The sequence below is a fragment of the Euprymna scolopes genome, chromosome 10 (genome assembly GCF_053919585.1).
Source record: "Euprymna scolopes isolate OS-2025 chromosome 10, ASM5391958v1, whole genome shotgun sequence".
Classification (NCBI taxonomy): Eukaryota; Metazoa; Mollusca; class Cephalopoda; order Sepiida; family Sepiolidae; genus Euprymna; species Euprymna scolopes.
The window spans coordinates 133,432,121-133,504,209 of record NC_136491.1 but is presented as its reverse complement, the minus strand read 5'-3'; the positions used below and the strand labels follow the sequence as shown (position 1 = coordinate 133,504,209).

General features: G+C 34.1%; 3 protein-coding genes across 6 annotated transcripts; all 3 read right to left on the bottom strand.

The window, feature by feature from the left end:
* Nucleotides 1–17,445: 17,445 nt before the first annotated feature.
* LOC145286281 (N-glycosylase/DNA lyase-like) lies at nt 17,446–44,797 on the bottom strand. Of its 4 annotated transcripts, none has more exons than XM_080135123.1 (7): nt 44,650–44,797; nt 40,427–41,018; nt 36,011–36,155; nt 28,570–28,619; nt 28,318–28,339; nt 25,594–25,638; nt 18,719–18,857 (listed from the first exon to the last, which is right to left on the bottom strand). In XM_080135123.1, exons 1-6 carry the CDS (start codon nt 44,778–44,780, stop codon nt 25,622–25,624), a joined length of 957 nt encoding a protein of 318 aa, XP_079991249.1. In that variant the 5' UTR covers nt 44,781–44,797; the 3' UTR covers nt 18,719–18,857; nt 25,594–25,621. The 4 variants fall into 4 exon arrangements, with proteins under 4 accessions (XP_079991246.1, XP_079991247.1, XP_079991249.1 ...); XM_080135122.1 differs by having other exon boundaries at nt 18,722–18,857; nt 25,579–25,638; XM_080135120.1 differs by lacking the exon at nt 28,318–28,339 and having other exon boundaries at nt 17,446–18,857; nt 25,579–25,638; nt 44,650–44,795.
* Nucleotides 44,798–56,337: 11,540 nt separating this feature from the next.
* LOC145286546 (uncharacterized) lies at nt 56,338–56,808 on the bottom strand. Its single transcript, XM_080135436.1, has one exon. The coding sequence runs from the start codon at nt 56,806–56,808 to the stop codon at nt 56,338–56,340; it is 471 nt and encodes a 156-aa protein (XP_079991562.1).
* Nucleotides 56,809–57,944: 1,136 nt separating this feature from the next.
* LOC145286545 (uncharacterized) lies at nt 57,945–58,328 on the bottom strand. The gene has a single exon (XM_080135435.1). The coding sequence runs from the start codon at nt 58,326–58,328 to the stop codon at nt 57,945–57,947; it is 384 nt and encodes a 127-aa protein (XP_079991561.1).
* Nucleotides 58,329–72,089: the final 13,761 nt, after the last annotated feature.

Genomic DNA, 72,089 nt, shown 5'->3' with positions numbered 1-72,089 from the left:
GGAAAGCTGAATTAAAGGGAAAGGGAGAAGATAATATTAATGCAGGTGATCGATCTTTGGTCTTTTATTATTCTCGATTTTTATAAACGATCTGCCTCTAAAAAATTGGACTTGCGAATAAACAAATATCAACGGTAATAGTAAAACTTTTAGAAATCAGCAGTGGAATGGGATCAAAACCCGGATAGTTGCATTTAAGGCTAGAACGGCAGCAAATAGAAGAGTTAAAAAGCGTGTCACATCCAAGCTTCAGCCTTTGTCCCAATGTAGCATCCCTCTGTCTGTTCTACAACTACTTTAACAGTGTATGTTCCGACGAGCTGAAAGCACTTGTACCCCTCTATGTAAAAAACCCGACAAGCAGCAAAATCCCACCCCTTCATAGTAGAGATCCCTAGATGTAAGAGAGCCTTCTACTCCAGTAGTTTCTTCCCCAGAACCGCTAGACTTTGAAACTCCCTGCCATGTTCCTGCTTTCCCAACTGTACTGACATGCAGAAGTTCAAGTGAACCGACATCTTGCTGTCCAACTCCCCACCTAGTACCCCTGTAGCCTGTGTCCCTAATAATAGCCCCCTTCATCAAAGTGGCAATGTGTCTTGTTTGGGGTGAAAATGTAATAAAAATAAATTCTTTCAAGTACGTTTTCACCCTTTTCTTTCCACTTTTTCTCCTCTCTGTCTTACCTCCCATTACGTATCTCGCTTTCTCTGGTGATTAGGAAAAATTGTTTACGCATTACTACATAATAACATTAACAGATCGCTACAGGGTGGAATGATAAAAGTGTCACCCTACAGGAAACAATACTACAGCTTTACTTTAAAGAAAACAACACTCTTTATTTTAAAACTTTTATTGACAAAATCAATTCAGGTAACTTGATTATACAGTAGAGCTGACATCTATTCAATGTAGGTGCTCAGACTCAATCACCGTCTCGATACTGGTCCGGAACTGGGAGCATGCCTTTTTCTACAAAGATCATTATAAATATCATGATTTGATCTGCTTCTGATTACCTACAAAATAATCAATATTAAAAAAATATCTCAGTATTTTTCTCTTGGCAAAAAGGATATATCGGAAGAAGAGTAACGATAACATACAGAACATAACATTTAAACAGGGAGAGAGAGAGAGAGAGAGAGAGAGAGAGAGAGAGGCTTTTGTAGGTGTCATGTGTTTGACAGGTACAAGGTTCCATTAAAAATTTTCCTAGTCGCTATAAGTCAACTTGTTCATTTCAGTTGACAATAAGTTGTTTTTAGGTAGTTAAGGATTAATATGTGCGTATAATTTCTCTCATCTACTTCATATACCAGGCTGAACAAGCAAAAAGCAGTCAAAATTTAAAACCTAAAAATTGAAACTTCTCCCCTTCCTCTCCTTACCACCCCTCTCTTTTTTCTTTTCCATCCTCTCTCCACTTCCCCCTCCCTATATCCTATATATCTCCATCCACGCCTAGCTGAATCTGCTGCCCCCACACACACAATACAATCTAATGTATTTTAACCTTCAAAACGGAAATATTGTCGATACTCGTCTCCCTCCCACTTATTATCTCCTACCCCTCTCTTTTTTTCTCGTATTTCTTCTAAAATACTTCTTCCAAATACTAACAACCATTTCTGTAAGGTCTGACGAGGCTGTTGGATCGTAAACATGGTCTAACATCCGAAACATATGTAACCAAACAGATAAAACGGTAATAAAAAATAACACGCACACACACACACACACACACACATATACACACATATATATATATATATATATATATATATATATATATATATATATATATTAGTGATGGAACGATTCCACTATTCTTCCCGATTCCGTAGTAAATTCCCGATTCCGATTTTTTATAAATCTCTAAATATTTAACTATATACTCGTATTTTTCTCTGATTATCATAAAAACACACATTTTAAATATGCAAATATTTTCCTAAACATAAGAAATATACGTGTGGGGGACGATCTATCGGTTTTATCTTCACTGGTAGTTTTAAATCAATAAATATTTATTATTTTATCATTATTACCAGCAATGGAAGATTTTACTTTAAACAATATCAAGTAAAAAAAAGACAATTAAAAGAATCGTTTTGGAATTGGAAAATCAGTACAAATTTTTCCGATTCTGATACCCTCAAATATTCCGATTTTTCTGATTCCCGATTCCGATTAATCATCCCACACTGATATATATATATATATATATATATATATATATATATATATATATATATATATATATATATATATAAGGGGCACCCTGTAGTCTTTGACAGACTATGATTACCCATGAAGTGATGCCTGTGCACAAAATTTTTGTGGTAGAAGGTGCGCAATCTCCAACCCCACCTCTCCAGAGTTAAATACCAGTGGCAAATGCAGTGTCTGTACAGGTCGACTGGAAACAGATGCCGAAATAAGTAGAGAGCACATACAGCGCCTCGAATTCCCAAATGGTCAGCTATCTGGTACCAACCAGACTCAACTTCGGTGATCTAACGAGAACAGGTGTGTCAACACGATTATGCCGTGTGTGTGCTTATATATATATACAGGCGGCAAAAAGAACGTCCGCACTTGTAATCTTTTCAAAAACTGCAAATTAACGCTGAATTCAATGTAACTGTTTAAACAAACTATAACTCATTTGGTTGGCCTTTTATTCTTCTATAATTTTACCTTTTCTTATTTGACTTTGAAAATATTTTAGTGTTCACGTCAATTAATAAAAATAACTTCAAATTGAGGAGGTAAAAAGAAAGTCCGCACAATGGAAAATTGTTATTTAAATGTAACTTTAGGACATTAATGCAACAGAAATACAACTGGAACACAATGAACTAGGTAATATTTAGTAGCATAGCCCTTCTGCAATTTGACAGCCTGCAATCTTTTGGGAATTCCTTGAATTAGACTGCAGCAATACTCCGGGAAAAGGGCATCCCACTTTTCTTTAATTTTTGTCCAACGTTTTTCCAAATTAAAAATGTTATCATTGTGTAGCTGTCGCTTAATGTAATGCCATACGTTTTCGATAGGATTGACGTCTGGAGAGTGTGCAGGCGAATCCAAACACGGAATATCATGCTCTTCCAGGAATCTCTTCACATTGCCAGCTGTGTTAATGGGAGCATTATCCTGCATGAAGATGGAATTATCATCCAAATTCCGACCAAAATAGGGTAGAAAATTCTTAGTCACCATATCAATGTACTTGGTCAAATTAATTCGACCTTGCAAGCGAACTATATATATATATATATATATATATATATATATATATATATATATATATATATATATATATATATATATATATATATATATATATTCACCTTTCTTTAAAGACGGAATCGCCCTATTGTTGAAGACAAGATTGAAGCAAGCAACAAAGCAAGCTAAGTCCACAGGGTATTATAATTATATACATATATCGACTGTCACCATAAAGTGTGATATAAAAGCTGTAATGGGCGGATTTTAATATTTATTTCTTTTCTTTTTACCGAAACGCAAGATTATTAAAATAAATAACTGAATTTATTCTGAAAACGATTAATTGATGTAAAAGCGATGACATTCAATTGTTTTGTTTTGTTTTTTAATTTTTATTATTTTTATTTATTTATTTATTTTGTTATTTTGTTATTTTTGTTATTTTAGACAAATTTAGACCTATGGGCCTGTTTAGGGTGCATGGCATAGAAAGGGAGACAGACAGACAAACAGAGATGAAGAGAGAAAGAGGGTCTCGGAGACAAGATGGCTCATGTAGAGAATATGTATTCATCTACACGCGTGATCTATATTTCGACCAAGAAAAATTTAAGATAAGCCTTTTATGTTTTCTGCACTAAGCTACTAAATTTTATGCAGACAATTTATTCATACGACGTATATATATATATATATATATATATATATATATATATATATATATATATATATATATATATAGTGCTTTCCAACACCCTGGGAAACCTCATCAGTATGCCCTGTATTTAGGAATTTAGGTGATAAGTCATCTCCCTCTCAGTACAGACCAATAAATCTCCTGTGTGTCGTGAGTAAGTTGTTGGAATCCATATTAAATAAGTAGTCAACCACCTCAGCAGAAACAACCTTCTTAGTGACATGCAATATGGTTTCCACTCCACAAGATCTACAGCAGATGTGCTAACGGTTATATCTCATAGGATTAGTGAATCTCTTGACAAAGGCTTCCTTTCCAGGGCAATTGCTCTTGACATACCAAAGGCCTTCGATAAGGTATGGCATAAGGGCCTACTTCACAAGATTTCATGCTACGGTAACACTGGAAATGTTTTCTCAATTATTATATCATTTCTCTCCGATATGTTCATATCTAACAGTATTTTGACTGGATTTTTATTTATAACTCATTTTCTCAAACTTACCGCCTAAAAGAGAGAGTCGGCTGCCATTTTGAATTTTCCAATACATCGGTAAACACTGTATGTTTTTTTAGCTGAATAAACATGTTACATTAAATATAAACACTAAAAACATATCCAGCTGGGTAGAAAAGTAACTTATCTTGTCTTTGATAACATTTATTTGTCCGATATTTGTTTTGTGACAACTTTTTCGGATCTATGTGTACAGGTAAAACAGACCAAATTTGTGTTAACTATATGAACTATGGAAAAGCAGAAGCGACTTAATAATTTTTTAAAACCTTTGTTTATCTTCTTCAAACTGCAATTAATAATTAATCTTTGTTATAATTTTGTTAGGTCTAAAGATTCACACAGTTTAACGATTAATAATATTATAAACATTTGTGTATTAAATATGAAATACGGTTTTACTGAATGCCCATTTGGTTACCTACGGGCTTCCATATTTTGTTCGGTAAAAAGAAACAAACAAAATATGAGGGGGGCTATAAAATGCTTCATAATTGTGCTATAATATTTTCAACTTGGTTTTAATCTGGCGATAAAATAGCTGACAAGAGTCATGTCTATATTAAAACTTAATATTTAAAAAAAAATTAAACACAATTAATTAAAAATCTCTGTTGTAACGGAACATTTTGAAATAATGGAATTTTAATCGTTTTAATCTTTTAAAAATTAATTTATGTTTACGAAGTTTCTTTTTCTTGGCAATTCAACTGATTATAATATATATTAATTTGAAAAAACGCTATTAAAAAAAACATAATAATATTAAGTTTATATAAATTTTTTAATTGCAACTTCGAGGTAATTTTTTGTTTAATATGTGTATTTAAATTTAAAAAATATATATTTTTTTACTTATTTGAACTCTTATGTTTCATAATAAATAGACATTTCGATAGATTTAAATATATTTTGTTCGAATTTCGAAAAAATAAATATGGCGGGCGGGCACGCACTAAAAGAATATTTCCCCCTCGTATATTTTACGAAAACTGCATTTTATATGTAATTTCATTCTAAAATTGATAAATATCGAAGATTTCACTAAAATCTGACCATTAGTTGATTTTTGCTAGATTTATTAAATACGGGTATGTTTTCACGTTCGGAATGTCTACTACATAGGAACGTTATTTTAAAGCGCCAATTATGTAAACACGATTTTCGTCTCGCAATTTCATTATTTTCATTCGATGAAAAAAGATTTTTTAAATTACTACTGGTTTATTTTGCTATTCTTTTTTTTAAATGGTACAAAAGTTATATTGATAATATTAATTTATAATAAAGTTACATTGTGTTACATATAGGGTGGGGTAATTCTGTGGTGAATTTTGGCAGTCCCTACTATACATGCCTATTGAGAGTGTTCGAACATGTTTTCCCTCACATATACACACGCACGTACACACACACACACGCACGCATATGCACATCCTCACACGCACACACACACACACACACACACACATGTACGCACACATACGCGCACAAGTACGCACACATGCGAAACGTCACTTCTCCTGAAAGGAATTCCAGACATGCGCAGTCAGAACACTCACCCCGATATAAAAGTCCACAACATTATTCAACTTTCTTTTTCTTCCCTTTTGCCTGGTTTCGTCAACCAGGCAAGTTCGGCGTCCATAGCTCTTGGTTTGAAGACTTTTCCACGTGAACGACTGCTATCATGAACATACGGTTTTGCTGAGGCAAACACTCCCTTTCTATTTTTCCTTTCTACGTGCGGGACGGCCATTTCTCGCCCGCGACTTCCTTTCTTTCTTTTCCATGCATGTAGTCGTCAACACCTAAATGAACACGTGTTACACCTAAACCATTTCATTTTCAACAGAAAATAAACGACATGTTTATTCCATTCCGCAATTGAGTTATTGTTTACTTCATTCCATTCGTTTCATTATTTTCTTTTGTAACGGGATTAGGATTTATATATCCTTGTCCTCTACAAACAAATGAATGAGTTTGAACGAAACACGCGGTAAACTAAACTCGCCCACGGCACGCACAAAAAATAATTTTTCTCGAAAAAAAACAAAAAAAAAAACAAACTTGTCGAACACGAGGAGGAACATTTTCAAACCGCGCATAAGAAACTGAAATATAAAAATTTCAACACAAAAAACAAAAAAAAAACAAAAAAATGGAACTTCAGCAGACGGTCTCCTATGACGAAATCATGGCATTAAACATTCCACCCTTCAACCCGACAAATACAAAAATATAGTTTGTCCAATTACAGGCCATATTTGACGCTAAACGGGTAACCTCACAACAAGCGCGTTATTGTTACCTAGTGGAAAAACTGCCGTTGGAGGTGGTAGAGGAAGCCACTGATTTTCTCCAAAAGGTACCTGAGGAAAGACCGTACGACACGCTGAAGCAAGCAATCCTGCAATGAACCGGTGTTTCCAACGAAGCCATGCTTCGTAACTTGTTGACACAAGCTGAGTTAGGAGACCGTACGCCTTCTCGACTACTTGAAAGCCTTGCTGGGAGACAACAAAATGTCAGACAGCATCATGAAGAGTCTATGGTTTGGTAAATTACCTCCAAATACCAAGCAAATCCTCGCTCCGATGTCGGAGGAGACGGCAACAGAAAAGCTCACCGACATAGCCGACAGAATTCACGAAAGTTCCCGGAGCCAACAAGTATACGCCCACCAACGGCAACCTGACCAAAACCGAGACGAGGAATTAGCAGAATTAAAGTCTGCCGTTGAAAAACTTTCGAAGCAGCTAGCCGACGTACTTCAAACGCGTCAACATTATCACAGAAACTACAATGATACACGGCGAAGTTACAGGCGAAGAAGTTCAACCAGGAACCGATCCACGTCACAACATAGACAAGATGTGTGTTTCTACCACAGGAGATTCCGCGTCGACGCGAGGAAATGCACTACACCCTGCGCGTTCAAAAAACCAGCACAGGGAAATGAACCTTCCAGCCAGTAACGACGACGACTGTGACTGGAGCACAAAAAAAAGGTCGTTTGTTTTATATCCGTGACAAAATTCACGGATATAACTTTTTAATAGACACCGGAGTGGAAATCAGCGTCATACCAACACCGCATGGCCACCCAAAAGGAACCCAATTTTTCAACTTACAAGCCGCCAACGGTACAAAAATACCCACTTTTGACGAAAAAAATTTAAATTCAAACCTTGGAATGCGAAGGATTTTTTTATGGAATTTCATCATAGCCAGCGTGACCACTCCAATTTTGGGGACGGACTTTTTAACCCATTTCAACCTGTCTGTCGACATGACTCATCACACATTGGCAGACAACGAAACGAAGATTTCGGTGAAAGGAACAACCTCGAAATTTTTAACCACCGGAATCAGCACTGCCCTACCCGAAGACTTACACGTCCGCCGGTTACTCCAAAAATTTCCTCAACTTTCCCAGCCGTTTAAAAACACAGACCCCATCAAACATAGCGCTAAGCACTATCAACCCCCAGACGCTTGAAACCGGATAAATACAAATTGGCAAAATCCGAGTTTCAAAACCTATTTCACATGGGAATAATACGGCCATCGAAAAGTGCTTGGTCATCACCACTCCACATGGTACAGAAAGCTGACAACACCACATGGCGCCTGTGCGGAGATTTTAGAAGCTTAAACGCGAAAACTGCTCCAGATAGATATCCTATTCCCCATATCCATGACTTCGCCAATGGACTCCAAGGCACCACAATTTTCTCCAAACTGGACCTCGTTAAGGCATATTTTCAAATTCCAGTCGCGGAAGAAGACATTCATAAAACCGCACTAACCACACCATTTGGCCTTTACGAATTTTTAAGGATGTCTTTCGGACTGAAAAACGCCTGTCAAAGTTTCCAGCGTTTGATTGACGAAGTTTTCAGAGGTCTGCCGTTCATATTTGCATATGTAGACGACGCTTTAATCGCCAGCAGAAACCTCGAAGAACACCGGCTACACCTGGAACAAACTTTTGAAAGACTCACATTTCGGCCTTAAACTAAACACCGATAAATGTGTTTTTTTGCCACCAGGAAGTTCAATTTCTCGGTCATTTAATTGACAAGGATGGAATCTCTCCTTTGCCTGAAAAAGTAAGTGCTATTTCGAATTTCCCTCTACCGACATTTTTCAGACAAGTATTCCGTTTTGTAGGCATAATTAACTATTACCGACGCTTTTTGCCTAACTGTTCCACGTTACTCGCACCTTTAACGGACTTGTTAAAAATCCGAACCAAAAACCAACAGTTATTTTTGGAAGGACCTGCACTACAGGCCTTCGAACAATCGAAAACTGCTTTGGCAAACTTCACCAAACTTACGTATATCCAAGATAGCGATACAACGGAACTTACACTTACGACGGACGCATCGAAAATAGCAGTAGGAGCTGTCATTCACCAAATTTCTTACAAAAAAAAATGACCCCCATTATTTCATTCTTCTCTGCCAAGTTAAACAAAGCGCAGACTAAATATGGTACTTTCTCGAGAGAGTTACTTGCAATTTACCTTGCAATTAAGCACTTTAAACATCTCCTCGAAGGCAGAAAATCTTCTATTTATATGGATCATAAACCTCTAACATTTGCTCTACACACACGTCGACAAATATGGTCCACGAGAAATTCGACATCTGGACTTTATAGCCCAATATTCAACCGATATACGGTACGTAAAAGGACAAGAAAACGTTATAGTTGATGCTTTATCTCGCGCAACAATTGCTTCTGTAAATTCCACTCCACTAAGTATGGAATTAATAGCACAAGAGCAATTAACGGATACCATGCTCTCAGCTATAATGGACAAAACTTCACTGAAGCTGAAAGAAATGCCGATACCATTCGGAACAACAAATTTCTATTGCGATGTTTCACAAAAACACCCTCGCCCTTATATTTCACCCAGCCTCAGACGACAAGTTTTCCAGCACTTCCACAATTTGTCCCACCCAGGAAAACGTGCCACCGTGAAATTAATAGCGGAACGTTTTGTTTGGCCAAATATGAATACGGACATCCGTAGTTGGACCAAAACTTGCATTCCTTGCCCCCCAAAAAACAAAGTTCACAGGCACACAAAATCACCTTCAGGAACTTTCAGTGTACAAGACGCTAGGTTTACTCATGTTCATATCGACTTGGTTGGACCCTTGTCCACTTAAAAAGGACATACCCACATCCTTACTATAGTCGATAGATTCAGCTGATGGCCGACAGCAATACCAGTGAAAGACATATCAGCCGCAACAATAGCCAAAGCGATTTTAAAAGATTGGATAGCAATTTTAGGAGTGCCGTCCGTAATCACAACGGACAGGGGCTCCCAGTTCCAATCAACTCTTTTCGCTGAATTCAACCATTTGTTGGGAACAAAGCACATTAAGACTACTGCCTACCATCCTTGCACAAACGGTATGGTGGAACGATTTCATAGACTATTAAAAGCATATTTGGCTATGAACGAAAACAAATCGGATTGGTCAGAACACATGCCACTCATTCTCCTAGCAATTTGCAACACTGTGAAGGAAGATTTGCAGAGCACATCTGCAGAATTAGTTTTCGGATCAACACTGATTTTACCAGGACAATTCTGCGAAAACAACACAGATATTTCCCCAACGACAACTTTTTTGACGGACTTAAAACACAAAATGTCACAATTAAAATTTACTCCAAACAAAAAGCCAGACACGAACATTTTCATCCCAAGTGATATTCACACCTGTAAATACGTTTTTATCAGGAACGACGCAGTAAAAAACCCACTCTGTCCCAATTATTCCAGACCTTATTTAGTTCTCGACAGAAGTAAAAGTATTTTACTATATTAAAAAGAAAAAAAGACACTATTGCAATAAACAGACTCAAACCTGCATTCATAGACGAACAATTACACTTTTCTCCTAGTCCAATACAAGAACACACACACTCGGAAACGGACAAAGAAATTACAAAAAACAACACGGCACAAACAACAACAAAAAGTGGTCAAGAAGTTCATTGGCCAAAACATTTCAAACAATACATAACTTATTAAAAAAAAATATATATATATATATTCTCCCCAGGAGGGGGAGTCTTGTTCGAACATGTTTTCCCTCACATATACACACGCACATACACACACACACGCACGCATATACACATCCTCTCACACACACACATGTACGCACACATGCGAAACGTCACTTCCCTGAAAGGAATTCTAGACATGCGCAGTCAGAACACTTACCCCGATATAAAAGTCCACAACACTATTCAACTTTTTTTTCTTTCCTTTTGCCTGGTTTCGTCAACCAGGAAAGTTCAGCGTCCATATCTCTTGGTTTGAAGACTTTTCCACGTGAACGACTGCTATCATGAATGCACGGTTTTGCTGAGGCAAACACTCCCTTTCTATTTTTCCTTTCTACGTGCGGGATGGCCATTTCTCTCCCTCAACTTCATTTCTTTCTTTTTCACGCATGTAGTCGTCAACACCTGAATGAACACGTGTTACACCTAAACCATTTTATTTTCAACAGAAAATAAACATGTTTATTCCATCCAGCAATTGAGTTATTGTTTACTTCATTCCATTGGTTTCATTATTTTCTTTTGTAACGGGATTAGGATTTATATATCCTAGTCCTCTACAAGAGAAAACTCAATGAACCAACGCTATTTTCATTAGATCAAAACATTTAGAAACAAGCTGCGGCAACTGTTTATTTTATTTATTTATTGTTTAATTAAAAAGTAAAGTTATGGTAAAGTTTAAAAAAACTCTTTAACCTTAAAAAATACAAAGAATGAAACTTTTTAATAAAACAAGAATGAAACTTTTAAAGCTGCGATAACCTTTTTTTTTCTTTTTTTTTTTTACTGTGACAAAGCTTACAGTATTAATAACACCAACATCTAGTTTTTAACATTACAGAAAATGAAAGTGCCACGATAGTTGTAGAGGAAATGTAAACGGCGTTTTAAAGTTTTCACCCTTGTTTTATCAAAGAATTTAATTCTTTGTATTTTTAAGGTTAAAAACTATTTTTTTAAACCTTATCATAACATTTACTTTTTAATTAAAAAAAAAGTTGCCGCAGCTTTCTTTTTTTTTTTTTTAAAAGGTTTTTATCTAACAAAAATATTGTTGGTTCGTTGGTTTTCTCTTAAGAGGGAACCATTGTTCCGTCCTGATTTGGCACCAGCTCCCCGGGGCAATAAAACCAGTGAAACGATAGTTCTATCTCCTTTCATGAAGGGACCAATATGACGTTGGCTATAATTAGTTATGCGGCGGCTCGTGTGGGTCGTCTTTACGGGTAGCATTTCCATTGTCGTTAATGGCAGGCAGGGACCTCTGCTGCTGAAAATTGAAAGCTTCACAAAATAGTGAGCAAATCATCTTTTTTTTTTTTAAATCAAATTACGCAATTATGGAACATTTTGAGAATTGACAGTTGAGACCCGTCCATTGCCGTCAGAATCCAAGCTTAAACTGTTTAGAATTACAATTATAATTCAATTTTCTTTCTTAGTAAGAGAAATAGACTGGAGAGAGAGAGAGAGAGAGAGAGAGAGAGAGAGAGAGAGAGAGGGGGGGGAGATGCATACCTCACATGCTCCGTTAAGAGTTTCTTTGGATTTGACCTTTTGAAGCCTGGGGTCCCGAATCGTTTGGATACAATCGAGTTTTGTAAACACCTGTCAGTCAAACCTGGTTGAAAATCAAACAACACCTGCATGACATGAGAGCAAGTTTGGTGCAAGTGCCCAAAATGTGGGGCTCCCTCGAAAAGGGTTCTCACACATTGTGCTACTTTCATAATTTTCTAGCTCTTAATTTTTTTTCTGCTTAAAAACCAATGCGTTCCTCTAATACATGAAAATAAAATGTTGCTGTTTTCTTGTATTTTTTTGTTTAATTTGTTTTATTTAGTTATCTGTTTAGTTATTTTCAAAAAAATAGAAAACATCAAACTTTCAAGAATTTAACTTTTCCAACTAAAAATACTGATGCGTTACTCTAACTAATCGAGCTGTTTTAAAATTATAATATAGTTGTTGCTGTTGTTTTCATTTTTTTTTAATTTGCTTTGTTTAGTTATCCTTAAGTGATTCAACTTAAAAAGACATGGGTAAAAGAAATACAATTCTGTAAAGGTGAAAATTCGAAAATCTTTCCAATTTGGACAAAAATAACAAGGATCCTCCATCTTGTGTCAAAATCTATAAAAGCGAAAATGTTTGTATGTGTGTTCGCTTTTTCTGTGTGTCTACAAAAGGCTTTTTTCAGAGAAGCGGTCGCTCGTTTCACAACTTTTTAAAACTTTTTATATCACATATAAATCGTAATATCTCACAGTTAACAACGAAGCTCGTCTGTCTATTTAATTTGTTCGATTTCGGGAAGATAAATATTCCACATTTGTCGCTCACCGCATGTGGGTTAGTTCAGCAGTAAATGAAATCCCACAATCAAACTTGACCTCATTAAAACAGGCACCTGCTAAATCCAAGTAATTAAATAAATTCAAACGTGTTTCCGTTAGCATGTCACGGTGGGGCAATGGTTAACGTCGTACGTTTATTTTTTTCACACTTTAATTTACAACTTTGTCTCAAGGGTTCGGGTTCAATACTCATACTTACTTTTTTTTTAACCCCCCCCCTGAAGTTTCCACACACATCTCCAAACACCCGGGTAACGCCGGGTACCCTTCGCTAGTCTTATATATTTCTTAATGTCGGTATGCACAGTATTTGGACAGCAGAGCTAATCCTTTGCATGGCGGCATCTAATATTTTTATTGTATGCTTTTTGAAGATTTATTTTATCTTAAATAATCGATTGCTATATGTATTTATTAAGTGTGTACATTTGAGGCTCATTTAAATTTATTAATCAATAATTATGACCCATCTAGCACTGGTCAGGCTCAGCATGGCTTAACTTTAATGATCTAAAAAAAAAATTTTCTCTGCCTGTTTTACATGTATTTTAATGGTAGGTGTTCACAAACTACAAATCTTTGTACCCCACCGACGTAAATACCCCTGACAAACAGCAGAATCCCACCCTACTCAGTAGAAATCTCCAGATGCTGGAAAGCCTTCTACTCTAATAGTTTCTTCCCTAGAACTGCTGGACTTTGGAATTTTTCTGCTAAGAGTACAGTTGAACTATGATATTTGACTTTGGCATTTTAATCTCTAAGTCAAGCCGTTATATACAAAAATAATTTTATAAAATCAACAGTAGATTCTCTACAGTGCAATGTAGATTACAATGTATTATAAACTAAGTCACTGTTGGGAGGCATGTGCAGCATCTTCCCGGTGCACCGTGAGGAGCAGGTAATCAATTGATTTAATTGAAAAATGGAAAATTTCACCAATTTTGATTACAATAAAAATATAGGTGTGAAACCTTTATTGATCCTGGGCAATGTTGGGCCTCTGTGCTGGTTAATATCTATATCTATATCTATATATTGCAAGTTTTCTATACATGCGTCTACACAGCTTTCTTGTCGATTTAAGCCAATTCCTTTTCTATCTATTATGTTTGCATAATTTCTGGCTGAATCAGACGCCTTTTTTTTATGTTCATGTATATGTATTACTTTTTTTGGTCAAGATCAAAGTGTAGTATCTGTTCTTCAGATGCTGCACTTCCATTTCTTGTTCTTTTTCGGTGGAGGATCAGTCCTTCACGACTGAGACAATTTTTTATTTTTGTACCTTTTCTCCACGTTAAAAAACGACCCTGGTGTCTAACTCTGTCCCGTGGGGAGGCATAGTAAATAGGTACTTTTTTTACAACAAATATACAAATCTATTTTCAATACCAGAAACACCTTATCTTAGTAATAAATACTGGCATTTTGAAGTTCATAATTTTTCAAAGTAAATAATTGCATTAAGCAAGTACAAACAAAATCATTTCTTTTAAGGCATACTTTTTCTCACCTCTAGAAAGTCAGTCTGACAGAGACTTTGTTAATGTCAAACTGAGGTATGCTTCTGTTCAATCATAAGAAGTCCACTTTTCCTGGCTTTTTCTCTTTGAAAAATTGTTAGTTTATTGCTAATTTTGTGAGCTGCACTTTCTAAAAGAAATACCAACAGGGCTGCTTAGGAATTTTTTGTAAGAGAGAGTGTGCTTCCATTAGTGTGCTGACTGTTAAAAACCACAGCTGACTTTGTCTACCTCCGAAAGAGAAGATAAATAAAATCGGTTTTCATTTTAATAATCTTAAAATGAATAAAAATTTTATTAATCTTATAATAAATACAATTTGAATAATCTTAAAATGAATACAATTTAAATAATCTTAAAATGAATACAATTTAAATAATCTTAAAATGAATACAATTTAAATAATCTTAAAATGAATACAATTTAAATAATCTTAAAATGAATACAATTTAAATAATCTTAAAATGAATAAAATTTAAATAATCTTAAAATGAATAAAATTTAAATAATCTTAAAATGAATAAAATTCAAATAATCTAAAATGAATAAAATTCAAATAATCTTAAAATTAATAAAATTTAAATAATCTTATAATAAATACAATTTAAATAATCTTATAATAAATACAATTTAAATAATCTTATAATAAATACAATTTAAATAATCTTATAATAAATACAATTTAAATAATCTTATAATAAATACAATTTAAATAATCTTATAATAAATACAATTTAAATAATCTTATAATAAATACAATTTAAATAATCTTATAATAAATACAATTTAAATAATCTTAAAATGCATAAAATTAAAATAATCTTATAATAAATACAATTTTAATAATCTTAAAATGAATAAAATTCAAATAATCTCAAAATGAATAAAATTTAAATAATCTTAAAACAAATAAAGTTTTATTCATTTTAAGATCATGAAAACTTTAATCTTTTTTTAAATTATTAAAATGAATCAAATTTTAATAAGCTAAATACAATTTTAGTCATCTTAAAATGAATAACATTTTAATAATCTTAAAATGAATAAAATTTTCCTAGATGTTTTGCTTTCAGGATGGCTGACAAACTCCATCTACCCCTTGTATGATAATCCCCCAGAATATCAGAGGGAGGCTAAGGATAATTTGAAACTGTGTAAAGCAAGAGGGAGGTCATATCTCCTGGGTATTATACCTACGTGTTTACCTGAATACATACAGCACCTAATATTCCCATATGGTCATTCATTTGATAATAACCAAGCTCAACATTACTTAACTTTGATGATCTAATGAGAACCGGTGTGTTCTCATCTTAGAGGTTATTCTCACAATATTTTAGTTATGTGCACATATGATGCAACAAACATGGTTGTAAAGTAACAATCTGTTTTGAAGGCTTATGGTTCAATCTTCAATACAAGCCATAAAACTTAAGACTTCAATCTGCTCACGGTTGAAAGAACAAAATTTATCTATCACCATGGTTTAGTTCATAATTCTGTTTAGTTTCTAAAGTTAGACATTGGCACTCCTCCTCTTCTGATGACAAGCATTTAACTTCAAAATGCCATGGCCTACAGAGGTTTTTTTCTTACTTTTCCTTATTGTTCTGATGATATAAAGTTACATATAACTTTTACTCTTCACCTCTCATTTTTTATCTGTATAATTTTCTTAATTTTTATTGTATACTTTTCAATAATGTTCTTTTCTTATATTTTATTTCAATAAATCATTTCTCAATAGAAATATTGAAGAACAATAAAAGTGAAGGAACTGATTTGCCATATTACCGCTTCTGATAGCAGGCACACCGGAAGTCAGGATGTTCATTACCTGACTATAACCTGTTTGTTTAGATCACATTATACATTTAATTATGTACTTAAAAATTAACAAGTTTGTCAGACTTAAGTATATGGGAAACATCAGCATATACAATCGTCTTTCAATAATAATAAGTCTGCATATTTATTTATAAATATATATCCATCCTGTCACACAGAAAATTGCCCAGTGAATAAGGAAACAAACAAAAACTGGTTCCATAACACAATGTTTTTTTTTTTCATTTTTCCTTTCTGCTTTCCTTAGCAATTCATATGTTTTCCCTTTTGAAAACTTTCATGTTAGAGGTGTTTGTTTTATTCTGGTTTATTTTTTACAATTTTAGTTAAACAGTTAATACGTTAGAAAGTCTGTTACATAAACTCAGGCCTCCAAATAAAAGAAGAAAAAACAGGAATCTATTTTCATAATGAAACGCTTTCTTTTTTCTTTTCTGTTTTCCTTACCGATCCATACATTTTTAATAAGTATAGATGTTTTCTTTCTTGTTTCTTTCTATTTTTTTTTTTGTTTCTGTTAGAAAGTTAAAATGTTAAAAAAAAGTCTGGTGACAATTTTTATTGTTTAGCTCCCTCTTTACTTCATCAGGGGCATCTTCAAAATGAATGTTTCTGTTTAGAACACAATTAAAGAATAATACTTTTGCATTTTCAACTTTAATTCAAGCCATTATAAAGGACAGAATGATAAAATTGTCACTCAAGAAAAGACATGATTCCATTTCTGTTTAATGAAAACCAATTTTTTTTTTTTTTTTTTTTTTTTGCATCCTATCTACTATTTGGACAGTTGTGTACATATCACAAGAGTGATAGAAGCCTTCTATCATGTCTGAAAGTGGAAAGTGGCACCATGTTGAACAGGCGAGATCGGAGCTGTGCAATGCATTCATTTTGCTTGTTCCTCTTAATAGTGTTGAGCTTTTCTTATCTTGATAGGTTTTGCTTTGTTAAAGATTTACTCTTTAATAACTGTGTTAGAGTTAGACATTAAGATTCCTGAGTTCAACAAGATGCACCTGAAGAAGGTTGGAGGTTACATCGGCTGAAATGTGATAATAAATCCAAGATGAGGAAAGTAGTTTGAATGATCAAAATAATACAAATTATCAACTCCCATCTCAAAAAGTTTGAAACAAAAGATGTTTTTATAAAAATATTTTTTTTTTGTTTTAATGATTTAAACAGGTTTACAACCAAAATCTAAAATGATAAAATTATAAGCAATTCATAGAATTTTTTGGTTTGCCTGCTTCCATATCTAATAAGATTTTCATTTTTGCAGACTCAGATTGAATGGGTAACTTTTATTTTAGATATAGTTAAGCATTTCCACAAGAAATATTATAATACTATTTTTTGGTTTAATCCCTATATACATGTTCGCATGCATTGATGTGTTTTGGAAATTTATTTACAAACTAATCACGACACATCATGACATGAGGGAAGGTCGAAAAGTCGGGACTAGCTGATCACATATGAGAAGAAAAAGGAACACACTCCCCTTTATGAAACGAGGTTAAAATAATTGTCAGGGATGCAAGATGGAGAGTTAAACGACTTTAAAAAGCAGCACATATGCTAAAAAAAAATTACTAAGCAAACCAAGCATATATATAACAGCAGTATATGGGAATCTTTAATTATAAAGAATAACAAAAATTATACAACTCCCTCCGTAAAATTTGAACTGTACAAGGGAGACAATCCCGTAAAACTTTATTACAGTTACCTCCCCTTGTTAACCAAAATTTGTATCACACATACGAAACTATTTACGGAGCCAGTAAATTTTTTCCTTTCTTTTTCAAGATGCCTGACGAAGGTCGGAGGATACATCGACCGAAACGTTGCACAAATAACACTCAAGATGTGAACAATAGCCCGATCAAAATAATTCAAATAATCAGGTTTGTATTCATCCCTATTTACCTGGTCAGGTCTTTATGTAGCCCTTTTTCTCTTAAATTTATCTCTATTCTTTCAATGTGACCAAATCATCGAGGTCTCCTGCTCTGTACACATCACCCTATACTGTCTAGATGTAATGTTTGTTTGAAGCCATTAGATCTAAGCCTGCCTTAAAGACTCACATTACAAATCAAATGTATCATTTTTATATTTCTAGTCATGCAACACATATCCTTAACCCTCATTGACCAGGTTTCACTTCATCACATAGTGCATACATGCCTGATAGACTTTTCGATTGGTCAGTAATGGTAACGCTCTGCTGGGTAGTAATGCCAGAAGTTTTCTGAACTTACTTCATCCACTTGTAATTCTTGCAATCATGCTAGCACCTGCACCTTCCTGTGCTCCCATCCTATTCATCAAACTATCAAAACTGCTGAACACGCTTCAATAACTTGACATTTTATCAAAACTTTGATCCAAATAAAATAACTTTGCCATTCAAATTTGCCATTTTCATCATTACATATGCTGATTGGTGATTTTGGTTTCTCCAATTATTTTATCTTTTTCCTTTTAATTTTCGTTTTTGGCTCAGAAACTTTTGCAATTTCTTCCATTTTCGTTGATTTTCGTCCCTAAATAAAAAGAAGAAAGTCTATAATTATGAACTTGGATTAAAAAATATTAAAAGTAACAGTAAAAACAATAATAAAAAAAAATGCAAGGAGGAAACAATCATAACAGTCATTATACTGTTATAATAAAGATAATAATAATAATCATAACAATCGTAATAATAATAATATATATGTGTACTTATATATATATATATATATATATATATATATATATATATATAATATAAAACTCTGTGTGTGTGTGTGTGTGTGTGTCTGGTCATGAATAGGCTTCTATATTGTTGACTATTTTAAAAAACTGATTACATATAATGATAGAAGATGTATCGAGACACAGGAATGGGTATGTTTGATCTGGCAGAATGGTGGTTCATAAAAATTGTGGGGTCTGCGTTCGCGCCTGGCCCCCAAAGTATGGAAATAAAAAATGAAAAAAAAAAAAAAAATGTTTATAAGGGTTTTTGATATAGATTTACATAAGAATACTTTGATAAGTATGTTTTAACTTGAATAGGGATGGTATAATAAAATTGTGGCGTCTGCGTTCGCGCCTGTACTCCATGGAAATATGGCACAAACTTTAACAAAGACTTTTCATATCTATTTGCGTAAGTATACTTTGATAATTATGTTTCAGTTTGAAGAAATATGGTATAATAAAATTATTGGGTGTTCATTCGCGCCTGACCTCCATAGAATGTTAATATGTCACAAAGTTTAACAAGGTTTTTTAAAGGGGGTGAGGGTCCACAATAACACCTTAACTTTAATCTTAATTCACGTTAGCTTTTATTTATTTTTTTGAGTTGAATCATATTGTGTCGAATAAATTCACCTCATCAATTCACGTTTTTATTAAAGTGAAAGCCAAAAAAAAAAGTCGGGACTTTAGACAATTCTCGACACAAATTTTGCATAATTCTGTTTTTTCCTTCTCAACTTGCACATGCCACTCTTTCAAAAATAGATAAATAATAAAAAATTAGAACATTACTTGTTATCGTGTCAAAAGAAGGAAAAAATCCTGCTCACATGATTACATGTCTTTTTAAAAACATTTACATAATCTTTTTATTTTTATTTATATATCTGTTTAAGCTTTTTTTTTGTCAGTGTACTAGAAGGAATTCAGTTGATTACAACCCTTTCTGCATGTTCTTTCCATTACAATAGTACAACCCTGAATCCGATGGTGCAATACTACACCGTTCAATACTGTAAAACTGTTCTGCTTGAAAAGGGCGCCATTTTCTTCTTATTCATATTTATATCGATTCTTTGCTTTAAAAAACTAAAGCAATTACGTGTTTACTTTTTTAATATCCCATTTTGCGGTTTCGGATTATTTTACTAAAGTAAGTAAAGCTTCATTATTTTTAAAAACTGTTTTTGTTTCTTTGTTTTTCTATATTTCGTCTACATTATTTAGCAAGAGTGTTTAGGAGAAAAGCCAACAAACGGCTACCTGAAAAAATAAATATACAAAAAATAAATGTTACTATAGTCAATAAAAGTTCAGTTCATGTTTTTTTTTTGTTTTGAAATAGTTTTTAATGCTCTTTACTTTAAATAATTTCAGGGAACCGGAATTAAAACAAAATTTGAGGCGATAACTACTTAAATGAATTTTTATATAAACTACACATGCCATAATCGAATATTCCTCAAGCACAAAATAACGGAAAACATTAAAATATGTTTATAAATATTCCTTACGTTTATGGAACTCACTTAAATTGTTAACACAGAATGCTCAGGTGCCCCCCCCCTCTCCTTCAAATTGAAAACGAGGCTATCCATTTCAAAGTCGCTGTCATTTTGATCTTTTTTTAAACCGGTTCGTGAATTAAAAAAAAAAATTTTCTTTTACAAACTACTTAAAAATACAAATCAATGAACTTTTCTACCATAAATGTAACTTTTATTGACTATGGTAACATTTATTTCTTGTATATTTATATCATTATATATATAACATTTTCTCTTTGTAAGGAAACATCATTTTGTTGGTCACTCTTGGCTACGAATGGAAACAAAGTTGATATAAAAAATATATTTTCGCAAAAATTATCTTTACTTTCATCATATATTGCTTAGGGTAAAATTTTTGAGTATCAAAACCTATCTCTTTACAACCCCCTCCTTTTCATAACCTATCATACTTTCATCAATCAGAGTCCATTTTCTGTGGGCTGTTTTGAACCAAGTCAATGACAGGTACTTCTGTTAGTATATATATATATATAGTGGGCTGTTTACATCTACCAAATTCGCTTTGTCTAGATCAAACACACAGACACAGAACAAGCTGTGTGTAATAGCACACACATGCACGGAGTGGGGCACGCGCAAACATGACATGACTAATTGATATGCATGCATTTCCTGTGACCTCTGACATAGCCTTCCATTTGCTTCTCTTCTTCCTTTCTCTTGCTTGGCACCAAGCAGTGCACATGTATAAATCTGCACGCTCCATAAGCATGCACTTGGAGAGCAGCAAACAGACTTGCGAGGTAAAGCGATTGATCCTTTACAAACTTTAATACCAACCAAAAGCAATCAGGCATAATGTCTTACCAAGAACAATCAATTATTCATAAAATTCAACAATACTATTGAACATAAATGTATGTATGTATACACATGTGTGTGTATATATGTAGAGGGTGAGGCATATGTCCTGTTACAAAAGTTCAGAACTATTTTTTATGATCATATTTTTTTTTTTTTTTTTTTTTTTTACACAGTGATCACCACTTATCAAGGCCCGGAAGCCACTCAGGGATAAGGGTTATTGCAAGTACATCACGTTAGTGAGATTTTATGAAGTGTTTAATTAGGGGGGCGGTTCATTAGGAATTTGTTAACATTAGACTTGAAGACATCCAAGTTGTAGTCCGGAGGGAAGCAGGCAGACGGAACAGAGTTCCACAGGCGTGCAGTTCTAAGAAAGAAGCTTTGCTCATGAAATCCGCGTTTTGATTTAGGCACAGATATAGAGTGGGGGAAATTTTTCACAGTGGATTCAGCTAGACGGGTGATTTTCGTGAAAGTTTGGCGAGGGGGGACCAGGGATTGGAGTTCAGACGAGCACCTGCCATGAAAATAACGATAAAACAAGGATAGGCTCGCAACGTCTCTTCTGTGGGAGAGGGGTTGCAGGGTAGAGAAAAGGGCATCCCCCACTAAACCACGAAGTCTATTTTGTACTCTGTCAAGGCATGATAGGCTGTTTTTGGCAGCTCCTGCCCAGATATGGCAACAGTATTCCATCCTTGGCCGTACTTGGCTTTTATATAGATAGAGAATTGAATCAGTAGTGAGATATCTTCTGGAGCGGTAGAAGGATCCCACCATCTTTCCTGCGACCTTGGCAACAGACTTGATGTACGTGTTCCATTTCAGATCAGGAGTAAAGGTCAAACCCAGAAGCTTGTCAAAACACGGGGCCTCACCCAGACGAGAGCCATCCATCACAATTCATGCCATAAATTTATTTTATTGTTATTATATGATAATGTAAAATATGATTTCTTATTTTTAAAAAACAAAAAGATAATTTTTAACAATGTTGAATTGAAGAGAAGATTCACCATAGATTAGAACGAGAAAGGCCTGTGTCCATCAGAAATATTGAAATTAGGGAAAAAGCTCAAAATCAACAGAATGTTCACAAAAAAAGATGATTGATCATTATCTGGAAACTTTGTTGATCAAAGATAAACAACGATCAGGTCATCCCCACACTTCCAGAACACCTAAACTCATCAAAAACGTTATGGAAAAAAATCAGTCAAAATCCAAGAAGAAATAACATGAGATAAATGGCGAAGGAAGCACAAACATCACACGCAAAGAATATGTCAAAGTGACCTACAGACGTCACCCTATAATCTCCAAAAGCAACAGCTTCTCTCTGCACCCACAATTGCAAAGAAACTCATCAGAAGTCGATTCTTATAAACTGTATCAGAGAGAGCGCATGTTCAATATCATCTTCATGGATGAAAAGTTATTCTCACTTCAACAGTTCGACAAAGAGTCCTTGTGAGAAGTCATGAGACAATACCTAATAATGTAGGAATGTAGAAACCAACATCAGTGATGGTCTGAGCAGCCATTTCTGAGAGAGGGAAGCCTCCACTTGTTTTTCTCCTTGAAGGGATCAAAATTAACAAAGAATACTACATTGAGGACATTCTTGAAGATGCACTGACTCCATGGTGTAATTCTGTGTATGGTGATGAACTTTGAACTCTTGAACAAGATGGTGCAACAAGCCACACTGCTCCTGTAACACAGCAGTGGTGTAGAGACAACTGTCCATCCTGGATCAGCAAAGAATAGCCTTCCTCATCACTTGATCTTAACATTCTTGATTATTCTTTGTGGTCAATCCTGGAGAGTGAAGCTTGCTCTACTCCTTGTCAAAATATTGAAGCTTTTAAGATAAAATTGAACAAATGCTGTGAGAAAATATCCTTAGATGTTGTGTATGCTGCAATAGATGATTTCCCCCAAATCCCCAAAGACTTTGCAATGAATCGAGGGAAACATTTGGAATAATTTATTGTTCCTTTAGTATTTGCTAATCATTTTCTGTAAAATTGGGTTTGTAATAAATTATTTTGTTGAGATAAATCTGAGTTTTACTTTGTAACAGTATTTATGCCCCATCCTGTAGAAATATATGTGTGTATATATACATATGTGTGTGTGTGTGTGTGTATATATATAAATATATACATATATATACATATATATATGTGTGTGTGTGTGTGTGTATATACATACTTACATACATGTGTGTGTGTGTGTATATATACATAAATGTGTGTGTATATACATGTGTGTGTGTGTGTGTGTGTGTATATTAGTGTTGGGATGATTAATCGGTAATCAGAACTTTTGGAGGTATCGGAAAATTTTTTGCCTAATTTCCGATTCCAAAACCGATTCTTTTAATATTTTTCAAACTTAATTTTCCATTGCTTGTACAGATGATAGATCTTTATTGTTTTTAAACTATTAGTACAACTAAACTCTATAGATCATAATAACATCGAAATAAGATGTCATTTTTTTTTATTTGCATAAAGCAAACAAAACAAAACTTCGCTATGTAAACTCTACAAGAATACAGTTTATTTACAAGGTATCGAAAAATTGTTTAAAATTAAAGAAATATTTTGTCAAGAAACATAATATAATTATTAATTAAATAAAAAAAGAATATAAACATTGTTTTAATCTTTAATTTATCCTTTTTACGAGTTTATGCTTTTGTCCAGTTAAGTTTTGTCCAGTAGGTTTTGTCTGCTCCCTCACTTAGCATGGACAAATATGACAAGGAATGGACAAAACGTTAAATTGAATTTAAAATTAATTTGTGAATTTTAATGCTTCTGTGTGAAAAAACTTAGCATAAATTTTCTTTGATTCTGCCATTTTCATTTACTTATGCTTAGACTTGGGGATTCCTAGGTGCCAGCCACTGTCTGAAACCTGATGAAATGTTCAAGTATTGTTTCGCATTTACTTGCCAAATGTCTAGATAACCTTCTCAGAGAGTTCACAGTTCAAAGGAATGGACAAGTTTTATTTTCTTGGTGCCGCTTTGTCTGACCACCATGTCCTCTGAAATTGTGAATGTTTTATTGTATCTTTCTCTAAAAAAAGTTAAAAATATACACGAATATTTCACAATAAATTTATCAAAGTTTTGGATAAAATACATAAAGGGAAAACATTTACAGGTTTATCAAATTAAAAAAAAACTTATATCTACATTTAAAAGTACCCCCCAACGATAATCTACTTTTTGAGGCAATATTTGTAAAATTGTCTCAGTCTAGAAATATTTCTCCTTCATTAAACGAGGAGAGAATAGGAGGAGTGTAACACTAGAACAATACTACATTTTGTTAAAGTTTTGATCGATGTAACTTCCGACCAAAATTCTATGCAGATTCGAGTTCAACAGAAAAATTCCCAAATTCGAGAACAGAAAACTGAATAATTAGTATGTTAATTTTTTTTTATTTGAAGTGAGGGTAACTATTAGATGATATCAGAATATTCATATATTACCTCTGGTTAATGATTACATGATATAAGAATATTCATATATTACCTCTGGTTAATGATTACATGATATCAGAATATTCATATATTACCTCTGGTTAACTATTAGATGATATCAGAATATTCATATATTACCTCTGGTTAACTATTAGATGATATCAGGATATTCATATATTACCTCTGGTTAACGATTAGATGATATCAGAATATTCATATATTACCTCTGGTTAACGATTAGATGATATCAGAATATTCATATATTACCTCTGGTTAACGATTAGATGATATCAGAATATTCATATATTACCTCTGGTTAACGATTGGATGATATCAGAATATTCATATATAACCTCTGGTTAACTATTAGATGATATCAGAATATTCATATATTACCGTTGGCTAACTAATGATGGTATCAGATTATTCAAAATATCACTGCTGGTTTACTATGATTGATGTAAGAATATTCATATATTACCTCTGGTTAACGATTAGATGATATCAGAATATTCATATATTACCTCTGGTTAACGATTAGATGATGTCAGAATATTCATATATTACCTCTGGTTAACATGTATATATTGTTTCTGATTAAGTATTGATGATATAAAAATTATTCATAGAATACCTGTGGTAAACATACCAAGTTTTTTACTTTTGGTCTCTGTAACTCAGCTGCAAATAGAACCTAAAAAGTAAAATGAATAATTTTAAGAAAAACAACATAATCAAAAGAAATTTAATGCACTTTGTAGCAAATTATGAATTAATTCATAAATGGATTTACCAAGAACATTTAAATCCAGCACAACTAATTCTAAAACCTTCATCACTTGTGCATTCTCATCTTCAAAATACACACAAAAACATTGCAATCAATAAATCAAGTCTTTTGAGATGGGGAATACAAAGGCAGTAAATACATTTTCAAGAAGGATCAATTGAACAAAGATCTCCAGTTTGATAACATCACCGCCATATTTGTTTTGGCATGATTCAGGACAGGCAGGGAGATATTTAGTGAATTAGAGATTTTTTTTTCTTTTTTTGCAGAAGACTTGGCAGTATCTTTTATGTATTAATTCCTCTTTATATAGCCTAAAAATGTAATGCTGGGGAGTTTAAATGTTGGACTCTCAGAAATGTATTAACCATCAATGACAAGCGGTAGTTGGAGATGATTCTTATAGACATTGCAATCAATAGTTTAAGCTTTTAAAATGCCAAAGTACAAAGACAATATAAACACTCCAGGATCGATCATTTAATCGATATATTGCAATTCAGAAACAAACTCAGCATGCAGGAACAAAAATAGATACATCTTATCAGAAAACAGATAAATACTATCAATGACAGCACTTCAGAAGAAATGGTTCTTGTCGAGAATTCTCCCTATATTAAAAAAAAAAAAAAAAAATATCTATATGATGACGATGTACGTACTTGTGACTAAATAAAAATATCATATTCCAAGAATCACGTAAATTGATCTAGTAGTTTTATTTTTAAACAAGAAAATAAATTTTTATGAATAATCAACGAGGAAATGTCTTGCTTGCTATTTTTAAATATATGTAAAATGAATAAAACAAAGGGAAATAACTCAACACAATTTAAACTTGCTAGATTTTTGTTGAAATGCCCTAGAATTCCTATTAATCGGTTAATAATGATTTTCTTTATAAAAACAAACCGAGCATGAAAGGTCCCCTTCTACGAGTGAAAAATTTACTTTCACCATGACTAATGTTTGTGTAAAATTTCAAAAAATTCAAAGAGTGATTATTGAGAAAAGTGCGAACAAACAAACGATTTCGAGGAAATTTTACCCCTATAATCGCCCCTCAGGGCCAACCAGAGTTACCCCAAAAAATCCGTTCTTTCACCATGACTAATGTTTGTGTAAAATTTCAAAAAGTCCAAGGCATGGTTATTGAGAAAAGTGCACACAAACAGACACACGAACGGGAGTGAATTACTAGGTCCGCTGTTTACTGACAATGAGACATGAAAAATAAACTTTCCGACATTGAAACTATAAAAGTAGTTTTCATGATGGGCCAATGCTGACTGACCTGAGAATCAAACAATGCGTGTGACTTGTTAAAAAAAATTTAACTCTGGATTACTTTGTTTTTCACAGAAAATGTTTAATTTTGGCCCAAGATACAAATATTCTTTCTTTTAAACAAAATTTGTCACTTGAATTCTCTTGGATATCTAAAGTAATTATTGGTTACAATAATACTTTTATGTTGGGTGCTTATGTGGAATTATGGGATTTCAAACCAATTCATTTTAGCTGAAAACATTATTATGTAATTATGTGTCATGTCAAAATTAGTAAAAACTCAAAAAAAATTATGAAAAACGGCAGAGTAGACAATCTGCTAGCACAATTTTTTACTATATTAGATACTAGCAGGGGTACCCGTCATTGCCCAGTTGTTTGGAGGTGTGTGCGTAAGGGGGTGGTGGGTAAAGTAAAGATTAAGCAAAGAAATAAGCCTGTTTAAATATCAAAATAAAAATAAAAACGATGTTAAACTTGTGTAAAAAATCGGCAAAACCAAAACAAAAAAGCAGCGAACAAACGTAAAACTTCTTTAAAAAAGACATGTTCTGAAAAAAGCAAACAAAAAACACAGCGCAAAGTGAAAAAAAAAAAATGGCATAAATAATCCTTCGATTCGCTTAAATCTAATGGTGCGTTTCACCCAGCCCATTCCAGTTTTTTAATCAACTACAAAATGAAATAAATCGAAATTCCCTTTCGAGTTTCTTTAGTCAACTACAAAACGAAATAAAGCAAAATAAAAAAAAGGCATAAATAAACCTTCAATTCGCTTCACTACAATGGTGCATTTAACCCAGTAGAAAACATAGAACGAAAAGGAGCGTTAAAATGCCATGCCATTTTTTTTAAGCAACTACGAACCCAAACCGATGTTTCTTTGTACTGTCCCTTGTGAACGGATCAGCAACGGTGTAAGTGGTAGCAGGGGTAGGAGGAATTTATTAGAGAGAAAAGATTTTACAACTTCCATTGATTCTAACCGATTTTTGCCGTGAACTCTCACCAGGAAAAATATAGGAACCCACGATTATCGAGGAAGTGTAGAGGTAATAGGCCTATAACACACCTCAGATAATGTGCTGCAGTTTTTGCATATTATATTTGCATGAAATGTCTTGATTTTCAATCCTATTAAGGTTAAAATCAGAGGAGAAAAAATGAGTTCATTTTATATATATAGGGATTAGCGATTTGCATTTAATGGCAGATTTTAATTGAAAGCAAGAAAAGCAAGGGAAATAAGAGAATTTGTCATACAGAAATATCAAAATCATAAACTGCAGTTACCTCCCCTTGGATTTGAACTTTTCTGAAAGTAACAAATATGATAAATCTTTATAATTCAATAAATTTTATTTTACTTGTAGTTGTTATTTTACTTGAAAGTTTTTGGTAATTTTGACAAATTTCAACATGATATGTAAGTTTGTAATGCCTAAAATGCATTGGTATGAACTCCTATTATATTGTACAAGCACCTTATGTTTTAACTTTGTTCATATGTACATTCATTTTTTAAAATCAAAATTAAATACTTACTGCTTGTGCCCAGCCTGCATATTCTCCCCACAGATTTCGGAAATGGGTTGCTGAAGAAAAAGAAACACTTTTTTTTTTATATTTGTACAGATTATGATCTATGATTGTAGTTTTTGTGAATTATTTCAGAAATTTATGAAAATTAACCTAACATGGTTTATTTAAACAGCCTGTGGATATGGTTTCTTTGGTGGTAAAATAGACTTTAATTTATTTCAGCCAACTTCTGAGCCATGAATCTTGTAAGGTCTGCCATAAACTATTCTGTGTAGCAAAATTACCACTATCCTCCTTAATAAAATTCTATAGAATAATTTCTGGTTAAAGAATAGAAAAACTTATTTTTTATAAAATATTTTAGTTAATTTCTAAATAATCTCTATATATAAATTTGTATTCCTGTCTGTTTGTTCATAATTTGATTAATATATACAAAAGGTCCATTAGTTTAATAATTCATTTATTTCTATATATAGTATGATCCTTTAAAAAATATACGATTAAGAGGTCACCTCATTTGTTTATTATATTAAGGAAAATCAACTGTACTAAATATCTGTATGTTAGTTTAAGTTTTTAGCGAGAAAGTTGTTTTAAGTGTTCTATTTAAGATTGTTATTTCATCAACTCTAAATAACAATTATATTGATAATATATTTAATTAAATTTATTTGGAATTATTACTTCCAACATTGATTTTTTTATGAAATGAGTAGAATTATTTCCCCTGATGAGTTTTTTTTATACGTTTCGAAGTTCGAAAGATAAAAAAAAAAAACTCTTCCCAAATAAATTAATTTGGTAATCACAAGACGTTTCTAGCGTGAAAAAATAATTTTGCTTAAATAGAAAGATGTTTTGCTTTCTTTTTAAATATTGGATTTTCGAGAATTCCCGTCAAGCATGGATCGGGCAAGACCGGTAATCATCGGTTTAAGCCGAGTGTTGTAACAGACACTTTAAAAACAAACAAACCGGAAAAAATACAAATGTAAATAATAAAAAATAACAAAAACTTACCTTTAAAGGACTGAAAATATTTTTATTTTATGCTATATATATATATATATATTTTTTTTTTTTTGCAAAATATTTATCAACAAAAAGTTTGTTTTTTTTTTCTTCAAAAAAAGATGTAAGTTTTACTTCTTTTCACCGTAAATTCTTAGGTGTAAGTACAAGTTTTTTTGTTTTTTTTCAAGATTTTTTGTTCAGTCAAGTTTTCTTTTGCGTGTGGGGGAGGGGTCCACAGAAAATTTATATATATATACTTTTTAAAGAAAATACATAAAAATATTTACGAAAAGCATAAATTGTTAGATGAAAGTACAGGAAAAAATTGTTTTTTTTCAAGAAAACTTAATATTTTATTTATATTTTTTTTTTTACGGCTGTTCATTGCCGGTGAAAGACCTTTCTCAAGATAAGGATATTTCCTTAAGAATCTTTTACTTCGGTTGACTGTTGAAGGGCCATCGACGGCAAAGAGGGAGGAGATAGGGTAAAGGAAATGTGTAAGTGTACTCCGATATAATACCGCATTCCCTTCGCATATTTTTAAGGGTAGCCATTTTGGACGCCCATAAATAAATGATTTTTACTATCGTTAGAATCTCACCTGGTGGAGAGGGTATCACATACTTCTTTTTTTTAGGCGATTACATTTACATGTTTTTTTCTGTTCTTTTATTTTTGGAAACTGCTGTGTGTGTAGGGGGGGGGTCGACATTACCCACAATGAAAATGATAAATATCCTTAGTATAATAGGTGTGTTCAAAACAGAACTTTATGTTGACCCGCGCAACGACGGGTACCCATACTAGTAATTATTATATAAGTTATGCAGATTATAGTTAAAACAGAGAGAGACATTTTCAAGTTATATAAGTACAAAACTAATTTATGCCAATTATTTTTTTGATTCACAGATTAAACAACTACTAATATTATGATGAGCACAAGATTAACTGAACATAATCTCTCATCCCTAAAAACATTATAAATGATAATAAAACTTATGCTTTCTATTGAGTCATTAATATAATCTAATTATAATGACTATATTAATAACAATGAGTGTTTATTTCGTTTTGTGCTGCAACTCTATCTGAGAACTCACACCACCACTCAATTGAATTGAAATGAATACTACTGCTGCTACTAAGGACAAACTCTTTTTTTCTGCTGATGAAGAGAACAAAGAAGAAATTAATCTGACACCAGAAAGAAGCAAATATACTTAGAGCTGGTATAATGTGTGTTTGCAATTATCATTACTACTTGTTTTCCAAAAGTTTTCCAAAAATGTGTTACATTGCGATTCAAGAAGGGTACGATTTTAAGCCAGAGAGCTAGGGTCATTTGCATCTAGCTGTTCTGTCAATAACGTTTGTGTTGCAATTCTGGAGTTTATCTTATCTGGGCTTTTACTACAACAAATAAGAGTAAATAAGTATTAGATACGTTTGAAGCCAAAACAATGCATTATTACAAAATAAACAGATAATTATTTTGTTTGAAATTTATATTGAAATTCATAAATATATTTCGAAGATACACTTCATCATCAGTACGTCTTTCTTTTGCCATGTTGTTGTTGGAGCATAGAATCAGTAGAAGTCCATTTGTTGTTTTTATGGTAGTCTTTTCAAGTGTCAGAACAGTGTGTTGGTCACGTGCAATTCACGTTAGGGTTTGTGTTCCTTGATAGAAGCACTGGTTGAGTTTGAATAAAATAATATGTATTAGATGCGTTTTAAGCCAAAACAATGCATTATTACAAAATAAACAGATATTTATTTTGTTCTATCAAGGAACACGAACCCTAACGTGAAAATTGACTAAAAACCTTAATTTAGTAATACACACGGACGAAAAAACGCTTTGGATAATCACAGATTTCAAGGTAGTTCTACTAAAATAGCCATATTTTTTAAACCAAAGCACTTCAAGTCTTAAAATTACTACTGTTTTGTTCGGAAATGAATATACTTTCAAATGAATTAATAAATATGAATGTACATTATATATTTTAAGAGTTTTAAGCAAATAAAGTGATAAAAATGTGAACGTCATAAAATGGCATTTTTGGTAAGGTTTTGTAATGACCCCCCCCTGTTTTCTAAAGGTCCGTACCGTGATTGTATGAAGAATTTCGTCATGAAATTTGGGAACCAATCAGTAGAGGTGTTAATCTTAATACTGTCAAGGGTCCGAAATATTTTTGACCATTTCTTTTTTTGTTGTGTTAAAAATAAGACTTTAATATGACTAGTATCGAACATTTTGAAAAAAAAATTCTTCGGACACCCAGTAGTAAGTAAATCAATGTTTTTACTATCTTTATCAATTAAAAGTATTATTTTATGTTGAGTAGGACCGCGGTAATTGATAATTTAAAAGGACCTACCCGAAAAAAAAAATTGTTTCTATTTCTCGAATTTGGTCAAATGAAGTACTAGCAGCAGCAGCAGCTCCAGCCTGTAGAATCAGCCATAGCACAGCACAGTGTATAAACAACACGCGTTCTTTAATTTTTATTCAAGAACGAATTAAGAAAAACATGAAAATATGAATATAAATGTTCTTATATGTTTAATTAGAGCTATTTTGTTATCAGAATAACATTAGTTTAGAACTCTTCGGTTTTCAGAATGTATAATAACACCAATCCCAACCAATTCGGCATTATGAATCTGTAGCAGTGTCAGAATCTTTGGGAAAATCGCCATTGCAAATTTGACACCCCTAAGACAAAACTGCGAATAAAATATAAAAAAATTGTAATTTCTGTTTTTAAAGTGGGTTTTTTTATTTTATTTATGGAATATACTTCCAAAATAAACTATTAAAGTTGTTTCAAACATAATAAAAATATTATTTCTTATTTGTTAAAAAACCGCGTTGACAAAATATCCGCTCGCGGTGATTGAATACGCGGACATTCATTGAATCTGTTGCAATTTCTCACATTTCTCGTCAAATTTAAAAACATGGTTAAAAAAACAAAATAAACTTTTGTAGATTGCATGCACTTTTATTCTTTAAATTAGTTTTGAACAGCGAATTAAAACAATGTTTTACTGCGAACAGCCACAAATGTTTTTTTTCAAAATCAAAATAAGTATCAAAATCTCGTTTATACATAGATTCAAAAAAGTTGTCAAAAAACAAATATATAACAAATAAATGTTATCAAAGGCAAGATAAGTTACTTTTCTACCTAACTGGATAATTTTCTAGTGTTTTTATTTAATGTAACATGTTTATTCAGCTCGAAAAACGTACAGTGTTTACCGATGTATTGGAAAATTAAAAATGGCGCCCGGCCCGACTCTCTTTGACACGGTAAGTTTGAGAAAAGGAGTTAAAAATAAAAAAAACTATACAAAATACTGTTAAAAACTCACCGAATATATGTCAGCCTATGTCACATGTCACAGTAACATATATTGAGCGAGTTTCTAGCAGTATTTTGTCTACTTTTTTATTTTTAACTCTTTTCCACAAACTTACCGTTTCAAGAGTCGGGCGCCATTTTAAATTTTCCAAAACATCGGTAAACACTGTTTTCAAGCTGAATAAACATGTTACATTAAATAAAAACACTAAAAAATTATCCAGTTATGTAGAAAAGTAACTTGCTTTTGATAACATTTATTTGTATATTCGTTTTTTGACAACTTTTTCGAATCTGTGTATAGTAATACAAACCCTCAAAATCTATATCAATATTCTTGAAATTTTAAAAGAAAACACATCAAACTACAATTAGGAAGCTTTTTATTTCGTTATTTTTTTTTCTACTTATTAAGCGAAAGATATTTTTACAACCTGCTCCAGCGTAGTATAAACGGCCTATGGAATTAACACCTTCAACCTCGAAAATAGAAATCAAAAAATTTATGGAATTTTCTTTGAAATTTCGCAACAGTTTCTTATTAAATTAAAACTAAATATAACATTTGCTGACTTATTTACCTGTCGAATACACACACACATATATATGTATGTATATATATATATATATATATATATATATATCTTTCTGTAAAATATTTATTTGAAATGGAAATGGCATTTTGCAGTTAGGACAACAAAACAAAAATGAAGTAACGGTTCGTATTCCTAAAACACTCTTTAACCCTAACAATAACACTAAGTTCGAGTGGCAAGCCCCCCCCCAAATAAAATACCTTTGTAAGCCACATACAAGCATCTAAAACAAATAAACAAAAAATAGATCCTTCCTTAAAGAAAAATACACATGAAAATAAATTGGTTAACTGTCCTAAAATGCTAGAATGGCCAGGAAATGGTGAATTATTTTACATTAAATTTTTGTGAAACTAACCGCTCCCCCCTCTAATATTGTTTTTGTTAGCTTTGTCTCTGTCAAGTTTTCAGTATGTTCACACATAATTTTCCTTAGCCCCTACAATTAATTCAAAGTCCGAATGGCAACCCTCCCCATATTCTCATTGCATAGAAACCATCTTAAAACTACACATAATCTTCTAAAAAAAAAAAAAAAAAAAAAAACAGTTAACTGCCCTAAAACGCTAGAATGACCTGTAATAGGAAATTATTTTACATTCAATTCTAAAATAATTTGTTTATCTTTCATTAAAGTTTTCATGGCATTTTATACATAATTTCCTAAAAAGGTAGAATCACATTTTGGAGGGGTGGTCAGAAGGAGTTGAGTGGGATTAAACAGGTGTTAATCTACAATAATACCAAAGAAATATTGCAATATATTCATTTTTAAATGGTCTTATGTTTAGATTTAAGTTTTTTGTACATAAAGCACATTACAATTCAACTTTGAGTTCTCCAACTTCTTTTCTGTTTATGGATACATGGCATTTTTAAGGAATTGCAGCATATTTATGCACATTTACTGCAGATTATTTGGAAACCATAAACTTTGGGAGATTTTCAGTTGCATATTCTGATTCCTTGTACAAAAATACACTTATATGGTAAATTTCATTTCTTAGTCTTGTGTTTTAACAAAGATATGACATTTTTACTGAAAAAGTAGTGTAAAAAATGTGACGAAACGCATATGGTCTTAAAGAGGGAAAAAATATCCAAACGTGTAAGGCACAAAAATAGCCATAACTTCCTTAATTTTAATCAGATTTTAAAAATTTAAAAAGATTCTTTCTTAGCTCATCAAGCTCTTTCTATGCATACCAATATTGAAATATTTCAAGCTATTTCAATTTTTTCATGTGTATTGCTACTTAATTCCTTCACACTCAATTGGGCACTTTTCTAGAGGGAGGGGTAGCTTTTTTCGTCAATATTTTCGAAAGTCATCCCCTCTTTTCGATTGACTAGGCTTAATTTAAACATTTGTCACTTCCGGTTTGGCGATGGGAGCAACAGCAAAGATGTCACTTTTTTTTCCACGTTCTTTCTTTTTTGCTTAATACACACGTCCAAACACCCGGGCAACGCCGGGCACCCAGGTTAGTTATTATATATAAGTTGCATCAGTTTGAGTCTATCCATCACATCTTTGTATTGTTCTGCTTTCTATAAACTTAAATTTCTTTTTATATACACATTAAACAAGGCTTCAAGCAAACTACTTTAACCTATTATCATTTTATTATTAGTACAAACAATGGAAAAAAAAAAAAAAAAGTTTCACAAAAATTTTAAAAATCATTTTTTCAGTGGAAATTTTTCTGATTCTGGTATCAGTTCTTATTTTTTCTGATTATTGATTCTAATTAATCATCCCACCAGTAATAAAAAAAAAATCCAACTATCCCAGACTGGAAACTGTCCAAACTAACTCTGACTTGTAAATTTATTGACTTAAAATCAGAAATACTAGTCCAGTCTTTTGTTTTGTAACCAGTTTACCTGATTATTAGAAACTGGTCAGCCACTCCTAGCTGACTATTCAGAAATTGACCAATCATGAGACATCATTTTGTCTCAAGAGTTCAAAAAGATTTCAGTGCCCCGCCTCCATCATCCTTTTACTAATTTCACTTCTTATACTTTTGAATGAATTATTTCCTCCAATTGTCAAAGGAATTGGATCTGTGCAAGGGCCAGGTGGGTGGGAACATCTATAGAATCATATTAACATGTCACCATCACCTCTTCAAACTGGTTCAGGATTTGGTTACAGAATAACATGTACAATAATACCATGGTCCATACATGATATTTTCTAAGCTTGGAAATATAATAAAATAAAATTTGCTTTTGTAGTTTTAAAATCTAATTGAAATGCACAAAAGAATGATGCCCAACCACGAAGGAGACAGAGAGGAGTATCCAACATGGGTAAAACCGCAATACGTGTTCAATATTAAATTCCCAATTGTTAAACAGAAAAATTAAAAATCTAAACGTTCATCTGCCGTATACAAATACTTCAGTTTATCACGACTTAAAACGAGGCTAACTCACCTATTTCATCATAACATTTAGGAGTCAAGGATTTTTTGTCTTTCAGGCTTGGAAGGTAGTCTCTGCATGCAATTTGCTGAACGTGTGTGTCCACAGGAATGGCTCCAGGTTTGTCCAATGACATTAAACACACACAGTCGGCCACCTGAAAAAGAAAAGGTTACATCTCTAGCTATATTAACAAAACAGACTTGTTTTTGTCGCTCTCAAAAAAAAGACTTTATATGCTACATTTCATTCCAATGCAGTGCTCTTTTCTACCAATACCTGATGTGTATTTCAGGAAATTATCATTTTGTTTCACCTATTTTACTAATATTTTAATTTATATTCGACTAAAATGAATTTCCCAAAATATTCAGACTTTCAGAAGGTAGGAGTTGACTTCACTGTTTAAAAAATCTACTGTTACTCTCCTAGAAAACACTGAACTGTGTTACATTAGAGCAATTCCTATAAAAAAAAAACGCCAGTGTTTACTTTTTTCCATTCTATATATCAAACATCCACCCATTACGCCTACTCTCTGTAAATATGCACTGCTCCTTAATGCTTGCCTTATTTAGTATTGGGAAATTTGATTGGCTGTTCACAGATCTTCAACAGAAAAGGAAAATAACTTTTTCAAATGCTTACAAACTCTTTCAAACTAAACATGGCAACCAATACTACATTCATTAAGAAAAATTGCAAAAACGAATAATACAAACTTCTATTACCTTGTAATAAATAAAGCATACTAAATATGTGGATTCATTTTAGATGGTATGTATCATACACAGAGTGACAGAAGTGCACAGTCTAAATAACCAGGCAGTATATCTAAAAGATCACCTAAAATATTTTAGGCCTGACATAGATGGTTCCACTAATAAAAATCCAATGATTTTTATTAGGTACTAACTTTCAAATAGCATATATCAAAATTTGAGCTAAATTGGATTACTTAAAATAGTCCTTTAAAAAAAGTTACTGTTACAAATTTCCAAAACAATGGAAAAATCTAAATTTTGCATGTTTATAAAACATTGTTTTCTGATGCAAAAAATACTACTTAAGCAAAACAATGGTAATCCAAAAATTACGAAAAACGATAAGGTAGAAACTTAATTATTAATGAAAATTGTTTTCACAGACAATTAGCAAAAGTTGAGCTTTGCTAAAAAAAAAGAAATTGGAGAGTTCAAATCATAACAAAGAAGGTAATTATTTTCTAAAAATTTTGAAGATCTTAGGTCAATTTAGAAAAACTCAATTTTCGCTAATTGTCTTCCAAAATTGTTTTTATCTGTATATTAATACGATAGCGTGTGCTTCTTTTGTGAGTCATGCTTACATCTTTCTCCTTCCGAGTGATTGTTGTTTCATTGTAATGACCTTCAATCTCTTGTAATAAATAATTTTACCAAGAATTCTTTATAAGTTTTTGTTTCAGTTTTGATTATAGTTGATGGCACTCAAGTCATCTATTTTTTTTATAAATAATTTTACTAAGAATTTTTCATAAGTTTTGGTTTCGATTATAGCATAAGAGGAAATATATATATATATATATATATATATATTCTTCATAAGTTTTGGTTTCGGTTTCAATTCAAGCTGATGCACCCAAGTTATATAGATATATTTTTTTGTTTTTGAAATCACAACTTTATAAGAATTGAATTGACTCTATAATAATATAGACAAGCATATTTAAGCGCGTATTTTACAACCTGCTAGCTTAGATAAATACCTTTGAAGTTTTAACAAAAAAGCTATAATAATACCAGGTTGTCTCCATTTTTGCTGAACATCCACAGAATGCCAACATCAACATATGAAAGAGTCTGCTATGGAATTTCCACAGGTTCCACTAGTTAATAATTAATTTTCTACCTTATCGTTTTCTTTTTTTTTTGTTGTTACTTTTGAATATGTTCATTACTGTGGCATGACAATTAAGTAGATACTATTGATTTTCTTCGAAATTCAATATTTCGATTTTTGATTTTCACTATTATAACGAAGAAGCACCAAATACTGATATGGAATAAAATAACAAAAGTCAATCTTTCACTTTTTGGCTAGGAACAAAGTGCAGTATCTGGTCTGATGCTGCCCTTTTCTGTCCTCTATCAGTGAAGGAGAGATCTTTCTAGATTGAGGCAATTTTAATTTTTGTTTCAATTCAGAATGTCTCTTTCTGGGAGCTGGGGTTTTCCCATATTAAGGAATAACATTATGTTTAACTTTGCCCTCGTGGGGATGAAATTAATTAGGGACAACAGCAACTTTTTGAACTTGTCAGATTTCTAACTGAACCATGATCAACTTCTCAGATCAAAATGCAAAAAACGTAAATAGCTCATTTTGGAAAATCTCTGTAAATGTAAATTTAGGATGAACTGTATGTGCAGAATTGCTTTATCATTTTAAAGAAATAAGATTGGGAATTTTAAATATGATAGAGAGTCACACAGGATGTGAGATACCATTTTCCGAGAAGACATATATAAACAGAGGCTGAAGAGAGTCCTACATAGGTGACTAGATATTTGTGCCCTTTATTTGGATTTGAAACTGACAGTACCAATGTTGTTCCAGAACTTTTAAAGGTATTGGAATCAAAGAAAAGTGTGCCTACTTTCCAATGCCAAAAACAATTATTGCAATTGTTTATAATTTGTTTTGCTTTTGCTTAAAACTTAATTTTCCATTACTGCTACTAAACATAAAACGGTAAATGTGTATTGGTTTTAAGCTACAAACAAAATTAAAATGTATAGATCACCACACAAGTGTATTTTTATGTTCACAAAAATATATCACATGGGTTTTTACAGTAATCTAAAGAAAAAAAAACTCTACTGTTTAATATTTCTTGATTTTAAAATAATCGGAATCAGTAATTGTATTGGAATCAGAAAAAATTTTGGAATTATTCTATTACCAAAAAAAAATATATATATATATATATATATATAAGAAATAGGAGATAGACAAAATTGAATAAATTATAATATTTATTGATCCATCAAATTCAAATAGGGAATAATAATAATAATAATAATGAAAAATCCTAAACCCATAAATTTTCAAAGGTATGCACTTTTAATCAGAGTAAAAACATTAATAAAAAATTCATCATTGGTTAACATAAATTTGAAAATATATATAAAAAATATAAGAAACTTTTTTTGTGAAAAACAAAAAGCATTTTCATATTGTAATTTCAATATTATAATTTATTCAATTTTATTTTCACCTCTTTTTTCTATTTCTTTAATTACTTTATTTCGTATATTGAGCTTTTTATTATGTTGATAGGTTTCAATTTTAAAGATAATATTCATATTTATCTTTGAGAGATATACATATATAAGTGTGTGTGTGTGTGTGTGTATGGGAAAAAATATGCTTATTCAATTATATTTTGTCCTTTATTACACCAATCAAGTTCTATTTATGTTAAAATATAACAGAAAATATACCAAAAAAGTTTATATTTCAAATTCTAAGATGTAGATGAACATTTTAACATGCTGAAAGAAATAAATGGTAAGATGAACTAAATTTGGGAATTTAGAATATAGACTTTTGTTATTTGTACACACACACACACACACACACACAGAGTCTGTGAGAGAGAGAGAGAGAGAGAGAGATAAAAAAGGAACAAACCAAGTTATGTGTTCATCAACGTTTCGTCTTTATTGTAAGTCTTCTTCTGGATGAGTGTACTGGTATTTTATTTTCTTAATTTCATTCATCCAGAAGAAGACTTACAATAAAGACGAAACGCTGATGAACACACATATGTGTGTGCATGTGTTTGGGAAAATATGCTTTTTCAATTGTGGTTCAACCTTTATTTAAAGCAATCCTTTGATTTATGAAGCTCAATGTATGTTAAATATAGCTACAGAGCATATACAAATAGATGAAACAGCTAGATTCCAAATTCCAAAATGTTATTCATCTTACTATTTATTTCTTTCAACATGTCAAAGCGTCCAAGTCTTGACAGTATCTGTTTTGTAGCGCAAAAACAATCAGATAATTATTATGTTAATTTTTAATATTTCCCTGCACAAACTCTTCAGGAAAATAAGAACTTTTTAACTTTAAAAATAAAATAAAAATGCATGATCAAATAATTCTGAAAAAATTCAGAAGAATATTATGTGTTATGATATGAAATTTGGAATATAGCTGCTTTGGCATATACAGTCCTGGTCAAAATCATAAGACCACTTAAGAAAGTAAGCTTTTACGCATAATATCGAATTTTTAATCAAACAAATAGTTGAAACCATTGCCAAAAGGGAAAATATGATGGAAAAAAATGAAATCTGCTTCATTCGAAACCTTAACCCTGATCTAATAATTATTTTTTAAAAAACATTTTAATAAAAAAAGATTTTCGTTTCCTACCTTCGCACCAACCCCAGTCAGTTTTTGAAGTTTTTCTCTTGCAATGTCATACGGTTCCATCCGAAGGTTATAAAGCCATTTTTCACCTTCTTCCTGAGAGTTAATATACTCGGCAGTTCTGCTTATGTAGCCGGCACGATAACCAAATTTTAATTCTCGCAGTTTGGCCTCAACGCCCACAGATGCTAAGGCCTTAACTGTCGGAAAAGCATAAAATGTTTTCTCGCCAAAAGTTTCAATCTGTTCACCATAATGGACACAGAGTTCTTCAACCATTGATGAAATCCTTTCAATGTTGTTGTTTGAAGAACAGATGAACGAGAAAAGGTTTTCAACAGGATCTTGACGCAAAACGCGGATGCCATGAAATTTATTATCAACCATCTTTGAGAAAATGGAATCATCTTTTGCCCATTTTTTATACAAATCGTTGAGGTTGACATCAAGTTGCAAATAATCTATTAGCTCGGCGGTACTGTCAGTAGTTTTTCCTCCAAAAACTTGGTACATAACTTCATCTTCATTTTGTTTGAGCAGCCACAGCTTTTTGGCAAACACTCCACACCAAATACCCGGATGTAACTGAGTCCATCTAGAAAATAGCAAAGAAAAAGTAAATTAAAAATAAAATTTAAAATTTTTTCTTTATGTATTATTTGGATTATTCCAACTACTGTTTCTCGTTTCGAGTTTATTTATTTCACCATCGTTTTCGTCGATGTAACCTCGGACTTTCTTCAGCTGTATCTTGTCAAACTCAAAAATCTGTCAAATTCAGAAATCTGTCAAATTCAAAAATCTGTCAAATTCAGAAATCTGTCAAATTCAGAAATCTGCATAGAATTTCAAATGTAATCCTTTATTTATTTCCCAGGTGTAATATTGTCGGGAGGTATATATTATAAGTATTTATTTACATATCGATAGAGTTATGGTTTGAGATATCTGATCATCTAGCGATTGTCTAAACAGTACATATAACAATTATAACATCAAAGGACAAATAACAGTCTCTGCGGTTTTACATCGATCAATATAGGAACCATACATGATCCATCTTGGGTTTATCTTGACTTGACGGATTCTCGGAAAAACGGCAAAGATTAGTACAACCTGAAACCTTGGTAGTATTTACAAGTTTTATTTCAGAAAACTGCAACGCTTGTCCTGGATCATCCCTCTTTTTCTGATTACCGACAACATCTGCTCTTTCTTTTACTCCCAACTCTTGACTAACTGATACGTGTATTTTTAAGCTTTCTTGTTACGTCATTTTGTTTATGTTTTAACATCCTTTTTCACCAAGTTAACATTTTTGTGCCAGTTATGAAAACTAACATTCCTTTCTACTAAAACATTTTAACATGGATAATTTTATCTGTAAATATTTATTTCACTATAACATTCTTTCTGAAATTCTATTTTTAACAAATATTAATAACGATCATCATAATCGTCGACCAGTGCAACTTTCACCATTGTCCTGCCAATATCTAACACATGCTCTCGTTCTGTCAACCATGACTAAATAGAAATCCTAAATAATTCGCAAATGCATTTTCAGGTCACAATAAACACCCGTCTAGCTGAAACCACTGCCAAAAATTTTCCCCACTCTTTATCTGTGCCAAAATCAAAACGTAGATTCCATGAACAAAACTTCTTTCTTAGAAGTGCATGCCTGTGGAACTCTCTTCCGTTTGCCTGTTTCCCACCTGACTACAACTTGGATGTCTTCAAGTCCAACATAAACAAATTCCTGATGAACCGCCCCCTTAAGTAAGACATTTATCAAATCTCCAATACTAACGATCACTACGATATTATTCCATTGTAAACGCAATAACCCTTATCCCCGAGTGGCTTCCGGGCCTTGATAAGTGGTGACTACCATGTAAAAAAAAATAAAAAGGACTGTCCCTTCAACCCCCAAAAGAGTAACACAAAACTGAATTTTACGAACAACGTTATCCACTATGCCATGGATCCCTACAGTATCCTTTTTGTAATTTCTTCATCATACGAATGGTATAGATGATAAGGAAAACCAATAAGATGCAATGACATCATTTCTGATTTTGGATACTTTTCCATAATAACCACTCCAGCAGCTGCCATAGGAAAGTGATGATGACTAAGTGTTTAATGACACGGACTAGTAACCTTGGCGTACCAAGTTCGAATCCAGTTCATTCCAAAGAAATACTTTCACTTAGGGATGTTGGCAACCTGCATGTTGTTCCTCCCAATGCTTTTCTAGAAAGAATTGTAACCAGAAAGATATCAGTGAAACGAATGCCAACAATAATCATCTAATTCATACAAAATGAATGAATGATGCTCATAACATAACAACTGCCGCGACTTCAGACTGGGGGGGGGTATGCGGGGTGCAACAGAGATATATAAACAATTAGCAAGAAATCATAATACATTAAAACTTTTGTGATGCTACAAAAATTTTAAATTGGCTTAAAAGATTATTATATCTGTGTAAGGAAAAAAATGAAGATATATAGAAGAAAAGAACTCCAAGTAGAGGGGGCCCCAACAGTCAACACCCCTGCCTCCTTTCTCAATGTAAACAGAAAACAGTAAAAGCTCCTAAAAATGTTAAATAGTATTCAAATCGGTAAATGTTGGCGCATTACTTAAAGTAAAATGATTAATTAAACTGCAGAAGCACATGTTAAGCCACACACGTTCTATAATTGACCCGCCCCCAAAAAAGAACGAAAAACATAAAAATGTTTGCTTATATTTTTGTAAACCGCTCGTGCAAACTTTGGTTAAAATACATAAGACAAAAATAAAAACAAACAAACAAAAAACAAAAGCACTATAATGTATTTTTTTTTTTTTAATTTTGTTTTAGATCACTTTTTCTTCGAATTTTAAATTGTCTGCCAATGAAAAAAAAAAAAAAAAATTGGAAAATTCTATGTTCTGAAAAAAAAAATGTCTTTCCGACATTATCCTCTCGCAACAATATTTTTCATATAATTTTAAACGTTCCACAAGATTCGTATGCCATGTGAAAAGGCAGTTTGCTACGTTAAGGCATATTCAACAGCCATCGTTTATGTTACCGCGCGTAAACGGAAGCTGTAAAATGGCAGATAAGTCCCTAGGTTCAGGGGTTAGTACCATGCAAACGGTAAATTTGCGATGGGTTTCATTATCAGATTCGTTGTCAGTGACCTCGATTACATGTAAAAAAAAACAAAAATTAGAGTGATCGGTTTTCTGTTGTAGCGTATCGCTATATTTACCACATAGTTTTGTAAACCGCTCGTGTAAACTTACTGACAGCATAATTAGCGTCCTAAATTATGAAATGAAAAAAAAAAAAAAAAAAAGAACGAATCTCTAAGTAAAAGAGAGTTGTCTCCCTCAGAACAATAACAAATTGTAAAACAGCGCCGGTACATTGACTCTTTGACTCGTTTTAATTTACATTGAGTTTTTTTTTAATTCAATAAATATTCAAATAATAATATGTAAATCACGTGGAGGTGAGAAACACAAACACACGACAAGTAGTGACACAGGATTTAAAGTTAGACAACTCAAGTAAAGAATCCTTCAGAGTTATCCCCGCTTGATAAAATATCAATTGAGGAACATACACCACCATTACATGTAGATATATTTAATAATAATAATAATAATAACAACAACAACACAATTATAACTTATACTTAGCATCGTCTTTGGTACTTGTACAGTTTAGTCAAGACATTAAAAAATGAAAATACCGAAAAAGGTTATATTTCAGTCACGTATCCGTTCGTTATGGAACGAAGTTCTCCGGAAAAAAAATTCACCTAATTTCATGAAGTAGTTTTTTTGTTTTTTTTTTGTTTTGTTTTTTTTACAGCGAAAAAACAATTTGTTATGATATCGAGCAAAAGGTTCGATTTTTAGAAAGAAAAACTAGAATTAAAGATGGGGAGGGAGTATCGGCGGTTTAAATGGAGTTATCTCCCCGTGGCATGTTGTTCAGCTTCAGCAAATTTCACAATCGCTGACTTCAACGCGCAACGCGCTCTCATAAGAACGTGTTTTTTCGCTGTAAAAAAAAACAAAAAAAAAAACTACTCGGTGAAATGAAATTTTTTTTCGGAGCTTCAGTCCAAAACGGATACGTACAATATAACCTTTTTTGCGATATTTTCACTTTTGAATGCCTTGCCTAAACTATACAAGTGCCTCGCCTTTACCTAAAAGACTGTCCACAGGCCAAAACAATGTCAAGTTGAATTTCACATTTCGGGCATGGTAATGTTCGCCACTCGTTTAGCTTTGAAAAGTCCATTGTTACTTTTAAAAGTTTACAGTCGCTTATATCCATGTTACATTATTACAAACTATATTATATTATGGTTATTTTAAGAATTATCATAATTACAAGGAACTAAAAATATTTGTTGCATTCAGCTAACATAGCATAGTTCGAATTAATGATTTCATCTTAATTGATTTCCTGATTATCTTTTCTAATTTTAGATTAAATGAATTTACCCATGATATAAGCGACTCGAGAGAGCTTTAGTAGTTACCCCCCTTTCACCGTGCTGCCAATTTAGCGATTTCCCCTCTAGATCTGGAGATTTTGTTTAGAACCTAGCCATTAAAATTTAAATGTAGCGATTTATTTTTATCAAATATAGTGATTTTATTTTCGGTTCTTATCAAGATTTCAATTATTAAAGAATAAATAAATAAAGAACTTTTGGTTCTCCTTGACTTTTTGTTTCCCAATTTTTCGTCTGCAAAATTATAATCACATGCCGCTTGTTATGGATCTAGCTGCAAAATAAACCAGTCATTTTTTTTTAAGAGAGTAGGAGGTATTTATTTACAATATTAAAATCACTTTTTTAAGTTCGTTGGAAAACAATTTTACTCACTACTTATTTTTTCTTGTTTGTCTTATTGTTTAAATTGTGTGTGTAGCGACTCGACACAAACATTTAAAGTGGCTGGGCAAGGAGCGTTCCAGTTGCCCGTACATCTGTTATATACACCCACGCAAATTCTGCAGGCACAAAAACTAAAATTCTGTCTTTTTGTATCGAGGTAGTTGTAAGCAGCCTACGTGACAGAGGTCTTGACATTCAATAGGCATTCAAAGAAAGCAAATTTCCAAAAGATTTTTCTAACAACCTCCGCTGGGAGTCGGTCTGTCACCTATAAAAAGTGCACTTGCACTGTGCGTCAAAACCAGTCAGGTGAAGCCAGCCAGCATGTTATAACAACACCAGTGACTGCATCAAGGTGCGACATAAAACAACCACCTCAACTTTGCGCGAAACACGCATCTAAATTCTCCACATCAAAGTTCCAGATCAGCAAGAATTAATATTTTCCCATCTTGCTTCATTTTGCCTCTTATTAACGCTCGCATCACACTGAATTAACAATACTGAACTAACTAATATAACGCATTTTAATACTATTAAGAAAAGACAAGAAAGAAATATTTTATATCAGAAAAACATTTTGTGCGGTTTGCACTTGAAACTTATAAATCTTCCTGGATTAAATACCAAAACAATATATAGCTTTGTATTGCATAAGAAATATTTGTGGAACTGTTTAAAATAACAAACTTTGTTTTCTTTTACATTAAAAAAGGGAAGAAACATTTTCTGCCTCAGTCAGAGAAAGATTTCTCTCTCTTGCTCTTTATTGCAAATTTTAATCTAAACCTTATCAGGCTGTTTTAAATATATATATATATATATATATATATATATATATATATATATATATGATGAAAATAATGGAAATAGTATTCCGACAAAATAGAGAAATAAAAAGGAACAAACCGTATTATGTGTTCATCAACGTTTCATCTTTATTTCGAGACTTCATCCGGATGAATGAGATTAAGAAACAAAAAATACCAGTACAAAATATTTGAAAATGTTTCACGTGCACGTATTTTGTACTGGTATTTTTTGTTTCTTAATCTCATTCATCCAGAGGAAGTCTCGAAATAAAGACGAAACGTTGATGAACACATAATACGGTTTGTTCTTTTTTATTTCTCTCTTTCTATATATATAGCCCCAGCCTCTATATATATAAACAGCAGTTACAAACATTGCCTTTATGTCAGGACACTTCCTTTTAAGAACATTTATTATTTTCTTGCTCATGTGTTGCATCAGCACACACATAAAAAATATGTCAACAATAAAACAGGATTCATTATTTCTTTCTATTGTTAAATAAAAGTCATATGTTAAACTTTTAAAATCGTCTATGCCTTAATGCTTGTAGAAAACTAGGATATAAATACCCTAAACTCGCTACAAGAAAAAATAATGAAACGAATTGAATGAAGGAAACAAAAAACTCAAATGGAATAAAATAAACATGTCTGTTTTGATGGACCGAAGCCGAAGGGGAGATGGAGTGAGAAAGAGTGAGAATGTCAATCCAGTTCATGGAGATAGAAAACATATAAAGTGTACGTACGGTCTGTTAGCTTTTTGTCCCACATAGTAGCAAGTAGTGTGAGGTACGTGCGTGCGCATGCATGCCGAAAAGGCACGCTGTCAGTCTGTAGACCGTCCAGCTAGGAGGCTGGTCTGAACAAGGGTGAAGCTGCTTATTGCTCTTGCTTTTATAGGTGTTTCCGCTGGTCTTTTGCGCATGTGTGGATTTCCTTTGAAAGGGGAATTGATGTTGTCCATGCGTGCGTGTATGTGAGTACATGTGTGTACGTTAGCATACACACATGTATATACATGTGAATGTGAGTGTATGTATGCGAACGTGAATATATGTACGTGTGTGGACATGGGCGCGTATGTTTATGTATATGACAAGTGATATAGCTTGAAATGTGAACGCGTGTTTTTGTGTGAGACTAGAAAAGGCTCACGCATGCTGTTTCTGACAACCTTTTTATTTTTATTATATTTTTTTTTTGTTAGGAGTTAAGAAACATTTACCTATGCTCACATCATGGCTGTGATACCAGGCATCGGTGAATGTCGACCAAGTCTCCTACAAGTGCATTTGGATTTGAAATGTTTTCTGTTGATAAGAAAAATAACTCCCTACTTGTTCCTTTTGGTTTAAAACTCCTTGGGATATGTTGCAGAAAAGCCAACAAACGAAAAAGTCTCCAAAATTAATAAATAAAAAATAAATCCCAATAAATAAATGTTACTATTGCTAATAAAAGTTACTTTTCTACCTACATGGCTCATTGCTTTTTTGTATGTTTGTGAAATTATTCAAAATTGAAGAGAGCACAAGTGGAAGTAAAATGAAATAGTATTTTTTTTTAAGTAATTACATATGAATTCATAGTTGTTTTTTAATAATTACACGTGAAATTATTTAAAATTGAAGATATAAAAACGCAACTGAAAATAAAATATTTTTTAATAGACTTTAAATTTAAATCTTTGTGACTTTATTCAAACGGTCTTTTATCTCTCTAAGTCAATTTGCCCCCACCCCAAACAACAAAACTATAAATGTAATAAAATGATTTTTATATCATAAACTGATTTATCAATTTCCAGGACTTTTTCCTAACAAATGCTACTGACCCTCCCCCCCCCAAAAAAAGAAATTTACTAAGAGATTCGTTCATTTTTTCATATCATAATTAAAGACGCTCGATCTGACGATATTTTTTTTTTATTAAATCAAAATATTTAAAAAAAAAAAAGCCCTGCAACACTTTTTTAATGTAACAAAGTTGGTATGGAAAACAAATTGCCATTAAGGTTATGCTGATTCTCTTGGTTGTTAGATAAAAAGTCAGTTTTTAATGTGAAGAAAATCTAATTCACCAAAAGGAGATACTTTACATTGAAATAAAAATAACAATTCAAGAAGAGTTTTCTTCACTGATCAAGGACAAGAAAGATGGTGTGTATTATCAGAAGAGATACTAAACTTTGCTCCTAGCCAAAAGGTTGATATTTACTTCTCTCCCACCGTGAGAGGATGTGACACAAGGTTGGAACGTAGGTAAATGAGTCAGTGCTTCAAGAGGAGCACTTTGGACCTGCAAAAATATGCCTCAGCAGACCAGTCGGCATTCCACTGTGAGGGTACCTCAAGCAACAAGCGATAAACTTGCTCTTCTCAAAAGTCAGGAGGCAAGGCCAGGGAGAATGAACCTTCTAAGGCTATACTGAACATTTTGCATCAGTTTGACAGCAAAAATGACCCAGTTTCTGTCAGACTGATTGTTGAGGTGAGAAACTCAACTAACGTTAACTGCCAAGAAGTTATTGAGTATGAAATGTGAAATATTGGAAATGCAGTCTATAATCACAAGTTTAGTTTTTTAATGTAGGGAAATTATCAACCAGAAGGCACTCTTTAGACTGACACAAAACTTTTTAAAAAAATTATCAGTTAATCAGAATCTCTTCTCTCCTAACCGAGGACATAATAGCTACTACATTTTGAAAAATTTAATTGCTCCAAATAAATTTATACAAATTAGGCATTGCACTCTAAAAGTGTGAGAACAGGTGTGTGTAGACTTTCACTTCAGCAATCACCGCAATACCATGTTTACTCAATGGTTATCTCTCTGCATGTGATCCACCTAATTAATGGATGCAGAAATTACCTTCTTGGTAGCATGTTGAATGCTGTTTGTTTGTTTGTTTGTTTTTAGAATGATGATTTTGTTACCATTCGTTTTCCAGATATCTTTCAATTAAGAATTCTTTCTAAAGGATACTGGGTACTTATGGAAGGAATCACGAGAATAGTTTAGTGAAAGTGATTCTGTGAAATAAACTGGATTCGAACTTAGCACATCCAGGTTATCAACACATATCGTCACCACTAGACAACCTTCACCTTCCTGCTGATGTTGTTCTGTTGCTGGGAGAAGGTTCACGTTAAATCCTTACATCTAAGCATATTTCTATCAGGACACTTGGTAGCAAGACATGAGGATCAAATACTTCTGATTTGCAATGGCTAAATGGTGTGACCCGTGGCTTTGGTAGAGGTCATCTTTGGATGATGCTAGCGTCTTTGTTTATAGCCAAGAACCACATCGACATTTAATATGAATTGGAGTATAAAAGTTATGTTTTAGCAAAGAAAAAAAAAATGAAGAATATATATATATATATATATATATATATATATATATATATATATATATATATATATATATAACTGCTTCATTTACTCACATAAAATTAATATATGAAAGTATAAATTTATGCATAAACTTTAAGTATTTACTTCAAAAGTGCTCAATATGTAGGTAGAGCTAGTTAGTAAGTTATAAAATATATATGGGGATTAAACTACACTGAATATTCCGTGTTTCATCCACTCTAGGACTCTTCAGGCATATTTTATAACTTACTATATATATATATATATATATATATATATATATATATATATATATATATATAAGGAATGAAAAAATACCAGCGGTGGTTGACGTTATGTTATGAGAAAAATAGAAAAAACCGAATGAAATTATTAAAAAATCAACGTTTCGTCCTTATTTCAGAGGACATCTTCAGGATAATTGAAATAAAAAATAAAAATGTAAGAAACGCACGATCTATGACTTTTTCTTTTCTTACATTTTTATTTTTTATTTCAATTATCCTGAAGATGTCCTCTGAAATAAGGACGAAACGTTGATTTTTTAATAATTTCATTCGGTTTTTTCTATTTTTCTCATAACATATATATATATATATACATATATATATATATATATATATATATATATATATATATATATATATATATATGGAACTGTAATGTGGCTATTTTTTAACTGTGTCGTTACACTTTAAAGCTCTCAGATCCACATGCTATTTGGAATCGCTGCAACATTACAAACAAATAAACAGGAAAAAAATCTGACTCAGCATTTTTTTTAAGTGCAAATGAAATGCATTTATTCATGGTTCCTGATTTTGTTGACCAAATATTATTAGGATTTCTGACTTGGCTTATTATTTTCACATGTATGTTTTACTTTTTGAATTTTAAACGATTATATTTTGAGTTCCCACGTTTTTGTGAAAACTTATTTGCTTTAAGGAGCGAGGACGAAAGCAAATTTTAATGAAGTTGAGAAGGAAAGAGTCTAGCGATTCCAACCATTTGCTTGATAACATTTATTGGAATCACTTTAAATTTTTACTACAACTTTAGTATAATTACATAATGAGGTAGATGTGCAAATAGAAACTAGAAGTTTTGGATAATTAACATTGTTAAAAGTTAATAAGTTCTTATCGAGCTATCTGTCTATTTAATGATATTCTTAAAATAGTTTATATTGGGAGTTATTTATTGTTTATAGAATAAAGTGTGGCAATGGGTTTTAGCTGAAGATGTTTACATAAATTAAGCTAGGTTAAATAAACAAAATAACCTTGGGTAGGTAGACGTGGAAAGGTCATACATAAGGGATACGTGTGCTTTTTGAATGGTGATGTAACGGAACTGAGGTCAGGAGGTTGGAGAGTTTAGTCAGTCAAAGAGTCGGGGAGTTGAAGTTTAGTAATGAGAGTGAATAGATGTACTTGAAGCCAGGAAGCGAGACTGTAATGAATAAGCATGTAGACGAAATCCAGACTTTGTGAAGACCATTTGAGACAACTAAAATAAAAATATAATTAAAAATATAAAGTGTTGTTCTGTAGTTTCACAAAAGAAAGAACATATGTCAATTGATTATGATGTTGGTCATTTCATGTTTCAATACGGAGCTCAGCAAGTAAAGATAGAAGAACTGTTGAAGAAAGAAAGGTATGAAGCATATATTATTTTTCTTATAAAAAAATGATACCTTATGTAAATATGAACTGTAATGATATACTCATGTGATAATTCTCTGATACAACATGACTCAGTTTATACGTCAATATCATATCCCATGGCTAAACAACATAATACAATTCATATATTTTTATCTGGTGCCGTTATAAGAACAATATCTCTGCACTTCTCAATACAATGTAACTGTTTTAATATCTCACCCAATATATAACATATGACACGTTTTATCCATGACTATATAACAGAAGAAAAATCCCTTCACTTACGTTCTATAAGAAGCTTGATATTGGTGTGATTTTGGAGGCCATATGTGGTTAGCATCCTAAGTGGTTTAGCTATGTACAGCATACCATCTCCTGTATTAACTCAATAACATGCTCAAAAACTCCAGATATGAAGGTACATGGAGGACTAAGGAAAACCTTGAGTGGTTGCAAAACTACTAGCATTAACCTTTTGAATAAGGTGCAATGCAAATGATGCTACTAAATTGTTCAAAGCGGCAATTGATGCCTCTGTTCAGTCTCAAAAAACAAAGGATACTCCCTGTAGGGGCAGCTGTGCATGTAATTGTGAGGCAACCTCACTCTCTCTAATTGTTCACTTATATTTGTGCAGTTGCTATTGCTCAAAGGCAGCATGCATTCTGTATATTTATGCGATATGTTCTATACAAACAGACAATAGTTATAGAAGCTAGAAATAATTGTAAAAGTGAAACAGCTGCAACCAAGAGAAAACATTGAAATCACAAAAAAAAAAAAAAACGCATTTAATCACAGAAATTCAGAACTTGCAATTTTTTAAAAAATTTATAAAAGTGCAGTAAATACCGGGCATTTAACATTTTCCTACTCTTCAACAAACATAAGGTTGTTTACACAGCAATCGAGATGGCGAACCTGCCATTTTGACGGTTTGTCTCAAAAATCACTTTAGACCCAACAAACCACTCCCTCCCAAAATTTCCCTTTGCGGACAGAAGCCACACTTGATGATGTGAAAATCACCCTTTCTCGTGTTACTAATATCATAAAAACCTAGACACCTGAAAGGCGTGTGACCCTGATCTCATCTCTGCTATATTATTAAAAAAAATGTGCTCTGCTGAGGTTATCACAATTCTTTCCAAACTTCTCAATGCCTTACCGAATCTTGCTACACTAACTAACCACACGCCCATGTACGGTCACATTTTGGTGCATCTGCTATTAGTCTCTTAATCCTGGACATGGTTCAAAAGAGAGTCGCCAACTTGATAGGTCCTGAACTGTCATCTAAGCTTCAACCTTTGTCCCATCGACGAAATGTTGCATCCCTCTGCCTGTTCTACAAGTATTTTAATGGTGAATTCTCCAAAGAACTACAAGCTCTTGTACCCACTCGACGTAAATACCCCCAACAAACCTGACAAGCAGCAAAGTCCTATCCCAAAACAGTATAGATCTCTAGATGTAAGAAAGCCTTCTACTCTAATAGTTTCTTCACCAGAATTGCTAGACTTTGGAATTCCCTTCCAGGTTCCTGCTTTCCAAACTGTACTGACACGCAGAAGTTCAAGTGTAATGTGACCAGATATCTTGCTGCTCAACTCCCTTCATAGTATCCCTGCAACTTATGTCCCTAATAGTATCCCCCTACATCAAAGTGACACTGTGCCTTGTTTGGGATGGAAATGTAATAATAATAATAATAATAATAATAATAATAATAATAATAAAAAACTGCTGGAAATTGCATCTGTGGTACCAGTTTAGAAGAATTATGATGAAAAAAAATTGACCAACTGAATTATCTCCCCATTAGTCTCCTTCATTTCTTTGCCAAAATCTTTGAGTCCTTAATCAATTAAGCACAAGTCAACCACCTCATAAATACTAGACTTCTTTCCGACTGACAGTATGGATATAAGCAAACTCGTTTTATTGCAGATATCATACCTATAAGATCTGAACAGCTATGCCATGCACTGGATAAAGCAGGGGAAGCAAGGCCAGTAGCCTTAAATATATGTAAGTACTTTGACAGGGTCTGACACGAAGGTCTTTCATGAAAATTAAATAGTATTGTATTACTGGATGAATACTTAATATAATCACATCCTTATACTCAAGAGAAAAATCCAGGAAGTCCTCAACGTCCATACCTTAAAACAATATGATATAAATATGGGTGTGCCACAGGGGTCGATCCTCGGACTTTTATTATTCTGATATTCATAAATGAACTCCTGATAAAATTGTTTCTCAGATGGGTATATTTGCTGATGACACCACCCTCTATAACTGACTCAGGGGAAAATGATTAGACGTATATCTAAGACAACGACTGAAACCTTAGAGGAAGACCCCAGTCTCTAGTGGAATTGGGACGTAAATGGAAGGTAAAATTCACTGCTGCTAAGACTAAGCTTCTTTCTTTTATCAATTACAAGAAACTTTCTCAATCACTAATTGCCATGACTAATAATATGCTACCAGCTCTTCATTCAAACTCCTCGAATTAACATCCACAATCAATATGAATCGAAACAACTACATTGAGGACATTGCCAAGGTTGCTGTGAAAAAGGTGGGTTCTCTCTACTGTATTAGAAAATTACACACACCTTAGAGTATCCTATATCTCTACAAATCCGCTCATGCATCAAGTATTACAAAAGTCTATAACCTAATAAGTTCTGCACTATCACCCTAACTTGAACCCTGGTCTCATCATCAAAATGCTGAATCCCTGTGCCTGTTTTACAAGTATTTTAATGGAATGTGCTCTGACGAACTCAATACACTTATGCTCTCGACATAATTACCTTGACTAATCCCGACAAGCAGCAAAATCCCACCTCTACACAGTGGAGATCCTTATATGCTGGAAAGCTTTCTACTCAAATAGTTTCTTTCTTCAAACTGCTAGATTTTGGAATGCCCTTCTGGACCACTGCTTCCCTGACTGTACAAACATGCAGAAGTTCAAGTGTAATGTGAACAAGCATCTCGCTGTCAATTCTCTACATAGTGTTCCTATAGATTTGATCCCAAATAATGGGACCATATGTCCAAGTGGCATTATACATTGTGTGGGTGAAATAACAATAAAAATAAGAAATAAAAAGATCAGATCACAGACGTCATAAGAGGTTGCTTGTGACATTCACAGCACCTTAAATAATAAAACTGGATTATGAGTAATGAACTGATCATTAGGAATTTTGGAACACAGCTGCTAAGCATAACGGGTCTTAATGTTGACTACATTTTGTTTAATTTCATTTTATGTAAGAGGAGTAATAAGAAAGTGGAAGCACTTCATAAAAATTTAGATAATTCTATTTTTTGTGAAATTTCCATAATGGATCATTAGGCCTCGACTCCAAATATCGTTTTTTAGAGTATTTTAAAGGACATAATATGGGCATAATTGTTAAGTAAGATTCGCTGAATTTGTATTTGATCTTAAGATCTTTTAAACTTAAGCCCTAAATTTTAGATATTACTGACTTCAATGCAAAAAAGAACAAAAAAACAAGATACATATCGGTCGACACTAGTTTATCTTGACCTTCACACACACATTGCCTCTAAACAATGATGATACTAAAAAGGAGTTCAGAGACTGTAGACTGCGTGGCAGCTGTGCAGCCATCACAGGGTGGATCTCGCATAGTTACAAGCTGCTACAAGTGTGGTGGGCCCAACCATTTGGCCCATGATTGTCTCTCATCGTGCTCACTGACTCGAAGGCTTAATGGGCTTCAGTGCTATAAGTGTAAAAACCGGGGACATCTGGCCAATGCCTGTCCAGGAAACGGGCAAGGGGAAGAAGCTACAGCACCAGTCTTCTTCCCAGATCGTCACTGAACAAGGCGCTGCCTGCAGTGACAGTGCACGTTAACAGACGTGAATGGCTCGCCCTTGTAAACACTGGGTGCACCCAGACCCTGGTGCGCAAGACATGTTGCGACACTTAGTACAAGGAGAGAATTCCGGTGCTAACAGTGGGTGGTGGGTCGCTGGCCTCTTGTGGAGTGAGTGTCATCATCACAAGCATCGGCGACAGGCCTGCGGTAGTCGTGCAAGCCCTGGTGGTGGACGGGGAGCTGCTTGAATACGACCTACTTCAAGGGATGGATTTGATTACACAGCTGGATAGAATAAGATAGAGTTCTCCCGACATGAGAAACGTGTTTGTGCCACAATTACCCTGGACGAGCCTGACTTTCATGCAGAATACGACAGGGAAACCAACACATGGACGATATCTTGGAAGTGGGCTGGCGATCAACCACCAATATCCTTACAGAACCGACTACCAGAATACCCCGCTCCAATGAGGCTCAGAGGGCAGTATGAAGAAGAACTGCAGACTTGGATCAAGAATGGCTGGCTACTTCCATACCCCGAGGATGAGCTCGACCCCCTCCCCCCGAGGACTGATTCCCCTGATGGCTGTCTTACAAGATAACAAACAGAAGGTCCGACCCATCATGGACTACCGTGAACTTAATGAACATGTTGATTCATACACAGCAGGGGCAGATGTTTTTGTGCTCAAATTAAGGGAGTGATGACAGCAAGGGTCAGACGTGACAATTCTGGACCTGTGCAGGGCCTACCTGCAGATATGCATAGAGAGAGAGCTTTGGCTGTTCAGATGCTAAACAGATGACGTTACAAGACAGATGGTTACTCAGTGCATTGGGACGAGTGAAGGTTCTAGTTCTACACATCCCAATATTATGTGGAGTGCAAAGTGTCACTGTCCACTGCCAAAGCTTCCAAAAGATTGGAGGGATATTGCAGTGCTTGAAGGTTTTGATGTGGTCTATATAGTATTTTTTCAGGCAGCCCATGTTTCGTCAGTCGTGAGTGAGCTGACCCAAGACAACTCTTTGGCATTCTGTTTGAGGGGATTTTGATGAGATAACCCAACCATCAAAACTGCCGATGTATAAGGAGTGACTCTAGCAGGGCAATTCCAGCTCTTTGGCGAATCTCAGAATGATACATTTTGTGCCATCAATGGAGGCCAAGGATCTGCTGTAATCGTCTGATGTGAAATGACTTCAGTAGCCTGATGTGATGGTGATACAGAACTCATGCCTTGGAACCATTCAGGAGGGTGGGTGTGACGACTGTGTTGTACACAGCAACCCTTGTATGGGTCCAGGGATTGTGGTTGGCAACCACTTGGTCATTCATGCAGCCAAAAGCAGAATATGCAAGATTAAGGCGGCACTGAACTTCATTGCTAAGGTTACAGGAGAATGAAAAATTGGGGCCAAGGCATGTAAAGCTGCTGATATTCTTTAGAAATATACCGTTGACTGTGATAATGGAAGCATCACTTGGAGACACGTTTGGCAGGATTTCTATCTTCTTGGTCTTGATAAGAAGGCCAGCTCGGTGGTAGGTGTTGGAAGCTACATCAAGAATGCGTTGAAGTTCGGTGGAGGTATGGCTAGGAAATGCAGCATTCTCGGCATACTGTAAGTCGAAGATGAGCTCTTCAGAGGTTTTAGTCTTGGAAGAGGCTGCCATCAAGACGGTACTGGACAGCAACGGCATCAGAAGGTTGAAGGTCACCGCGCAAAACCAAAGTGACAGCAACCAAGAACAGGTTGAAAATGAGTGGAGTCAAGATGCATCACTGCTTCACACCGACATTCACAGCAAAAGTGTCCGATTCTGCACCTAAGCACGCATGCCAGTGTGAAACTGTTGAAGAATCAACAAGAAAGTAGGAGGGCAACGAAACTTACAGAGAATGTTCCATAATAGCTCATGTTTAACGATGTTAAAGGCCTTGGTTAGATCTATGACGGCCACGATGCTGTTCTCAACACTTCTTCTGGAGAAGACGAGCAACAAAAATCATATCAGTGGTACTATGCTCTCAGCGGAAGACATATTGTGATTCTGGGATGACAAGATTGACAACAGTCTCCAGAAGTAAGGTGAGCATGATCTTTGCCTATATTTTGCCGGCCACAGAGAGGAGACAGATACCTCAGCTGTTGCCACAGTCAACGCTGTCACCCTTATGCTTGTAGACGAGAATGATGTTAGTATCCCTCCACTGCTGTGGAAGACCTTTTGCTGACCAGCAGTCCAGAATAAACTGCTCGAGATGTAGAAGGAGGTCAGTTCCACCACACTTGAGGATCTCAGTAGGTATGCTCTCAGGACCAACTGCCTTGTTGTTTTTCAGCTTATGAATGGCCTCCTTTACTTTGCTGATGGATGGTGAGTTGTCCAACATGGGAATGGATGGCAGAGTGGGAAGATTATCGACAGTGGAGGGATCAGTAGCATTGATCTTATTAAGCAGCTCCTGCAGGTGTTCAGCCCATCTTTCCAGGGTGTCGTCAAGGTCAGCACAGCTTTGGATCTCTCTAGCCTTCTTCAGCCACCATTCATTTTCTATCTGGCACACTTCTTGCTGCAACATAGCATGGAGGGAGGAGAAACGCTCGTGAAGTGTGGAAGATGCTGGATTTCTAAGAAGGGCATCATGAGTGGCATTTTTCTTACATATGAGATGGAATCACACAATTTGGCTGAGATTGCTGGATCCCATAGAGAAGGGCGGTTGAGTCACCATTTTGGCTCCTGCCGATGAGCAGGTGGATGTACATTTAGCCAGGGACTTGAACGAATCAGGTGGTGATCAGTGAAGTATTCAGCACCAAGCATGGCACGGGTCAAGAGAACATCATGCAGATCACAGTGTCACAAAAATCGATAAGGTGCCAGGGTTTGGATCTTGGGTGCATCCAGGACGTCTTGTACATGTCACGTAGCTGAAAGAAGTTGGTAATGGTGAGACCCAGCTCAGCATAGAGAGATAGAAGTTGGAGACTATTTCTGTTTACATTTCCGACTCCATGTCGTCCAATGACTCCATGCCATATCTCATGATTTTTGTTAACTCTGGTATTAAAATCACTCAGCAGAATGATCTTATCTCTGCCTAGGGTGTTCCTGATGGTACCTGTGAGATTGTCATAGAAACAGTCCTTCACATCCTCCTCCAAATCAAGCATGGGAGCATATTCACTAATAAGGGTGGCATAACGACTGGTCATTGGAAGCCATAGGCTCATGAGATGTTCATTGATGGCATTTGGTGTCTTGGGTAGATGGTGGAGCAGAGATGACCGGATGGCAAAGCTGATACTGTGAATGCAACAGGCATCCTCCGAAAGACCTTTCCAGAAAAAGGTGTAGCCCTTGTCGACCTCCTTAAGTGACCAGCTTCGTCTCACTAAGGGTAGTGATCAATGCTGTAGCGGACGAGTTCCATGGCAACTACAGAGGTGTGATACCAAGAGTGATTTTCTGTATCAGAGTCTAGAAGAGTTCTGACATTCCAGGTAGCGACTGTCAGAGGCCGCTGTTTGCTATTCTTTATGTTTTGACCACAAGTGGGATGTCCCGGTGAATGTGGTTGTCCTCCCAAGAAATGTTGGATACACAGTGTTTGCCCACCCCCTTTTCCAGGCCCCTCTTTCATTTGGAAGTGAGCAGTGCGATTCCTGAATAGGACTGCTCAGTCACCTTGGTAGGACTGAAGAGAGATGCTGTTTCGGCTCCAACCTCTCTGTGACCATCTTGGCAGGGCTGCCTAACGTGTAGGACACGAGCTAGAGGATTCCAACTCTCTCGGGAGCCTGCCCCATCACCCGTTTTTGCATCGCTGCAGGTCTTGGATGTAAGTAATGAAGAAGATACCTATGCTAAAAGAAATTGTAAGTTTAAGGGGGTTGAACAAGCCCCAGTCCATTATCTTGACCACCCTCAGAGGGTTCCAGTGGCACGGATGAGAGCCGCAACAACTGGCTGCAACCAAGGTCTGCCCATTATACCTGTCATTTCTGTTGGATATGTTTTTATTTATGTTTTAATTTATTTATGTGTTCATCATCACCATCGTCATAAACATTAAAGAGACCTGGCATTCTTAAAACGGTTTTTAACTGTGCTTAACACATAAGAATTCTTGGAATTGCAGTTAGGCGAGTAAAGGATCCAGATGTTGGGAGTTTTGAGACACTCACTTCTAAGTTTTTCCAAAGGTGTAACACAGAGCTGAGTCCTGCTGTCACACATATGGCCTTCCTACAGCGCACCCTAATACTCAGGGTTTGACAACAGAGGACAGCAATTCGATGTAATTGAATCTTAGTCCTTTATTTAAGATGTAGCCCTTTATGTGGTTGAAACACACCCAAAGATTACCACAGCTTGGGGAAACTTTATTTTCATGTATGGGACTTTGTGATGGCTGTAGGCTAACCATCTGTTATTCTGTGCATAGAGCAACTTTAATTTGTGTATTTAGATTTAATATTTAGTATTAATGTGTGTAAAAGATAAAAACGAAAGTTGTTCCCACCTTTTTTAATACCTGCACCTCATAGATTGACGACGTCATTATATAGATTAATGATGTTGGCAAAAAGCCAATATGACAGTGTAGTATCTGTTCTGATGCTACACTTTATCTTTTCTGTTCTCGGTCAGTGGAGGAGAGATTAAAAACCGACCATGTGTCTAACTCTGCTCTCGTGGGCAGGCAAGTAAATAGGAAAATTTTTCAAGTGTACCATTTATTTGCAGATAACATGATAATAATATATAGATATAAGAGAATAACGGGAAAGGACACCAGTTGCTAAGACACCGGTGGATTACTTCCCTTTGGGAAGAGAGACACAGACTGCAAAACATAAAAACATGCTTTCTCCACGGCAGGCCAAATTTCACAAGGGTGAATACAAGTCCTAGCCTTTATACCTACCTCATACGGTAGAGACCACGAAAGTGAGTAAAACCATTTCATTGTATGTCATGTTACGTTTGTTGCCTGTGTTACATTTGTCAAAAAGTTAATGAAACGTATATAAATTACTTGAGCGTATTTTCTCTTTATTCTGTGTCTCCCACGGCATAGAGTTTCATGTATACGTTTTTTATCCTTTGCAGAGAGATAAAAAAGTAATGATAACAAATACAACATGGTAATATATTGTATCACGTGTGCATTTGATCACATAAAATTGCATTTGATAAATGTTGCAATATTTTGGACATAATTTTACTGCATATAATCACAAAGATTTGACCGATTATATTTATAGCCAGTAGCGATAAGAACAAACCAACCAGGCACCAGAATCGCTTTAAAAAAGATATTGAATCTCTTTGAATTTTTCAGGGTAACTTTCCACTGTTCACACTTCTCCGAGTCAATTATTCTTTTGAATAATTAATATACTATTAATAATTCTTTTTGTATTTCCGAAACTTGTGTATCATAAAATCGAGAGAATCACGTTACGAATATCAAAACCTTAATAACATTAAACACCTAGTAAAGTCGGAGATGATCTGAGGATTCTCGAACAAGAACTTCTGACAAGTTGCACAAAACATCATGAAAACTCATTCCCTCAAACTGTGATCGTCTTCAGGTGGGTTCCCCAAAAATCCAAGTACTTCCTGTCGACATTTTTTTAGACTCAAGTCAGATGGCGATATCATGCTGCTATACAGCTGTTAAACGCTAAGTGGAGGAGATATCTGCAGGAAGCTCTCAGCTTCATGTTGAGGATAAGTAAAATCCTTTCATTGTTTTGTACTGTTATATGACTTGTCTTTGTTACATTTGTTAATGTGTTAATAAACCGTGTGTAATGAATTTGGGTGGACTTTCTTCTCATTCCATGGCGTCGAACTTCATACATATGGTTTTCATTTGCAAAGCGATAAATGTAATGAAAATAAATACAACATATACTTAATAAAGTTAGTTAGATATTCGTTTATCAAAAAAAAAAAAAAAATCAAAACGCGAATAGATACGCACATAGACAGAAAAAGTGCATATAATATTTTAACGGCTGCTATATTCCTTCTCGATAGCCACTGATTTTACATCTCCATCAAAATTCTTCATTTCACATCTCACAGTTTCCAAAGATTCAAGGACACTGAGCTGCAACTAAGATTTAATTTTTTTTTTTAAATTCAGCATTTTTTCACTCTTTTTCACTATTTCGGTGCTTTCCAATTGTCCATGCCATCCAGTTTTCATACCCACCAGCTCATTTGTCTCGTTGGTCTAGTGGTCTCCATTTATTCGCTTTTTTAATATCTCATTGTAATACATCTTCCTATTTCAATATTTTTTTCCCATCAACTACAGACTTCCTATTTACAATGCCTCCCTACATGACAGAGTTAGACACCAGGATCGTTTTTTAACGCTGAGAAGAGAACAAAAATAAAAATTGTCTCAGTTGTGAAGAATTCCTCCTCCACTGAGAGAGAACAAGAAATTGAAGTGTAGCATCTGAAGAACAGATACTACACTTCAATTACACTACAGACTTGTTAAACTCACTTTATGCTGGTTGTTTTCCTCCTATCGTGGTCTTTTCAATAGATATCCCCTATCTTCACAATTATTATCTTTCGTTCTTGCAAGTTCCTTACATCAAATGGCTTCACATCTTGTATGAAGCGATTTTTATATAAAAACAAACAAAACCAAGCTATCCTCTTAGGCAGATTTTACACTACTTTGTTTTGAAATAAATAAACGCTTTAAAATAAGCTAAAATACACAAAAACTTATTTCAGGTAAGTAGAAAAGTTCTTATCTTGCCTTTGGTAACATTTATTTGTTTATTTTTCCCCTCTCTGTTTTGTTTTGTTGCTTTTGCTAAAAATACTCGATTAAGATTTTTGCGTCTTGCATCTTTATCATTTCATGTCTATCGAATAAATTCTTACTGAACGCCGATTACAGGCTCTGTTATATTTGCCCACAAAAGAATCTGCTGATCTGAAATGAGAACAATCGCGTCTTTAACTGGCTGCCAGTCGTGTAAGCGTCGGTAATAACACACACATAAATCAAAAACCTAAAGAACAAAAATCGGTCAGTATCGATCTCTGACGAAAGAAATCAATCTTAACGTTTGAATATGATCGAATCTTCTATTTATCAGATGCGTACTTTGCTCTGTTCGGTACACTTTTCTGTTTCTATTTCGGTTTCAGATTTTTCCTGTAAACGCCAGACGGACGCCAATCATCTACCAATTATGAAATTCCATAATCTTTTTTGCGTAGCTATAAGAAGCTGCTACTTTGTATCCAAATTAACCGGAAAGTAAAACGGAAACAAATATACAAAGAGTAATGAAACTTGATTTAGCCTTTTAGCTAGGAACAAAGTGCAGTAACTGTTCTGATACTGCACTTCTAAGTGGTCTTTTAAAAAGATGAGGTGCATTTCCATATATTAATAATAAACAAAAACGTAGCACAGATGAAAAAAAAACTCTTTTAAAACAAAGAAATGTTTTATTTCATTGTCCGAGTGAAGAAAATGGAGAGTTGAAAAGTTATTTGGGCCGTTGAAGGTCGGGCAGCAGTTATCTTCAGCCGAATATCGTCAATTTTGAAACTTTCAAAGTATCTTTCTTCGATGCTTCCTTATTTCTCTTTGTTGATCGACCGTCATTTCTAAATGGGGCTGAAGAAGTATCTTTAGGTACAGATGGAATCAATGCACACTGCAAGCTGATTAGTCAATTTGTGTGACCAAATTTCTTAGCAGAGGCATTGATTCGCAAGATAAAATAAATCTTCATGGCATTTATGACTGCTACAATCTATCCACGGTCAGTGAAGGAAAAATCCTTCCGAACTGAGGCATTTTTCCAGTTGTTAATAATTTTCCCCACTCTTTGTCTGTGCCTAAACTTAAACGTAGAGTCCATGGACAAAGCTTCTTTCTTAGGACTGCACGCTTATGGAATTGTCTTCCGTTTTCCTGCTTTCCAGCTGACTACAATATGGTTGTCTTCAACTCTAACGTAAACAAGTTAACAAATTTACCGAATCTCCATTACTAACGATTAATATATTGTCCAATTACTACTGTACACTCTTAAACCCTTATCATCGAGTGGCCTCTTGGTCTTGATAAGTGGTGATGCCTATGTAAAAAAACGTGTCATATTTTGGGCAGCTAGATTTTCCCCAACATTAAAAATCGATGTTGGGCCTAACTATGCTCTCGTGAGAAGTCAATTAAATCAAATAACCTTATACTTTCTTTTTTGGACATTCGAATATCAAGCTTAAATGGACGACGTATCGGTAAGCGTTCGAGTGTAGGATTATGCAACATGTATGTTGAAGACATATTGCGAGGAAGTCGGTCGAAAGTTAGACAAAAGAAAATATGAATAAATAATGTCTTGAATGAACAAACATGAATATAAACCATGAGACAAGATTGTAAGCCTTGGAAAACGCTCAGCCATGTCAGTGCGTATTCTGCAGCTAACAGAGAAAAATTTAAATAATAAAATAAGTCAAAGAAAAATTCCTTAAAGATAATTAATTGAAGAACACATCGTATTTTGTGTAAAACGCAGCTAAACATTTATTTATTTCCATAAGTTACAGATTTGACTGCTAAAACAATATATCCGCGTAATTTCTAATTTTTGCTAACAAATACGTTGAATATTCCAAACACATTTTGATTATAATGTTGCGTTTGTATTTGTACCTTCTTAGTCTTTTTTTGTTATAACATTTGATTTATTTCTTCATGTTTCATCTTTTTTGTCTCCTGCTTCTTTGTTTGATATTTTTAATCTATTTTACAACTTTATGAGGTGCTTCAATAAGTTTCCAGACATTTTTTGTCTGGCCACTTTTATTGATAATACACACATGAAACTCTACTCCCTTTCGAAGTCATCTCCTCCAGCTGCAATGAACTTGTTGTACCGTTCCAATAACTTCCGGAAGGCCTCATGGAAATCCTCTCATGTGAGCATGTCAATCACCATCGTCACAGTCTCTTTCATCTCAGTTGTCTCACAACGATAGCCACTAAGGTTTTCTTTGAACTTAGGAAATAACCAAACGTCACAGGGAGCAAGACCTGGACTGCGGGATCTGAATTGATCAGCTTTCTTTCTGATCTTTTTTGATCACACCCAGGACAAACTTTGTGCAAATCTTCCTATCTTCAGTTCCTCACGAATAATTTTGTACAGTTCCCACACTGACATCAAACTCTCCACTTATTGTCTCTATAGACACACGACGGTTTTTATCCATAAAATTCTTTATTTGGCCAATCAGCTCTGGTTTTCTAACGTTCTTACCCCTCCCACATCACTCTATATCCCCCACCGACTTCCTGCCTTCCTCGAATCTCTTATGCCACTCAAAAACGATCTTTTTAGTTTTTTAATGTGATATTACAGTCTACTTTCACACTCGGGCTTTCCTTATCTATACTTTAGCGAGACTATGTTTCTATATTTAGGTCTTGTAATTGAGCATAGATTATGCCCTTCATGTCTATAATAGTGTCTGTTGAAGTCTGTTCACCTTTGCCTTTTCTGTTTGTATCCTTTTTTATTTGTCTCTTTGTATCATCGATTATGATTTTCTTGATGCGTTCAATTTCTGCTATTTCTTCGTCTGCAAGTTCGATCCTGTACTTGTCAGTTCTCTATGTAGTCTATATACTGTATTGTGGATGCCTTGCAAACGACAAAAGCCAAGGGAGTAAACTCTGACAAAAATCCGGTTTGAAGTACTGATAGGCAGATGGTGAAGCTCTCATACACCTTTCCAGCAACTGCTGCAGCCGCGCGGGTACCGACTATCTTAGATTGCCTTTCCGCCGGACTCTGTCTGAAACGCCGAGAGAGGGATCCTGGTAACTGGACAAACCTAGGTTTCCTTATAATCCGCCGAGGCCTGCATCTGGAGCGATCACCACAGCTTTTCTATATCAAAGAAATGAAAACCTGCAAGCGACAGAGGGTACAGGACATCTCTGCAGCCCCCACTATTCATACCGCTTACACCTGCAGTAAGTGCTAATAGAGCTGCAAATCTAAAATTACTATATGGTCATAACAGACGTTATAGTGCACCAGACAAGGTACGGAATGCCATTGTCTTACGGGACAGAAGATTGTTATCATCATAGTTTAATTATTTATATTGTGCGTAAGTTATAGCTGTGATTTTTCACAGTTTCTGTTAATCTTTTCGCTTATATCTAGTTCTAAGAATTATTCTTTCTTAAACGTATGCATTGGTTGATCTGCAACCATTCATCTCTATTTAGTTTATATATCTAGTAGTATTTATGTAATGTGGCACTATGGAGTATTTTACTGGTTCAATGCTAATTGCTTAAGTTAAATGAGATGTTGAACAATTAACTAAAACACATATTTTGTACCAACTCTCATCATTATTTTCGCTTTAAACAAACAGTTGTATTTTTAAGATAAAATAATCATATCCCCTGTTTTTGATGACAGAGAAATGTTTCTGATTTGATTATGAATAACTCAAATAAAATAGAGGATACTACTCACACAAGTGGCATCTGTTTTAGCCTGACACACGCAGGAATCGATAATAAAAATGAAATAAAGAAGTTGTGTTTGTTTGGATTATTTTTATATATGGTAATAATTTTTCCTATGAGGGAAATAGCGGCTTTAAGAAGGACAAATTGGGGATGATAGACAATTAAGTGTTTGACAGTTGAAAGAAAACATTGAAGTTAAGAATTATTAGTTATGTGAACTGCGGTGTTCGTGAAGAGGAGTTCTGTCAGTTTTGCTTTCGGCATTACAGAGGTTTTTGGTGTGAACTACCGTGGTTAAGTACAGAGGAGTTCCGTTAATTCTTATTTGTAACGTTATAACGTTGTCTCTCTGCAGCTGCAGACCCCAAAACGTTGTACGTAAAGACAGTCGCAAATGAAATTAGAACTTCAATACAAACTTTCAAGGTACAAGAAAAGTTCTTTTTTTCTTTGTTTACCACAGCAGTCGCCGATATGTATTTGAGTCCAGCATGTTTTCTCTTTCTAACTACCACGTCGGCTGATTGTCAGTGCATGGCATCATACACAGTGGCGGTCAATACACGGCACCAAACATAGCTGGCTCTCAATCTAAGGGGTAAATGAAAGAGCCGTTAGATAGTTGCTGCGCGACCTTCCGACTCGCTACGCGTTTTCTTTTCCTTCGCTCTCATCCGTTTCCTTTTCATTCCAATCTCTAGGCCTATATATGCATTCTATTCTGCGACGTCACGCTCACATCCTGGTTTAAAATACCAACTCGGAACGTGAGTTGTCGCTTAATGGCGGAATCAGACTAATGTAACATTTTAGATTACACCAAGTTGAGCTGTAAAAATGTATGTTTCAATTACAATTTCAAGCGTTTTATTTCTTATATTTGAATAACAGATGGAGAAGACGTGTTTTGTTTTAACTTAATTACCCTTGCAACAAGAATCATTTTCTTCTATGTTTCAGCAAGTCAGCTTGGCCTTTCAGAAGACTTGTTTTTAATAACCACGGATGACCGAATGGCGACTGCAGTTTTAAAAGGTTATTCAGTGCATCTGACATACTTGAATTGAAGACTAATAGTTGGATGATCCAATAATAATTTTGCAAGCACAGATTTCAATTATCATTTGAAAAGGTCAAAATATTCAGCCGATTGTAAGGTTGTGTTGACAAATTAGTAAGGACATTAAAGACACTTGCCAGATCTTAATATACCAAGCTGTCAACAATTCCGAATGCCTTTTATTCCTGTAATAAGGCCAGGCCCATAAGTTGTGGGTTGACTGGATGGTGTAAGCTTTGATTTAAATAATCTACGACAATCTCTTTCAGAATCAGATGATAAAATTGATCAGTAATATAATTGACAATTCTTTTATTAATGAAACTATGTCGAGAACGAATTTGGCAATCGTATTAGAAACCATGTCACCGGCAAGGGAAGCTATTCCGACGGATTAAAGTACAGTCTATTTTAAAGAATAATTTGTCAATTAGAATACCTAGTATACTAAAGGCAGTTGCCATATCTGATAATATGCTTAGATGCCAAAACTTTCGAATACCTCGCAGCTTTACTTGAACCTCATATGTGCAAGGAAGGTTTTAATTGGCTGGCAAAGCGTAGAATAGCAGAAAAAAAGATTTGTGATTGGTTATGTAATTTGGATAATTCCCTAAGGAGAAATTCGCAATAAAAGAACTAACTCTTGTAAGATTCCTTGGACAGTCAGTCAGAGAGGGAGCGATAAAGGTCAATCAAAAATAAATAAATAAAATAAACGGTCTGGAAAAAAGACTAAGAAAATCTGTTTCCCATTCCGTCTCCTTAACAGATCAAAAATACAAAGTACATTATAAAATTCACCAACAAAATAAAATGCTCGAACTTGTCTATTTTACCCAATAAAAGTAATGTAAATTTATGTATTTATTTTAAGGGTGTACAATGTTCGTTTTTTTCTGACAAATGCTACTAAAATCTAGGCTCGGAAAAACCTAGAGCAAACACCAAAGGACAATTACCGAAAACTTGTCGTAGTGAGTACACCATACATAAAGGGTCTGTGCGAAAAAGTATTAAAAAATGTGCAGTCCATATGATATAATAAAATTATTCAAGAGTGCTTCGACTCTCAAAAAGCACCTAGTACTGGTCAAATCCCCGATCGAAAGTCTCATTACAAAAAACTGTGTATATGAGATTTCATGCAAATGCGGAAAACTATACAAAAGTGAGACCGATCGCCCCCTAAAGATAAGGCTAGAAGAACACCCTAAAGCCGTGACACGAGGATAGGTCGAAAAGTCAGGACTGATTACAGATGGAAAGAAAAAGGAACACACTTTCTTTTGTGGAACGAGGTCAAAATAATTGACAGGGATGCAAGATGGGGAGTCAGGCGATTCCAGGAGGAAGCACATATGCTAAAAAAAGAAAAATTACTAAGCAGACCAAGCCTTGATTTTAGTAGCATTTGGGAGCCTCTAATTGGAGAAACAAACAAACATTGTACACCCTTAAAATTTTGGCGATGAAAAGGAGATAATTCCCTATTATTATTACTTTATTAGAATTTGCAAAACCAATTTGTTTTTCACAAATTCGAAACTATAACCATAAAAAAGGGATTAATTCTTAGAATATGAAAATACTTACGGAGCTAGTAACTTTTCTCTTTTTTTTTTTCAAACAACAGCCAACATGCTTGAAGTCCGTGGAAGCACGATCCCACAGAAACGTTGCACAAATAACACTCAAGATGAGAACAGTATTCCGATCAATACAAGTAATATGAGTTTTTCTTGTTTTGAGCCAACATATTAAGTTAGTGTATCAGGATGCCGAACTATATATAAAAGTACACATAAACTAGCTGCAGTATTCAGTAATAAGCCAGTCCAAGGATGGAATACTGTTGCCACATCTGGGCAGGAGCTGCTAGAAAAGACTTGTCCTGCCTTGATAGGGTTCAAAATAGACTTCGTGGCCTGGTAGGAGATGTCCTTTTCTCTTCGCTGCAACCTCTATCTCACAGAAGAGATGTTGTGAGTTTTTCTCTGCTTTATCGTTATTTTCATGGAAAGTGTTCGACTGAACTTCAATCTATGGTCCCCCCCTCGCCAAACTTTCACAAGAAACACTAGACTAGCTGAAAACATTATCAATAATTTTCCCCACTCTTTATGTGTGCCTAAACCTAAACATAGATTCCATGATCAAAGCTTCTTTCTTAGAACTGCACGCCTGTGGAATTGTCTTCCGTTTTCCTGCTTTCCAGCTGTCTATAATATGGTTGTCTTCAAGCCAACGTGAACAAGTTTCTGATGAGCCGTTCCACTTAAGTTAACAAATTTACCGAACTTCCATTACTATCGATTACTATATTGTCCTTTTGACTACTCTACACTCTTTAACCCTTATCCTTGAGTGGCCTATCGGCCTTGATAAGTGGTGATGCTTATGTAAAAAAAAAATTTTAAAAAAAGGGTTAGTTGATGACGGATATGAAGTGTACCGTGTTTAGATTATTCAGATCACAATACTATAATGAACCATAATCTGGAGAAAGTCATTCTTATTATAGTAGGTAGTAGAAAACTAAGCCGTATTATAGTAAATAGTTCGGAGAAGGCCACGCTTATAATGGTTATAGAGAGCCAGACCAAATTATAGCTAATAATAAATTAGGCGATGTGCTTTAGTAACGGTTCTGAATTTTTTAGGTGATTATTGATTATTCGGATTATTTGAATTCTTCAGACCTCTGTTTTTATCTTGAGTGTATTCTCACAACGTTTCGACCGATGTAATCTCCGACCTTTCTCAGGTGTGTCTGTCGAACCCAGGAATCTTTATGTCGAACTTTGGAATCTGCACGGAATTTTGAACAGAACTCCGGGTCTCAAAATATAAGTAGCAATTATTAAGAACTTCTACCTAGTAATGGCTGACGGAACGAGAATATGCTACCCAAAAGACACAAAATATATGTGACTATGCCAAATTATCGAACAAAAGATAACGGGAAAATATAAATCCAATAAAACATGAATGCAAAAGATACAATAGAAGCCGCTTGAGAATTGCACGCTCAAAGTTAAATTGGAACGTAGTTAAAACTATCAAAAAGAAAGTAACTAAATAAAATGTACCCTTACTTAGTGATCAGACATGTGTAAGTAGTAAAATCCAAAGAAAGAAATAACTTACGTAGGATTTTTTCTGTTTAAATTAAACGCTGTCTTTTTATTTCATTTTCATAAAAATTTTATCATTGTAGTTTTTATAGATAAGATGTGCTTTGATAATCATTAATTTGCATATGAAGTGATGGTCAGCTGTGTCTGGTGATGTAGTGTGAGTGCTATCTGGGTCTGTGGTGTAGGGTGATGACCAGCTGTGTTTGGTGGTGTAGAGTGATGACCAGCTGTGTTTGGTGGTGTAGAGTGATGACCAGCTGTGTTTGGTGGTGTAGAGTGATAGCCAGCTAGGTCTGGTGGTGTAGAGTGATAGCCAGCTAGGTCTGGTGGTGTAGAGTGATGGCCAGCTGTGTCTGGTAATGTAGAGTGATGGCAGTGTAGAGGGAGTGCCAACTGTCTGGCAGCCCTAGAGATGTACGTACCGATTTGGGCACACACATGTATGTGAAATGATTTTAAAGTCTAATGGGTGTATGTGGTTTGATATGCATTAATTTACATATGAATGAATTAGAAAACGATTGGAGAAGAGGGTTCAATATTTAGCACCGAGGAGAGCACGTCGGAATTTATGCAATCGTGCAAATGCTGACAATCCTTTTTTTTTCTTATTAGATCTTAATAAGATTATATATGATGACCAGTGTATTTCAAACTTACGTTCCTTTTTAAATAATATTTCAAGTTCTGATTATGAACACACACTTTAATTGTAAGGAAACAGCTGATTATTACATTCCTTACATGCGCTTGTAGAGTTTTAATAAGCATTTATACTCCTAGTTATTGCAGAACGAGTTCATAATATTGATATTTAATTTCTGTTCTTCATTGTTCAAGGAGCACACATTTATAATAAAATCTAGCATTTCAGCTCGACGTTGCCCGAGTGTTTGGAGGTGTATTTTGAGAAACAAAAAAAAAAGTGGTAGTAGGAAGGCAGGCTCGAACCCGTACCGCAAAGGAGGAAAAGAACAGAGAAAAAACCTGACGTCCTTGCTGTTACGACCACCGCCAAACCGGAAGTGACGTAGGTTTAAATTAAGGCTAGACAATCAAAAGGAGAGGATGACTTTCGACAATATCGGCGAAAAAAGCGGCCCCACCTGTATAAAAGTGCTCAGTTGAAGGTGAAGATATGAATGTTTTTAGACAACTTTTCGATATTTGTCGTCTGAAATGTTGAGCTTTAAAACGATACTGATCTTGTACAAATCCGTCGCCTCTGTCGAAAGTTTTAGGCAGACATGCAAACATACATACATACGTATATTTATATATTGGTAACTAAAAATTTTCGATCCAAACCGATTTAAAAGCTTGCCCTTTCTCTGAATGCCCTTTATGTAAAATTTGAAATGTTTAGACCAAAAATTTTCTGAGTAATTTGGTAGAGACAGCAGAGGTCAAATATTTTTTTTAACTTTGACCCCTATTATGGCCCCTTAACATTTATTGTTTTGGGCTCAAACCAAGTGATTAAGTTAGATCCATGTCCAAGGAACCTATATCTAAAATTTCAAGTGTTTAGACCGAAAATTGTCGCAGAAGTTTGGTAGAGTTTTCAAAGGTCAAATCATTGAATTTTTACCCCTTCACAGCCAAATTTCTGGCCGGAAACGGATTAAAAAGATTATCCAAATCTCAGTACCCTGTATATCAAATTTCGAGTCTGTAGACTGAAAAATGAGTTATTGCGTAGGGAAATGTACACAGACACACACACACAGACACTTTCACTTTTATAGATATATAGATGACGTTTGGATGGAGACATTATTTGAGGCCATGAATTATATTATTTGGGGAAAGATTAAAGAAGGCACGTTGTAACATTGTCCTCATTTTGTTGAAGAAAGTGGGCGCAAAATGACAGATATCACGTAACCAAATGATTAGGTTCGACGTTGCTTCAATGTTCATCATTGAAGCTCACCCGCAACTTACCAAGATGTTACACACAAAGACTAAACAACTGCCTATTTGATTCTGCCTAACGATAAACAAATTTAAGAAGAAAGAAAATTACTTTATCGTTGTAATAACACACCGCGTTCTTACAGTGAATGTTGTAAAAGTAGGAACCAGAGATTGGAGTTAAGTCGATCCCTTTTCTTGGAAATAACGACAGAATCGAATGAGAATAACAAAGTGTCTTCTGTGAGAAACGAGTCTTAAGGAAGAGAAGACATCATCAAACCACTAGATTTTTAAA

Excerpts from the sequence above, each read along its gene's own strand:
- LOC145286281 (XM_080135120.1), bottom strand. The coding sequence starts at position 44,780 with ATGGATATAAGCGACTGTAAACTTTTAAAAGTAACAATGGACTTTTCA. Across the intron at positions 36,156-40,426 it reads TGACTGGGGTTGGTGCGAAG|GTGGCCGACTGTGTGTGTTT; the intron begins GTAGGAAACGAA and ends TTTCTTTTTCAG. Across the intron at positions 25,639-28,569 it reads ATGCAGGCTGGGCACAAGCA|GTTCTATTTGCAGCTGAGTT; the intron begins GTAAGTATTTAA and ends TTTACTTTTTAG.
- LOC145286546 (XM_080135436.1), bottom strand. The coding sequence starts at position 56,808 with ATGCCGTTGCTGTCCAGTACCGTCTTGATGGCAGCCTCTTCCAAGACT.
- LOC145286545 (XM_080135435.1), bottom strand. The coding sequence starts at position 58,328 with ATGACCAGTCGTTATGCCACCCTTATTAGTGAATATGCTCCCATGCTT.